The following is a 72,089-nucleotide window of genomic DNA, read 5'->3' as shown; positions in this document are numbered from 1 at the left end:
ATTAAAATACTCAATTTATATTATTTTTAAACATCCAAACACATATACCACTTAACAAATAATTCACAGAATAAATATTGAACATGCATAATATTTTTTTATTTGCAAAATAATTACACGATATATCCCAGATATTACATACAGCAACTCAAACACAAACTCAAACACAATCCCACTCAGGTGACTCTCAAAAGAAACCTGTTTTACATAAGGACAGCAATTTCATAATGTTCTTCAGAGTGTTTTGTTGATTGAGAAGAAAAACCACCACAAACATGAAAGTTTATCAGTTTTTACTAAATAACCCATGAGTATTCCTAATGCACCTTCATGTGTAAAACAGTCTTCACAGACTAAAAGGTTTGTGGGTAGTACTCCTGAGGGGGAGCTATCTAAATCCTATCCAATTCAATTGGAGGTTCCTCAAAAAGGAACAACTCCCCTCATAACTCTAGCACAAGCTGCCTTAGCAGTCAAAGCTAGAAGTACAATTGCCTATGACAATGTCATGAGAAGGGCAAGTATAGCACATTTATGTGTCAGTATGTTGCAAGGCATACAAGGGTTTGAGGCTGGTGTACATGATAGTAACCTAGTCAAATCCCCTCCAATTCAGTTGAAGGTTCCCACTACAGGTGAGGAACAACACACTATCAAAACTACAGAGTAATCTGTGAGTCAAAGTGTGACCCTAGTCACAAGTGTTCTTAATGATTCATTCACCTCACACCTTCAAGCTAATATTCTCTTTTCCAGATGAAATGAGTATGATTAGACCTGTATGGATTACCCCTGATCATATTATCACAGACAACTCTTCTCAGACCCCTCTTATTTTTGTAATTCAAACACAACTGAGCCTTTCATGTGAGAATAAGAGAAAAGATTGAGAGAAAAATAGAGAATAAGAGAGGCAGGATCCTTCCTGGAAAAAGGAGAGGTAGATGAGTGTATGGATTTAGCAATCCTTGTGAGGGAACTCTGACTCTCAAAAGTTATGAGACTAGTGCAGTGAGAAGTAGTGAGACTACTTATTCAAAAGAATAGAGAGCTTAGGAATTTTTTTTCCGACAAACTCTTTATGCAGAAGTAAGTGGAACCTCTATTCTATTTGATAAACTCATCTTCACAAATCTCACTGGAGCATGAAGCTGCAGACAGTGTTCTAAATGGACAATGATAGTAGCTCAAACAATGTGCATCTAGCTGGATCTTTCTACTTGGAGATAATGTCAAAAAGGGGGAGAATATATCTAAATGTCTGCCAAAACAGCTGATGGATGTTGCCAGATAATAAAATATTCTATTCTTCACAGGGGGAGAGAAGAATAAATCTAAATGCAACTCAACAAAGGAAGATCAGATGGGAAGATTGGTTTCTGCATTTAGTTAAAGTTTTGACATCATCAATCAGAACTTGTGCATAATTTAATAATGAACAAGTTGGGGGAGATTGTAATATATAATAGATGATGTCAAATATTACTGGAGCTAACAATGTCATTAGCATATCTGATTATAGTATGAAGCAAATCAGATGGATATCTGATCTGAGTAGAAGATTAATGAACAGTTATTTTCAGTAATCTGTTAAGCTTGGGGTCAACCCTAAGTAAGTTGTATTGTTATCTTAATCTGTATTTTATACTTGTAACACTTAAAGTCTGTAAAAATACAAAGGAGCATATTGGAGTCTTTTTCCTAAAACAGTATCAAGCCTAAGGATTCTATCTGGAAGAAGATCAAGAAGATCATGCCTCAGAAGAATTTTGAAGAAGCTTGGAGTTAAATAAATCTGTTTGGAAAAAAATATTATAAGTGAAGATCTCTACAAGTCACAAATTTAATGTTATAGAGAAGTCATTCGAGAACTCCAGGGAGTACCGGCGGATAAGCAATATCTACTCGATGGATGAGCAATATCTACTCGACGGATGAACAATATCTACTTGACGGATGAGCTATATATCTACTCAACGGATGAGCTATATATCTACTTGACGGATGAGCAATATCCATCAGGAGTAGAGAAGTCAGGAAAGCTACTCGAGAACTCAAGAAGATATCGATAAGCCAATTTAAATAACTGAAGATTGGAGATATCGACAAGTCATTTCTTCACTAGAGAACTCAGAGTTATCAATAAGTCATAGTGAAGATGTGAAGACTAGAGATCTCGACAAGCTGAAGACCTCTAGAAGTCAAACTCAATATGGAATGCTAGAGATCTCGATAAACCTATGTACTTATCGAGATGTCAAGTGTTCTATTAATTCAAACTGGAGATCTCGAAGAACAGTCTCAAAGTACAGAATTGCAGATCAGTTCAATATCCAAGATAAACAATCAACAAACAATCCAACAGCTGGATTGACAAGTCTACAAAAAGCAGCTTGAAGAGTGTTCAAGATCAATGGCAAAGATTAACTGACAGAGGAAGATCAAAGTAAACACATGATACTAAAGATATGCTAAGCCAGAAATGGAAGATTTGCTTTTCCATAAATAGAAATGACAAGTGACAGTTTAGAAAAGCTAAAAGCATATTTATTATCCACTGTGTAAACTAGCAGTTAACTGAGTTATAAAGTTAACATTGGACCTCTAGTTAGAAGTAACAATTTAGATCAAATCTCTTGTATCACTCTCAACAAGAAGTTGAGCTCTTTAACATCAAAGAGCTTAGAAATTTTGTAGCAAAACAGTCTTAATTTTTAATATAAAAATTAAGTGAGTTTTGAAGATTTGTGTTCTTTATTTTATCCAAGTTTAAATTCTGCATGAACACTTTTTTATACAAGATTTAATTTACTTTGTTCAACCATTAACTTTCAAGAAAAGCCTAAAATCAGAAAAACACATTCACCCCCCCTCTGTGTGTGATTCATTACCTAACACCTTGTTATTAAGAAAAAGGTGATGAGTTCCCTATTAGCTCCCCACCTAGGATAAATCTTAGGGCGCACCCTAATTAAGGAAGATTTCTTGGAAGGAACTTTAACATGGATACTTGAACGAGCTCTTTGGAGAATTCAAGGAAGATGGAGATTATTATTACTAACCTATTTGATGCAGGTAATCTACAGAAAAACTCATTCATGTAATGCAACCACAGGAAGGCGGTGTATGTGGTCACCCTCCTCCTGTAATCAATGAGTGTCCTCATTGGGGATGTGGGGTAAATTATGGTGTGTGCTTTGGGAGCTATGTCTCTATAGTCAACGGGTGTCCTCGTTGGGAAACTTCGGAGTATCCTGCACTTTGCACCCAAAAACATGGGATCACTTGTCCAGTAATCTGGTAGGGGCTCCTTATCGGGGGACAAGGATGCATCCAACATTTGGGGTGAACCACGACTATACCTACGTCCACGGACTAGAGAAACAGCTGGTATCAGAGGGTTATCCTTGGCCTGGGAGATGAATTATCCGTGAAGTCTCGAAGCCGTGGACGAGCCTTGGGCCTTTGTGGTTGGGCCTCATCGGAGGACATTCCTAAAGCTAGTAGAAGACGGTTTACAGTGGGTTTCCTACTGGGCCTCAGGACAAGAGATCTAAGCCCATTAGGTTTCTTGTTCCCCAAAAACTACGTTGGCTTGATTTCCTATAAATAGGGATACATAGGCAAATTGCAAGGGATCAGAAGCGAGAGCGCAAAGGAGCCACCACTGACCCTAAACAATCTCAGCCACCAATAATCATCACCACCAAAACACTGTTCATACTTTTCGACGAACATTGTTCATCAAATTCGACAGTTACTGTTCAGGATTCCGACGAAGAACCACCATCACAGATCTTGTTTCCGGCTACGAACCTCAAATTTTGTTGCTCCCAAATTCCTCCTTCAATAAATTGGCGCTAGAAGGAGGAGTTAATCAAGATTTGCATCTAGGAGGAAAGATGTCTCAATACCGTGATGGAAGTTTTTATGATGGAAGTTCTGAAGAGGAGTCTGATCATGGCTATGATCGCCATGAGCCTTATGTTCTGCCAATGACTGATGGCCCCACTACAGATGTTGGGGGTCAACCACCTGTATTGATCAGTAATGCTGATTTGCTAGAACAACTATATCGCATGGTGGATGCTCTGAACGTGTTTGACTCAAGGCTAAGCACTGTGGAGCGACGCAAGACCAGAATGGGCCTTCGCCATAATCGCTCTACCCATGCACCAGGGAAGGCCCCCATGGCTTAGGGCGATGCGTTGGCCCAAAGTTTACCACTCCTTTTTCAGCTGTTTCTATTTTCCAAAGTTTGATCAATCATATAGAAGTAAAGGAATTTGTTGAGAGATCACTATGATCATGAACACTTGTTATATCGCATAGTTAGTACAGAAGGTGGCCAGACTTTAGTACTTGACAAGCAATTAAACAACATGTGGTATCCTACTAGGCTTCTATCACACAGATAGATAGTCATTCGGCAATACCTCCCCTTCTGGAGGGTTGTTCTTCTCAGCTTACATGAAATAAAAAGAAGAGAAAAGAACGAACTGAAGAGAATTGTATATTCGTAAAAAAAAAAAAAATTGTTGCCATAAAATATCTGGCTTGGAATCAACCTCTGAACTATAGAGGTTTGTCATAGGAGAACAAAACATATATGTATTTTTATCAATATTAAGTATGATAGCATCGTATTTCACATGCCTAAATATTTTTGCTATTCCGTCCATCATTCTATGGACCCATGCTCTTCCTCGAGCTTATACACAATCACCTTTGAAACTCCCTCGATATCGAAAATCGAATCTGGGATCTCATTCTAGACATCATCGTTACTAGAATTCTATGCTTGCACTGCAACCTTCCTCGTATAGTAATACGGCTCTCTATTCATAAGAAGGAATAAATATTCAATAGGTAAATAATCGACTTAATTAGTCTATCAATGATAACTTATACGTCAACACGACCCGATTAGTGGTACTCAATCTCAACATCCATTCCAATACAACTCTCACGGTTGTAATCAGCTCATTACTCGCAGAATCATTGCTGCATTACTATGGTCCACTACTGACCTACTGTCGTCATTCACGTTCCATGAAATCTTAATATCTAACTATACGGAGTCCATACATGTCGTATCAAATCCTTCTAAGCAGGTAACATAATCACCATTCATGATTCATGAAGAACACTCATGATCCTGACATACATACATGACATGAAGCAGATAAAATTGCAGAAGAGTTTCAATCAAAGCAACGATAGCAGGTTAATACCATTCTTAATCATATGCCTTCAATAAAAGACTTAACTCAAAGGTTTGTTTGGTCCTTTTTGAAATATGGTTCTAGCTTATTCTCAAGATAGGACCTTCTAAGATAGATAGCCCGCTCATGGCGATTACACGAATTAAACCTTTACCAACTACTATTACGGTGGGGTATTGCACAGTCATCAGAAGGAATGTCAATCTTCCAAACCATAATACAACCTTTACAGCTTTAACCATCATCACTGTATTCCTTTGGCACAAGCGCCTATAATTATCCTCTTACCTTTAAGGTGTCGGCCACCTCTTTGGCCTTTCCTGATAGTAAAATTTCCTTACAGTCAATGTCATTTTAACCACCTCCAAATAAATTTTCTACCTCATTTCCAATTACTGCTTGTGTGAAGATGTTTTCCTAAAAATCTGATGAGTAAAAAAAATACCACCATTTTTCCATAAGTTATTGCCTCAGTCTTTAGAGGTTAATCATTATCACGACTAACTCTCGATCGTACTTAGGACGTCTCTTATCTTGGGTCCTTCTTGTTTTCACCATTCTTGACCTTCGTTGGGTTCAATCTATACTTTCTCATGGTTTAACATGTGCCCCGCTTGGCATTATTTTTATTACGTCATATTTCCTTTATCAAAATTTATATTCTTGAGAATTTTGAATATTACCTTTCTCCTTGTAAAACCTCTAAGGTTATCCTTGATTCGTTCCTCCTGTATTCCCTAGATACAGGGCATATCAAAATACCCTTTTCTAATACTAGAACCATTATCTATATATTTCTGGAAAAAAAAAAATTCTCCACTGATACTTAAAGGTCGTTATTACCTTAATCTTTTCCAATTCATACTGTCAAAACTCATACTATCCCTATTAAGGGTGAAATGCCAACCTTCATGCATTCCCCTATGGTTCATCTCAAGTTATCGAAGTTATATCCTTAATCCCACCTTTAAAAAGGTACTTGCATCCTTGCATGGATAAATCAAGTTATATATCCTTGATAGATTATCTTATTCATCATTCCAACCTCGATAGTCTATACCTAATTTCATAATAGCATCCTTATTCAAATTGAGGTCAATCCATATGGCCTCCAAAAGATAACAATGGTCATCCGCTTTTCTTTCCTGATTTGGTAATGATAACATGGATGTTCTGGAAGATATTGGTCGTGTTCAACGTGAACCTCTTCTTAATAATTCCTTATTTACTTTTGTTGTTTATCTCAACAGTCACCTCAATGTTGGGATATCTTTCATACCTGGCGTCTCCCTTTCTGGGTATCGAGCCACCGGTCTTACACTTCACATTCTTGAAGGTCACTTCCTTCATCTAATTTTCCTAATTTCTTACTTCCTTGTCTCCTCAGTCTATCCGCATCTCATTATTTATCCTTCGAATTATATCAAGGTTTCCTCGAATCCTCCCAACTTACAGGGGATAAATATATGTATCTCTTATGCCTTCAACCATCAATTTTAACTCATGGTGAATCACCCTCATCCTGACGAATACATACTTTTCTATTTCTATTGCTACGAGTCTTTAGGGTTTCCTCATACCCAACTCCCTTATCATACCTCAAACTCTATTACCTTTATCTTCCTTTTCACTTCAGTTTCTTTTTATTTTCCTTTCTCTTATCATTATTTCATGAACCAACACAACATTAGCATTGATTTCAAACATCCCGTCATTTTGGATTCGTGTCCTCAGAACGAATCTTGATAACTTTTACAACTTAGATTCATAATTCATCATACTCGTCTGCCTTTGTTCTGGCTCTAAAACTTTTACACTATCTCCATAACCTTGGGAAGTACTTTCCTAAAAACAATTGACTGAACTTAAATCAGTTTATTATAATCTCTTGCTCCGTGCCTTCCTTGGCCTTTCACCAGCGGGTGGCCTCTCTCTTAGGAGGGTAAGTGACAAAACAGTCTTTTGTGATTCGTTAATCATTTAGAATTTCAAATGATTCCTATATTTCCTTTAGCCAGGCTCTTACCTCGACTGGGTCAACCTATTCCTTGGAACTCTGAGAGCTTAGCGGCTTAAAGGTCACGAAAGAATTTCCTACCGCATTGTTTCCTCAAGGTGGTGGTTAGGGATAATAGTCTAAGTTCTTTTTAGACAGGTCCATGAATTGCCGTATAGGAGTACCGTCTCGGGTCTCCTTTCCTTACTCGACTTTCTGTTTCCTTAGTATGAAATGTTTCATCCTTCTCCCATACTTGGGGTTATCTTATACGTTAAAATCCTCATTTTCCACTCCATTATGTTATGGGTTCCTTCTATCTTGATGGCGACCTCCCTGACTATCACGTTCAGGGTTTGCTCTAAATCTTATTCCTCATACTAGCTTTCATCTAAGATTTCATCTTTAAGCTCTTGAACATTTGGAACCCAAATTCTGTAGGAATACCTCATTATTCCCTTATCATCTTTCTCGGTATTAATCTTTTATCTAATTGTTGGCTCTCTGCCTTCATTCATCACTTTTTCTGGCACAATATGTTCTTTTCCGATAATTCAAACTGTATTGCAATCTCAAACATCTTCTCGGTACTGGCTCCGGTTACCTTCACTTCTATTTCCATTTTCTTAAAATCTCTCATAAACTCTCCCAAAGACATTATTATCTTGAGTCTCTCCTTTTTACTAAGGGCATCAGCCACCACATTGGCTTTCCCCGAATGATAAAGAATCTCCCAATCATAATTCTTGATTAGCTCTAACCGCCTCCTCTGGCGTATGTTGAGCTCTTTCTGCGTGAAAATGCACTAGAGCATTTATGGCTTGTGTAAATATCGCACTTCTGACCATACAAGTAGTGCCTCCAATATTTAGGGCAAAACTATTGCCACGAGCCCAAGCTCATGGGTGGGGATATCGAATTTTATATTCCCTTAATTGTCTTGACGCGTACGCGATTACCTTGTTGTGTTGTATAAGAAGCACCCTTATTCCTTATGCGAAGCGTCACTACACATCAAAAAATCTCCTTTTCCATCCGGCAATGCCATCATAGGGGCCGTCACCAATCTTTGCTTCAGTTCTTGAAAGTTGTTCTCGTATTTCTATGTCCATTCAAACTTCTCAGTCTTACGAGTAAGCCGCGTTAAAGGGGGCTACTATCTTTACAAACTTGAATGAACCTCCGGTAGTGACCGACCAATCCTACTTCTGGTAGTCGACCTAACCATGGTCATCAATTCATCAGTGGTCCTTTATTCATTCTTGTCAGGATCCTCCATGGGATCCTCCTCAGCAACTATCCCTTCTAGGACAACATCCTCAACCGCTACATCCTCAATATGAACATCATCTGATCCCGCGTTAGGACGCTCTATTGGATCCATAATCTGATCTCCAATAAGTAATAAACATCATAGCGTTGTTGCTCCTCAACCTCAGGGTTCGGAGTCCCGCTACCATATACGATAACGAACTACGCTTCTATCACGATATTTATAAGGGTTCCCATAAGGGTTTTAACTGTCAGTACTACTTAGGTAGCCCGACTATGAACTTGGCAAGAGTTCTTATTATCTTAACATCACATCATCTCTGAGATTTATAACGCGTAGCTCTGATACCATTTCTGTAACACCCCCAAATCCGGGGTCGGGGATCCGGGTTATCACGAGTTCCATTTCCCTTAATAACACCCAATCTTAATAAATAATCAACTATTCTGTACTGTGACCCCACCATAAACACACACACCACAAGTTATAGTCTCAGAGATGAATATCCAAAAAAAATAACACGAGTCATTTTATTCCAAAATTATATGCCATTACACCTTAAAAGGGTTTCTGAATAGATTTACATTTCTTTGTCATTATTACAATTGATAAAGATACATAAGTTTGGTACATCAAAAGTTGAAAGCCTAGCCTATTGGTAGTTCCTACCTCAGCTACAACGGCATCAACGCCTACAGGAAACTGCGGAACGTTTCCTATCCGCTCACGAATTGGGAGCTTGGTCCTGTTCATCATGTCTATCTGTTGTTGTGTGATGAAAGAAGAAAGCAAGGGTGAGTAACAAGCCCACCAAAATAATATGTATAATGATTTACAATATATGAGCATTCTCATAGTACTCATGAAAGTCTTGGTCAAGAAGAAATGAACCACGTTTGATATCTTAATGCGACGAAGTCGCAAAATATTCAGTATATATATACATATATACTTTTCAAAATCTTTGAAATCCTCTGCCATGTATAATATACACAGAGTTCCAGTTTATAACTGTATAAAAATATCGTTGCAAGGTGATCTCATATATCTAACCTTGTCTCAACATTTTTGTGAAAATCTTTGTCATGCATAAGATAATCATTAACCAGATATAAGTTGAAAAGATGAAGTTACAAGATACTCCAATATACTTATATCTTTTCCGGATACTACTTGAACTACCACCGTTCAAGGTATCATCAGTTTCAAAAGTTCATCACATAGATGAGACTGCAAGATAAGACCTGAATAGATTCAATCTTTGAAATATCATTGAATGAAATGAAGTTACGAGATACTTCATTAAGTCCCAATATCTATATATATATATATATCCATATATATCTCTCATACATCTCCTGAAAACCTCTGTCATGTAAAGTATGAACAGAGTTGTAATATCCAATGAATTTGGAAAGAAAAGAATTTTTGCATAAACCCGATATCTTGCTGATCAGGCAAAGATACCAATAAGTAACCTTTTCTACTAGTAGATGGATGAATCCCCCACCGGTCATCACCCTGGTCGTATTAAGACCTTGTGCTGGACCGCCACCCGGCCTCTTACGCGTTGATGGACTGCCACCTAGCCACTTACACTATGATAGACAGTAACCGGCCTGTCGCTTATGCCGACTCAATTGGATGGGCTTACTTCCCGAATATTGGGAAAGTAATCAAACTGTTTTCTCAAAACATCAACCTCGTTGCAAATATAAAATACACTACAGAGCCGGATCCCTCAGGTTTTGAGCGAGTATTTAAATCCCCTTCGAAAGGAGGATCTTAAATATAAAAATGAGTTTTGGGATCCGCCCTAACTTTTAAAAATCATTTTGAAGACTTGAAAACATTTTTAAGAATGTTTGGAGTAATGCTGATTTAATGAAATAAATCAGTCCCAATATATTAGAAAATATTCGAATATTATTAAATAATATTCCATAAGGATAATCTCTATATAAATAACTTGAAGTAGAAGTTGTAAACTTATACTTGAAATGAGTATTAAATAACCAAAGATATACTTATACGAAAGTACTATCTTTATTTAAATAATCAAAAATAAGTTTGATTATCGACACCTTATTCTTTAATAAAATAAAGAATATATTTCAGTAAATAATCGGAGTCATAGGTCCTCAAATGAATATTCAAATAATATTCAATAAATAATATAAAGTGAGTCATAAGTCCTCGAATGAATATTCAAGTAATATTCATTAAATAATATAAAGTTATCGAATAAACCTTATTCGATTAATAGTTTTTAAAAACCATATCAATATATATATATAAATATATATATATATATATCATATACTCGGGAACTTCTACTCCCGGTTTTAGAAAAGGGTTCACCTTTGGGTCCTCTATACTCAGGGTATACGCAACTACTGTTTATCTCTAGCATAGGTATTATGCAACTAATAAGCATTTGAACCAACAGATATATAAATCAAGAATACGAAACAGGCATGCTTATATACCATATCACATGCTCCAATATATCGCAAGAATTTTCTAATAACAAATATGCATTTATCACAAGATCATGCATATAAACATATACATCACAACAACAGTTTATACGGGTAGAAAACTTGCCTGAGCGACTGGGGGTTATAAATGGCTTGGGACGAGTCTGGTAACCTATAAACAACATATAAGTTGGAATTAAATCAAAGTCACTTGTAAATCTATACTTTAACCAATTTAGACTCTAACGCTCGCTTTGCGCTTAATGATTCTCTTAAGTCGCTCGAGTACCCTCGGCTCCACCATTTTTAATAAATTAATCATTACGAGTTTTAAGGCGATTCTTTCGCGAGTGTCTTACCAACTGCCTAACACACTTAACATAATTGTTTCATACTCCAATTAGTCCTTTAAGGTCTTTAACCAAGGTTTCAAAGTAAGGCGAGGGGTAATGATTCGTTCGCGAAATGTCGTTACTTAAAACGGCCGTTTCTCCTAAACCGTACATCGGAATCAAACGAACCACATATCAAAACGAAGCTCGTAACATGAACTATCTAAACATGGCAATGGTCAAAAACTAGCAGGGAGTTCTCGGGTCCTAATGTTATGAACAAAAGCAGTCTAAAGTAAATCGGACATTACGACGGCTATATTTACGCGGTTGCCCAATTTTATACCATTCCAATTCAACCACCAATCAATCCCAATTCACTCATACAACCAACATCCATCCACACTACATCATAACAGCCCCAATCAACTCAACATTAACAATTTATACTTATTCTTAAACTTGAATTTAAACTATACTTAAGTCCTTTAACCAATCAATAAGATTTCAACATTCAATTCACTACCATTCCAACCCAAACTCTAAACCAACATGCATCAAGCTACTCTTTTACCATAACAATCAAAATCATCCTAATATACAAGTAAAGCTAGGGTTTGGAGATGTTATACCTTCCTTGAAGTGATTGGAGTAGCTAGGAAGCCTTAAGAAGCCCTGAGATGTCTTAGGGATGCTTGGATCTTAAAGGAAAAACAAGAAAAATCAAGTTAAAAAATCTTGAAATCACTATTCATTATCTTCTTCATTGATTTCTTGGAGAAGATTGTGAATGATTTGGAGGCTTAAACTTATAGAATAGCCATAACTATGCATAAGGAGTACTAGATAATTATCTTACCAATTTAGGAAGCTTGGAACTTGAATTTTGAAAATTCTTCTCCTTGAAATGAGAAAAAGCCGAGAGCAATGTTGAAGAATGAAATAATTTTGTGTTTTTGATTTGTTTTGCCTAGCTTGGTTGATTTTCTTTTGATTTGTTTTGGTTAATTACCTTTTTAACCTTGAACTTTGTGTGGTTATCATTCATCCAAACCTCCTTCCCCCTATGCCATGCTTATGTCACCTTGTGATGTCATCATCCATTACTTGCCCTCTTCTTATTGGTTGGATGACCTCATCATCTCTAACCTCCTTGATTAACTTCCTAATTGTTTGCCTAATGACCGTTGATCTGTTATACGGTTCGCTTAACTTTCGTTCTCGTTTCTCGTTTGAGGGATCATACCCGGGATCTTATTACTTGGGTTTCCTTAACCTTTCTCAATACATTATAATCCTTTTATGATCATTTCTTATAATCCTTTAATTTAAATTTTTTTTATCCTGTTACCTTATACTCAATTCTTTCCGTATCTAGTGGATTTCCGGGAAAAATCAAAGTGTTCGGAATTGGATTCTGACGATCTTTACATACACTTATATACCATATAGAGTACTAATAAAATCTCAGAATATCAATAACAGAACCCCTACATAGTGTGGCATGAAAAGTTTTCTTATTCAGCATAATCTGCAAAATCACTATAAGCTCCTCCAGGACGAACCCGAAAAGTGATTGTGATACCTGAGGATGCCCAAAACACCAACCAACAACAAGCTCCTCCAGGTGGAGATCAGGTAGTAGTACCTCCACCTCAACCCCAAGGTCTACAGCCTCACATGCAAATTATCCCAGATGTGGGAACTTTCAATGTGGGTGATCTGAAGAGGCTGCTCAACCACTTGAAAGGCAGAGTGACAGCCACGGCCGAATTCCTTCTCCATTCTCTGTGGCAGCAAGAGAAGCTCAGTTGCCGGCCGAATATCGTAACACTACTAGCGATCACCGTTTCCATGGAAGTTCAGATCCTGTGGAATTCTTGGGTCGATTTAATATAGAGATGGACGTGTATCAAGTCCCATACTTGGCTCGATGTCGGCTCTTGGCGGTGACTTTTAGGGAGAGCGCCCAACAATGGTTTCAAAAGCTCGGACCGGGTGTGATCACTTCCTGGGATCAAAATAAGACTCTGTTCTTGACCAAGTTCCAAGCCACCGTGAGATATGCTCCGCATGTCACAACTCTTGCCAACATCAAATAAAGGGAAAATGAAAGCTTGATGTTTGACTTTAAGAGGTTCAACGCTGAGTCCACCAGCGTAAGAGGTGCTTCAGATGAGGCTTTGAAAAGTTTTTTGATAGCAGGGCTTAGGGTTGGCTCGGATTTCTGGAAGCATTTATAGGGAAAAGACCCAACTACTCTGGAAGATGTCTTTGCTTTGGCAGAATCATTTAAGGCCATAGAACAATCTCTGGCAGAGGTATAACCGACTTCGCAAACAAGTTAGAGAGGCATAGCAAGGAAGAGAGACAGATCTATAACCCCAAGATATCAAAGGAGTAGTCGAAACCCGAATTGGGTAAATGCTATGACCACAAGGAGGGAATGGAGCCCCCTCGAGCTATGACAACAAACGAGCAGATACACGCCTTTGGCCACGTCTATTTAACACATCTTTGAGGTAAACAGGAACAAAGGGTTGTGTAGAAAACCTGAGGCTCTGTCATCTTGGCAATGCAAAGATAAGAAGAAGTATTGTGAATACCACGAGTCATCCGGACACAACATATATGAGTGTCGACAACTAAAGGATGAGATCGAAGCTCTTATCAAGGAAGGATATCTTGGCTAGTGGGTGGTGAAGGAAGTAAGGAGGCATAAAGATGGTACCGACAGGGTAAAGGAAGAAGGAGGTCGTACCCCTCGGGGGTCTAATAATGAAACTTTGGAAGAAAATAAGTTCGTCAGCGATGGCAGCATCCGAGCAATCTACGGAGGAGATCTTGGGATGGAATGTAGTAACAGAGCCTTGGCAAGGTATGCAAGGGAATCCCGGTTCAGACCTCTATAAACATTCATAGGGTGGAAACCCGGCCACCCAAAGTATTTAAGGGCGAGTCAATGGACATCACCTTCTAGGAAGTAGATGCCCGATGGGTGCACCAACCCCACAATGAGGCACTGGTTATTTCCATCTAGATCAGGACCAAGAACATCCATAGAGCCTTCATAGACAATGGAAGCTCGACAAACATCCTCTACTACAACACCTTTAAGAAGAGAAACAATGACAAAAATAACTGAATTTTGAAGATTTATTACAAAAATGACAGTTTTTAAGAAATTAGCCAACTATAGCCGATTCAATACATTACTAACGTATGCGTATTACAAGTATTTGTAGTTCTAGTGCTTGCCACCTCGTGCTCTCCACATGTGCTACCTGTAATTTGCAAAAGACGGAGAACGAAGGCATACAAAAGGAAAAAGTAGGTGGGACATAGTCCCATGGGATAGGTGCGTCTGTGCAGCATGGGGTTTCTTCTTAACAGTATATATAATATAATACTAATACGCATCCGTTAGATGCATATAAATTTTATATACTCCCATACCAAATGCGTGTTTTGTGTTATAAAATTTGTATTACCTTGTTCTGAAATGCGTATTTCTAACTACTTCAATCCCGAATGCGTATCCTGAATTACCCTCTTGACATATGCGTATATGATCGGATAAAATTGGCCAGATTTTTGAAACAAGTCATTATGGTACATTTTGTTTAGAAATCGGCTATTTTTGTCGACTGGCCTTAAGAAGATGGGGTTACCTAATCGGGATATGTCAGGAGAAGATTCTTAGGTCTATGGTTTCTCTGGTGAAGGACTTAGAGTTATGGGATTAATTCGATTGCCGTGTACCTTGGGGGAGAGTCTGTTGTCTGTGACAAAGATGCTCGATTTTAAGGTTCTAAATCAGGAGTCGTCCCATAATGTGCTGCTAGGACGACCTTTTCTTAGGGAAATGAGGGTCATCACTTCGATCCACCATCTCACCATCAAGTTTCCAACCCCGAATGGAGTCGGCATAAAAGGCTCTCAGTATGACTCTCTAGAATGTTACAGGCAAGCTATGAGGGGCTTTAGGAGAACGGGTCCATTACTATGTTGAGCAATAAAATGAAAGCCCCTCTGAATTGCCTCTGGCGAGTTGTTCTTAGAAGACGCTATCAGGATTGAAATGTTGGAAGAAGAAGAGCCCCCAAATGACATAATCCAATCAAATTTCAATGGGGAACGACTCGAAGGAAGATTTGATGTCTTATAGAGTCTTGGACAAGATATGTATAAGGTAGATGCCCCTCTCCCTGAGGGCGCACCCTTATCCTCAGGAAATCCAAAAGAAGTTGATGCCCCTATAACACAGGGCGCGCCTTCAGGGACAGAAGAAGTTGATGCTCCTCTCCAAGAGGATGCGCCTTCTCTGCAAAATGATGAGGATCATAATCAGCTCGGCTTAGATCCACAGATACCAATGCCAACAGAAAAGATGGGGCTAGTGGAAGACACAATTGAAATCCCTGTCGATGAAAAGGATCCAAGCAAAGTTCTGAGAATTGGATCTCAGTTGGATCCGAGATTGAAAGAAGGGCTTTCAATAATTCTCTTGACAAACCTTGATGTATTTGCGTGGAGCCATTCAGATATGGTGGGATTTGACCCAAAGGTCATGTGCCATCGATTGAACATTGATTCCAAGCATAAGGGGATCCAGCAAAAGCACAGGGGTGCAAGTGGAGAAAGGGTTGTAGCCTTGGCGGAGGAAGTAGATAGACTCTTCGATGTCGGACTAATCAGAGAATATTTTTACCCATATTGGTTGGTGAATCTGGTGTTAGTGAAAAAGTCTAACGGTAAGTGGAAAACATGTGTGGATTTCACCGATCTGAACAAAGCGTGTCCAAATGATAGCTTCCCTTTGCCAAGAATTGACCAGTTGGTCGACACTACGGTGGGACATGCCCTGCTGAGTTTCATGGACGCATACTTTGGCTATAACCAAATCCCTATATACCAGCCTGACCAAGAACGCACTTCTTTAATAACTGATAGGGGGCACTATTGCTACATTGGGATGCCGTTTGGTTTAATCAATACTGGGGCAACTTATCAGGGACTAGTGAACAAAATGTTTAAGAGACAGATCGGGAAGACGATGGAGGTGTACGTGGATGATATGCTTGTAAAATCTAAAAGAGCAGAAGATCATATAGCGGATTTGGCTGAGATGTTCCATATTTTAAGAAAATATAGAATGAAGCTGAATCCTCGGAAATGTGTGTTTTGGTGTGGAATCAGGGAAGTTCTTGGGGTTCATGGTTAACCACCGGGGAATTGAGGCAAATCCTGCGAAAATCAAAGCTCTGTTGGATATGAAATCTCCCACCAGCATTAAGCAGGTGCAAATCTGACGGGAAGGATTGCAGCTTTGAATTGATTTATTTCAAAGTCTTCGGATATATGCAAGGTATTCTTTAAGGCAAGTAAAGGGATGAGAAAGGATTTCGTGTGGACCTCAGAATGTGAAGAGGCTTTTCTGAAAATCAAGGAGCAGTTGGGAAATCCTCCTATGTTAGCCAAACCAGAAGATGGGGAAACGTTGATTCTTTACTTGGCAGTCTCAGAATACTCTGTCAGCTTGGTGTTGGTGAAAGAAGAAGGGGGTCACCAGTCTTCGGGATACTATGTGAGCAAAAGGTTGCTAGATGCAGAGACCAGATACACCAACATGGAAAAGTTGTTGTACGCCCTTGTCCTAGCGGCACGAGAGCCAAGGCCGTACTTTCAGGCTCATCGGAAAGAGGTCCGCACCGCTTACCCCCTCAGGCATATTTTATATAAGACGGAGTCATATGGAAGGATGCTAAAGTGGGCAGTAGAATTGGGACAGTTCGACCTAGAATATTGCCCCCGCACAGCAATCAAGGGGCAGGCATTGGCTAATTTCATACTCGAGTTCAATTCTGAGGTAGATAATAAGGCTATAGTGTTGGCAGAACCTTCCTCACAAGGGAATCCCCCTGTTGACGTGAGAGAAGAGTTCCCACACCCTTGGTGGATCTTGCATGTCGATGGGGCTGTGAATAATAATGGAGCAGGAGCCGAGATTATTTTGGTCACCCCGGAAGGGCATCATCTGATGTGTGCCATTCACTTCAAGTTTTACGTCACTAACAATGACGCTGAGTATGAAGCATTAATAAATGGTTTGAAGATAGCTCTGGAGGTGGGGGTTGTGAACTTGATCGCTCAGAGTGACTCAGAGTTAGTAGTAAACCAAGTCAATGGAGGTTTTCAGGCTCGAGGACCTTGGACAGAGTTATATATGAGATGTGTGCAACATCTACTGGAAAGGTTTGGAAATGCCAGGATGGAAGGTGTACCGAGGGAAGAAAATAGCAATGCAGATGCGTTGGCAAAGATGGGTTCACAAATGGACAGCGTTCTACTTGGGCAAATTCCTTTGGGGATCCAAGAAATTCCAAGTATGCCATAGGTAGGGGTGTTCCAGACGCAGGAGATCCCACAGGAAAATTGGATGACCCCCATTCATAATTATATTCGAATGGGAGCTTTTCCAGAAGACAAGTTACAGGCTCGATGCCTTCGCTACCAGGCTGCGAAATACGTTGAATATGATGGAGTGTTGTATAAAAGAGGTTTTAATCAACTGCTGTTACATGGTGTGGATCGGGAAGAAGGGAATTATATTCTTAGGGAGGTGCACGAAGGTATTTTTAGAGATCACTCGGGGGGTGGTTCGTTGGCATTGAAAGTCCTCAGACAAGGATATTACTGGCCAACCATGAAAGAAGATGCCTTCAAGTTTGTTAGAGTATGTGATCGTTGTCAATGATTCACTAATTATTCCAATGCCCCAGCAACATTTATCACTTCGCTGACCAGTCCTTGGCCTTTCCCATTATGGGGGATCGATCTCATTGGAGAATTACCCAAGGCCAAAGGGGGTGTGAAGTACGCCGTGGTGGCTGTTGATTATTCTATGAAATGGGAAGAAGCTATGCCATTGACCATGATCACAACAAAGAAAATAAAGGACTTTGTCTTCAACTCCATAGTCTGTAGGTTCGGTATTCCATATAAACTCATCTCTGACAATGGAAAGCAGCTTGACAGTAAAGAGTTAAGGAAGCTTTGTAAGGATTTAAACATCAAGAAAGATTTCTCTGTAGTCTACCACCGACAAAGCAATGACCAGACGGAAGCCATACCAAGATTATCAAACATACTTTGAAGGCTATGCTGAAAGAAAAGAAAGGAGATTGGACGGAAGAGATGCCCATGGTCTTTTGATCTTATAACACAACTCCGAGATCAACTACAGGAGAGTCTCCTTTTTTGCTGACTTATGGGTATGAGGCTATGGTTCCCGTAGAGGTAGGAGCCGGATCTCTACGGAGGGATTTGTTCGTTGAGGAAAATGCAGAAGTTAATCAAAGGATCCACTTGGATTTACTAGATGAATCTAGAATGAATTCCCAATTGAAGCTCGCTGCATATCAGCAGAGAATTGCAAGGTATTTCAATAAGAAGGTGAAGTCCGTGCCTTATAAGGTGGGAGATCTTTTGTTGCAAAAAGTTATGCCAAATACTAAAATAACTCAGCATGGAGTACTTGGAGCTAACTGGGAAGGACCATATAAGGTCATGGCTATACTTTGGAAGGGAACTTACCGCTTGGAAGATTTGGATGGAAAGTTTATCCCCCGGGCTTGGAATGCCGAGCACTTGCGGAAGTATTATCAGGTAGGGTGTGGCTTTGGCCCCTCATTTCTATGGTTGATTCCTATGTAATAGACTAGTAGCAAATAAATTTCTCCTAGCCTGGGGATAGTATACATGATTATGAACCTTGGAACTAGATGAAGGATAAAATTTTCAAATAATTTCCCCACAGAGCATAGTAGCCATGGGACTGGTGTAATTTTTACACTAGAGCGCATTATCAATAAAAAAAAAGTTGTTTCAAATTATTTTATTTGCTTGGCATACATACTGTAAGATAAAGTTAGGGCGCACCCTAATTAAAAAAAAGCCCCTTAATGATAAAGGAAAAGTTATTTGTGATACACAAGCAAAAGATATCCATGATATCTAAGGAATATGTACTAAGAAATATGTCCTCTAAATCAGAAATTGTAAAACCTCATATCTAAGGAGATCTGCTAAAGACCAGAGGCGCGCCCTATGTTAAGGCGAGCCATGCTTAATTTAACTTTGGAAAAATATTGTGTTCTAAGTTAACCTATAGTCAAGGTATCAAGGCGCGCCTTTATGGAAGAACGCGCCTCAAACTCTTGTATACTTAGAAAAATCTTGTCAAAACGAAAATAAAAGTGTATGATTGTCTAGAAAATAGCTAAGATAAAAAGCCTGTTTAGAGCAAGGCTTGCCCTAAAGGTAGAGGCGCCTTGACAAATTTTATCCTTGAAAGATTACTACACGAGGCGCGTCCTACCCATTAAGGTGTGCCGTACACTAGGTACTTAGAAACTTTTTTGCAGAAAATCTACTCCTATATGCTAAATAAAAGAAATGAAGTAAGATAAAACCTTACGATAATCACAATGCAAAGTGAAGAATAGTAAAAGATATAGTCATACAACTTTGCACAACATCAAAAGAGGGCTGGCACCTCAACATATGTAGAAAGTCAGGAATGAAAGACAAGCTTATGGCGCGCCCTCGGCGTTCTCAGTTGGAGGAATGGATTTAAGAGGAACTGTAGGGTAAACCTCAGGCGCGTCCTTAGAGGCCTCATCAATGTGTGCGCCTTCAACTTCTTCCTCCAACCCAAGCTCTACCCTTCTTGCTTTGATCTCTGCAGCATGTTCCCTCTTGAACTCCACCATCTCAGCAACTGTCTCCTCCCTGAACTTCTCAAAGGTATAATTAGGATCATTGGCCACAAAACCAACCTTGTAAAAGTGAAATCCAATGGCAAAGGATTTATCTGTCATCTCCCTCCTTTCATCAGGCCACCCTTCCTTGTACTGCTCTTCAAGATATTCAATCCTTAGATTGGCTCCTCCTAGCTCAGTATGGAGAGAGGTAGCTTTCTTATTAGCAATCTCTAGCTGGGAAGTCAAGTTAGCCACCTCCTCCTTGAGAAAAGAGATTTCAGAATCCTTGGCCTTGATATCTTTAGCATGAAGAAAGTCTTTGCCCTTCAAGGTATTCTGCAGAATATTATTATCACCTTGCAGCCTTTCAAGGCGCGCCCTTTCTTCCAAAAGCTTGTCCACTACTTGGCTGGAATGGATGAATAATTGGTAAGAAGCCTTAATAGAAGCCATGGTGGCATCCTCCAAACTCATGGCCTGCCACTGCTTCATTTCCTCATCTGTGACATGGAGGGAGCCCAATGGGCCAAGACAGTTCAAGGCAGCAGAGGATCCTGAAGGCGCGCCATCCGTCCTTGGACTTTTGGACGTGCCCTATTTTTCAGTTAGGTCAATGACTGGCCTTTTGGGATAGGAGCAGATTGAGGGACAGGAGCTGGAGTAGGTATGGAAGTTTGGGTCTTGGGAGCATCTTTCTTTGGCTTGAGCTTGGGTTTGTCACTAGGACGCGCCCCGAACAATTTAGGAATCTTGGGAGGAGCCATTTTTGCAAAAGACATATGATAAACATTAGTGAACATAAAGAAGAAAAAGATATCAAATTTACTAATGGAGGTTTAAAACATATGATATACAGAGTAGCGGCAAGTAAAGATAAAGGCAGATATGAAATGTATAGTACAAATGTGCAATCTATGATTAAAGAAAATAAGGTAACAGCAAAAAGAATAAGGCCCCCTAATAAAGGGCGCGCCCTCATCAAGGAATATTAAATCAATAATGATGAAATATGATATGCAATGTTGAAACTAGCAAAGAGTTTTACAAACAACAACATTTTCTTAAGCAATGAAGACGCGTCCACAGTGGAAGGCGCACCATTAAGACCTAAAATTATCAAACCTGTAGGAATCTCGCCTTGGAGGGAGCTATCCTCTAGTTCCTCCTCTTCTTCTTTAAATCTTCATCATTATCTATGTCAATGACGCGAGAGACATGGTTACCTTTTCTAAAATTTTTAAATTTACGCTTTGTCCCCACTTAGTCAGAAAGGATTCCGACTCGCATCAGATTGGTCTTGGTAACCAATGTTTTAAAATTCCATCTCTCAAAAGCCACTCTGAGAAGAGCTTCTGCCCACCTTTTAGGCGCACCCTCAAGCTCTTTCACCATTAGTTTGTCTAAGTACAAAAAAGCAAAGTTATAAGAGACAAAGAATAAGTATAGGTAGGCTGGGAAAGAAAAATGAAAGAGGCGCGCCCTCTTACTTGGAGATGTGTTGAATCGAATCCTTATCCTGGTAACATCATACAGGTAGAAAAAGTTTTCTTTCCAGCCCTTCTCATGGCTGAGTTTTTCAGAGGAGAAGCCTTTTTTATTATGCTGTTTGTCCACGACCAACTAGTAATATCCATGGTCAGACTTTTTTAGGTTGAAGAAATGACTTAATTCGACCATTATGGGTTAAGGAAAACCTAAGTCTGTATAAAGGATGAATAAAACGAGGACAAATTTGTAGCTGTTGGGGGAGAGCTGGAGTGGAGCTACATCATAAAGTTCAATCACCTCTCTAAGGAAAGGGTGCAAGGGCGCGCCCACACCCAATAAAACCAGCTTAGGGCTGGTTACCATTCTAGGGATCCTGGAATGTCTCCCATACTTAAAAATATGGGGTCACATCATGCTAAGAGGGCGCGCCCAGATACCTTCCATATCGTAGTACTCCATAAGCCACCCTAGTTGTTAATCAGAACAGGCTGAGGGAAGTCCAACACAGAATAATTTTCCATGCTCTTTCCTGAAACGTTTCTTCAAAGCTTCATTACACGGCTCGAAGTCATTCCAATCGAAGTCCAGCTCGCTATCAGAAACTTCCCAATGTTGGAAAGGGATGGGAGAAGGTTCAGGAGAAGTAGAAAACCAGAGGGTGTCTTCATTGAAAAAATCATCTCATCACGAAGAGGCGATAAGTTCTCTTCAGACGCACCCTCTGATTGTTGAGAAGTGGGCGCGCCATGTGATTGTTGTGGAGAAAGGCTTGGAGAAACAACCCTATAAGAGACCTTAGATGGTCCTGCCCCAAGGTTAACACCAATTTCAACGTCCCTGTACCTATCCGCGTTCAAAATTTCCAACCAGTCATCATCATCCAATTATGTACTAACAAGAACTGGAGATCTTTCTTTCTGAACTAGCTTCTGCTTACCCCTCCTTTGATTTAGAGGGACGTGATCTTAGGAGTCGTTTGATGATTCTTCCAATATATCACAAACTTTGAACTCTTGAAAAAGGCGCACCTCCTGCTCTAAAAAGTGAGGAGTCCTATGAGCGTCTGGAAAGTCTGGCTCAAAAGAAATAGGTGGAGGAGAAAAGATTCCTAGTCTTGTACAGAAATCTTTAAAGGGATGAAAAGGAGAGGATGCACCCTCGTCTGCCAGCTGTACAAAACAAATAGAAGAATTTGTTTAAGGGCGCGTCCAATTTAGAAAAAAGGAGAGGGAAATACAAAAAGCGAATGTATTGGGAAAATAGCACGCCCTATTCAGAAGATACCTATTCAATCAATTAAAAGGCATGTCCTGCACTAAGTAAATTATTTAAAAGGGATGGCGCGCCCTGTCAAAGAATAAGGCGCGTCTTAAGTTATGTTTCGTATCTAAGATCTAACATCCTTATTAGAGGGTAAATGGGAGGGCGTGCCCTAAGCTATTAGCGAGCCCTAAAGCGGATATTTTTATATGCGGATTATGAATCCAAAAATTGGGCATAAAAATATATAACAGTTGAAATTCCTAAAATCATAAATTTGAAATGAAAACCCTTATGATTTCGGTGTAAAACTATTAAAAGCTAAATACACATTATATATATACACATATACATACACTGTATATTTCAAGAACAGTCAAGTACAAGGAAGATAAACAGTCATGCTAATACTATACATAATTTACAAAATAAAACCTGGAAAGAGTGGATTTCTTTCACACCTTTAAGCTTTGTGTAGAAGTTGACCGAAAAAAGTTATCTGTTTTCTGAAGATCGAAGCTCTGTTTCGGTGGTTGTAGAGAGAGAAAGGAGAAAGGTGAAAAGTAAGGGTTAAAGTAAGAAATGAAAAATGATTTTTTACTTGTATTTATAGCTGAAAAAGACAATTGTCAATCACATCAATCACGTCTATCATAATTCCCGAAAAATAAGGGGAACCATTTTTAAATTGTTTAGAATTCCAGGACGCGCCCTCCTGAAGGCGCGCCCTTTCTGGCTACAACGATTTGAAATTTTGAGTAAGAGAAAAATGGGAAATTCTGAGGGGATGTTGTATTGCAGGCGTGCCCTGTAAGAGATAGTATGGATGGATAAGTTTATACAAGTTTTTGACAAGGAAAGATAAAATTCCAATCCCATTTTCAATAACATATGGAATTTGGGGGTAGTTATTATGCCCAGAAATTAGTACAAACATTATCCAAGTAAAAATCAGATAAAGTAGTCAAAATTAAGATATGAATGCCTTGAATCAAGGAGAAGAAGAAGGGAGTTTCCTTCCTAAAAGGGGTAAAGGCATGCCCCATTAATAAAGGAAGGAGCGCCCTATGGCTGAGGGGGTGATTGGATAAGTGCATGCAGTGGATGAAGGCGCGCCCTCATTATTTAAGGAAGGCACACCTTGTTATTAAGAAAAGGGTGATGAGTTCCTTGTTAGCTCCCCACCTATGATAAATCTTAGGGTGCGCCCTAAGTAAGGGAGATTTCTTGGAAGGAACTTTAACATGGATACTTGAACGAGCTCTTTGGAGAATTCAAGGAAGATGGAGATTATTATTACTAACCTATTTGATACAGGTAATCTACTGAAGAACTCCTTCCTGTAATGCAACCACGGGAAGGCGGTGTCCGTAGTCAGAGACCTCCAGGGGTATACCTAGACGGAAGGCCTCCTCTTGTAGTCAATGAGTGTCCTCATTGGGGATGTGGGGTAAATTCTGGTGTGTGCTTTGGGAGCTCTGTGTCTGTAGTCAACAGGTGTCCTCGTTGGGAGACTTCGGAGTATCCTGCACTTTGCACCCAAAAACTTGGGATCACTTGTCCTATAATCTGGTAGGGGCTCCTTATCGGGGGACAGGGATGCATCCAACATTTGGGGTGAACCACGGCTATACCTGCGTCCACAGACTAGAGAAACAACTGGTAGCGGAGGGTTATCCTTGGCCAGGGAGATGCCTTATCCGTGAAGTCTCGAAGCCGTGGATGAGCCTTGGGCCTTTGTGGTTGGACCTCATCGGCGGACATTCCTAAAGCTAGTAGAATACGGTTTTTAATGGGTTTTCTATTGGGCCTCGGGATAAGAGATCTAAGCCCATTAGGTTTCTTGTTCCCCAAAAACTACGTTGGCTTAATTCCGTATAAATAGGGATACGTAGGCAAATTGCAAGGGGTCAGAAGCGAGAGCGCAATGGAGCCACCACTAACCCTAAGCAATCTCAGCCACCAATAATCATCACCACCAAAACATTGTTCATACTTCCCGACGAACACTGTTCATCAAATCCGACGATTGCTGTTCACGATTCCGACGAAGAACCACCATCACAGATCTTGTTTTCGGCTACGAACCTCAAACTTTTTTGCTCCCAAATTCTTCCGTCAACATAATATTTATAAAAGGGAAATCCTAAATTTTAGACCAATCACAGTGTATTAAAAAATTACTTTTTTATCATTCTCATCCAATTATACTAACCATAGTTAGTTGATAATTCTAATTTAAATATATTCGTTATTTAATTTAAAATATTTCTATATTTTATTTTTTAAAAATCATCGGGTTATGTTTGATTTTATTTTAACTCTATCTTGAGTTTTAAAGATCATATATTGACAAATTTATAACCCTGTGAAGTTCACGAAATTATATTTATTTTTGTGATGATTTAAAAATTATTAATAAACTAAAGTTATCCCATAACTGAAGAGAATAGACATGTACTAATTTTGCATTAAGTATTCAGTTTTAATTAAATACCTACTTATATTTTGTGAAAATAATTAAAATATAGAACCCCATTTTAAATCGAACAATTATTATCTATTAAGTTCAAAATCTAATGGTCCCTTGAAAAAGTTGAGGAAAATATAATCAAATTAGAGTTGAAACAAATAAAAAATAATAATTTTCTTGGTAATTTTTTTTATCTGAATTCGTTTGATTTTATTTTGGTTTTAACTTCGATTCTAGAAATTAAATTTTAATAATTTTACAATCCACGTGAAATTCATGAAATAATATATAATGAAGTGATGAATTAAAAAGTAGGATACAACTAAGATTATTCCAATTCTGAAGAGAAAAGACAAGTACGAATTTTGCATTAAATATTCAAGTATTTTAGACGAATAACATATCACTCTAAATTTTAAATCATCGCATTATACGAAAATATTTCTTTAATTATAATTCTCATCCTCCAACACTAATTACAGTTAGTTAATAATTCTAATTTAAACACAACAGTTACTTGATTTAACATATTCATATATAGAGTTAAGTTCTATGAAAAGCACCTTTTTGTTTGTAGGAGACCTTAGAGACCACTTATGTTCTGCAAGTAAAATCTTGCATTAAAATATTGCAAAACGTATTATTTTGTGAATCCTACTCTACAACCATCATTTTTTTATTTAAAATCTTAAATATCATATATGTACACCATGTAAAACATTACATAATGTTTTATTCTATTAAACATATTTAGTTTACAAAACATTTGTTCAGTTTGCAGATTATACACATTTTACTTATTATATTAAAAGGATTTTCAACAATTTTAATGAATTAGTGACATTCATAAAACATAATTTATAAAATAATATAATTTATAGTGATTTGATTTCAGAACGTAAGTGATCTTCAAGGTCTCCGATAAAATAGTGGTTTACATATAAATTTCCTCTTCATATATTGTATATTTTATATGTTAAAGTATAATTTTTTTTGTTTTAATACTTCTTCTCGAATTTTGATTAGTCGAATTTTGTTTGATTTTATTTTCAGCTCTATCTTCAATTCTTGAAATCATATTTTGACGAATTTACAACTCATTAAATAATTTTAATTTATGAAAGGTACTATATGAAGGGTTTTAGCACATATACGCAGCGAAAACGTAAATTTAATCTTAAAAAAAAACGAAACCCTCCGCAGGATCCATGCGAAAAATAATATTTAATTCGTAGTTCCAAGTATGTTTACCTTAAGAAGCTTTACGTTAATGGAAAGATGGAGGTCTTTAATGGCGATCCAAAAACGATGAACGGAGATCCTTAGCAGCTGCTCCTCAAGTGTGAAGCACTCCACCGGTATCCACCAAGAAAACGATGTAATGAAGGAGGAGAAGATGGAGAGAATTAGGGTTTTATAAATCTTTTTAGTTGAGGCAAAAATAGGGTTTATAATAGTATATTTATAGGCAAAATTTTCAGCTGAAAATTTTCCCATAAAATATTATTATTATTAACCCTTTATTATTCTCACTAATAATTAAAACACCTTTTAATTATTAATCCTTTTTCTAAACACTTTAAAAATAATTCTCTCACTTGATTTAATTTCCAAAAATAAATTCTTAATTAATAATATTAAGAACTTTTTCTTGATTAATTTATAATCAATTAAATCTCATTTAATCAATTATTAAATTTGCCAATTAATTATTTATTTCATAAATAAATAATTATCAGCCATTATTAATTAATTCCTCCACCATTAAATCATTCTCTTTTATGGTGTGACCCTGTAGGTTTAATATTAAGCTGGTAGTAGAAATAAATAATAATAAAACTATTTTATCATTATTAATATAAATTCTCTAATTCATTAAATATGATTAACTAATTAATCATATTTATTCTACATTGTGAGGGATACTTCTCAACATATCGCGACTATCCGGATAATACGAATTCACTGCTCAGAATACCAAGAACCTATTCAGTGAGTAGTTACCGTACAATTAATTTCTTCTACCCTGTAATGTCATAATTAAATACAAGGCATGGAACTTGTGTCAAGCCTATCTTATTTAATCACTTGTTTTTCCATTCACTATGCTTAGTTCTATTTAATGTAAATTAAAAACTCATTTCTAATTTCATTCACTCTGGCCAGAGATTCCTGAACTAACATTAGTGGATCAGCATTGAACATTCTCTTCCTACACTGGAAGGGGTAGATCCTTTATTGATCATACACTATCTTCGTGTACAAATTCCTATACCCAGTAGAGCCCTTATAATTGTCCCTTGAGACTAAGAACTAAACCAAAGCATAGTTCAGTGTACACAAGATGACTATGATGACCTCAAGTCTAAGGATACTTGTACAACTATCACCATGTGAACAACTGCTGACACGTGAGTGAACTCCATCAGTTGTTCAGCTGTGTGATTCATGTTCAGTGAACTTATTCTATAATAAGCACCTACATACTAGCTATAGTGTCACCACACAAATGTCTATGAGAACAGACATCCTTCATAATGAAGCAAGCATAGTATGTACCGATCTTTACGGATTATTAATTACCAGTTAGTAATCCTACGACCAGAAACTATTTAAGTTTAGAGTTATCATCTTTTAGGTCTCATTATTATGATCTCATCAAAATTCATAAAAAGCTTTACTCTAAACTGTGGTATATCTTATTTAAACATTTAAATAGATAGAGCCCGCAATAAAAACAAAACAAGCCTTTTTATTAATATCAATGAAATCAAAACAGATTACATAAAAGTTATTCCTAAATCCTCATACAGGATTAGACTTAGGACATATCTCTTTCAATCTTCCACTTGTACTAAAGCCAATCACTCTGGTATCTAATACCCATCTTGTCTTTATGACGATCAAAGTGGCTCTGAGAAATTGGCTTTGTGAGTGGGTCTGCTACGTTGTTATGTGTGTCAACTCTCTCGACGTTGACATCTCCTCTTTCAACAATCTGAATTGCACCACCATTCAGAGTAAACACGTACCCTGACATGGATTTGCTATCACTTTCTGATTGAAAACTAGAGTCAATATAACCCTCTATTTTCAACTCAGATTCACCACCAAAAACAAGAAAAATTTCCTGAGTCCTTCGCAAGTACTTAAGGATGTTTTTCACTGCTTTCCAGTGGTCTTCACCTGGATTGGACTGATATCTGCTCGTCGCACTAATTAAATAAGCAACATCAGGCCTTGTACACAACATTGCGTACATGATAGATCCTATTACTGAAGCATAAGGAATCTTACTCATACGCTCTCTTTTCTCAGGTGTCTTAGGAGACATTTTTCGGAAAGGGACACTCCATGGCTCATCGGTATGAGACCTCTTTTGGAGTTTTCCATGCTAAACCTTTTAAGCACTTTCTGGATGTATGTACCCTGGGTAAGACCTATCATTCTTCTAGATCTATCTCTATAGATCTTCATACCGAGAATATAGGATGCTTCTTCCAAGTCCTTCATGGTGAAGTTCTTTGATAGCCATACTTTGATTGATTGTAACATCGGTATATCATTTCCTATAAGAAGTATGTCATCCACATACAATACAAGAAATGTTACCGCGCTCCCACTAACCTTCTTATAGACACATGGTTCATCTATGTTTTTGATAAAACCAAACTCTTTGATTGTCTCATCAAAACGGATGTTCCATCTACGAGAAGCTTGCCTTAAACCATATATGGTTTGCAGCAGCTTACACACTAGGTGTTCATTTCCCTTGGAAAGAAAACCCTCTGGCTGTGTCATATACACTTCCTCCTCAAGTTCCCCAATGAGGAAGGCCGTTTTCACATCCATTTTCCAGATCTCATAGTCGTAGTAAGCAGCAATCGCAAGCAAAATCCGAATTGATTTTAACAGGGCTACAGGCAAAGTCAATCCCTTGCCTTTGTTTGAATCCTTTTGCCACGAGACTGGCCTTACAGGTCTCCACCTGGCCATCTGCTCCAATCTTTCTTTTGTATACCCACTTGCATCCAATAGGCTTAACACCTTCAGACGCCTCAACCAGAGTCCATACTTGGTTGGTATACATAGATTCCATTTCGGATTTCATGGCACTATGCCATTTCTCTGAGTCAACACTACTCATAGCCTCATTATAGGTCACAGGGTCGTCATCATCAATGATTGATAACTCATTGTCATTCTTAATGACAAGGCCATAATACCTCTCAGGTTGGTGAGACACTCTCCCTGTCCTACGAATGGGCTGTTCCACAGAAGGTTGTTCAGTCTGAACAGGTGTTTCCACTTGATCCGTAGTAGTTTGTGCTTCTTGAACTTCATCAAGTTCAATTTTTCTCCCACTGTTTCCTTCAAGGATAAACTGCTTTTCCAAGAAGGTAACATGTCTGGAGACAAACACTCGATGATCGGTGTAAAAGTAATACCCTAAAGTCTCTTTAGGATATCCCACAAAATTACATTTTACGGATCGAGATTCCAGCTTATCTGGGTCAACTTTCTTGACAGAAGCTGGACATCCCCAAATATTAACGTGTTTAAGACTCGGTTTCCTTTCTTTCTATATCTCATATCATGTTTGAGAAACAGATTTGGAAGGCACCTTATTCAGTAAATATGCTGAGGTTTCCAATGCATAACCTCATAGGAATACTGGAAGATTCGCATAGCTCATCATGGACTGAACCATGTCTAACAAAGTTCGATTTCTCCTTTCAGATACCCCATTCAACTGTGGAGTATATGGAGGAGTCCACTGGGAGACTATACCATTTTCTTTGAGATAAGCTAGAAACTCTCCATTCAAGTATTCACCACCTCAATCTGATCGAAGAGTTATAATACTATGTTTGGTTTGTTTCTCCACTTCATACTTATATTCTTTGAACTTTTCAAAGGCTTCAGACTTGTGTTTCATCAAATACACATATCCGAATCTAGATCTATCATCTATGAAAGTAATGAAGTACGAAAATCAACCCATGGCTTGCGTAGATATTGGTCCACATACATCTGTGTGTACCAATCCTAGCAAATCTGCAGCCCTCTCTCCATGTCCACTAAATGGAGATTTGGTCATTTTACCCAATAGACAAGACTCGCATGTAAAATATGATTCAAAATCAAAGGGGTCAAGTAACCCTTCCTTATGCAATGTCCGCAGTCTATTTTCACTAATATGACCTAGCCTACAGTGCCATAAATAGGTCAGATTTTCATCATCTCATTTTCTTTTATTAGTTTGTTCAATCTGAAGTAAATCATGCTCTACGTCACATAAATACAGACCATTATTTAAAATGCCACGTCCAAAAAGAACATTATCTCTAAGGATAGAACATTCATTATTCTTAATAATAAATGAAAAACCATCCACATCCACATCCAACATAGGAATAGAAACAATATTCCTCACAATAGAGGAAACGTAATAACAATTATTCAAAATAATAGTCTTGCCCGTAGGCATATGTAAACTAAATGATCCTACAGATATGGTCGCAACCCTTGCTCCATTGCCCATACGTAGAATCACCTCATCTTTTTCAAGAGTCCTACTTCCCTTTAGTCCCTGCAACGAATTGCAAATATGAAAACCACAGGCGGTATCTAATACCCAAGTAGAAATTTGACCTAGTGACATATTAACTTTGATCATGAACATGCCTGAATCAGAAGCGATAGTCTTACTACCCTTCTTCTTCTTCAATTCTGCAAGGTAAACCTTGCAGTTCCTCTTCCAGTGCCCCAACTTGATACAGTGAAAACAAACAGCTAAATTAGGACCAGTCAACTTGTGAGCATCTAGTATGCTCCGGAGTGATAATACAGAAGACATGACGAATATAGTAAATCTGTAAATGATAAACACTTAACAACACTTAGCAAATATTCAATTTCATTTCAAAACACTATATGAATCGGGTCTTTATTCATAAGTGTCTCCCACTAGTTTATCTAATTTTTTTCAACCCCTAAGTGAAAATTAAGCATTCATAATGCTAGTGGGAATAGGGATCCTACATTCCATCACACAACCTCGGCTGTGGCATGAAACGTCATGTGATGTTCAATAGGCAGACAACTCTTGTCAATTACATCTTATGTTATTTCCTAGTATAAGTTTAGTCTCTTGAATAATTGAGTCATGGCTATGGCACGACAAACTCAATATTCTAAGTCAAGTCTAACCCAACATTTCATACAATTGAATCAGTCTCCAACGGCCCACGGCTGTAGCACGTACCGACATTTAGATTATAATTCAATGTACACATCTCTATGTAATAGACAAGTATTTCTTATTTCGAAATCAAATCCCTCGGTTGTAGCACAAAACGACAATGATTTAAAAATAAGAACCACTTTCTACCATGTTAGAAGGCTATGACCGACACAAGCCCGTTGTGTCATTGGCCAATTACTACTTGATAATATTTAATTTTAGAGGGATTATATTATGTTACAATCATAATCATATTATAAAGAGATTCTTCCTTTTTAAATAAATATTTCAAATCAATAATCGATAATCAGATGATTCCCAGATCGGGTGGAGCATTGTCAAGAGGCGTCACTTAATAACCCTTTCTTACATATAGAAATCTGTTGTTGACAAAATCATCCTTTCTCTCAATATTGAAAATTCATATTCAATTACGTGTTTCATAAACACAAGAATCTCATGATCGTATTCATAATATTTATTGTTAAGGCAAGAAACGATTCCTATTCTAGATTTTCTAGAGCACGCCTTATATTGATTTAAGTTCACATAAATCTATCATCGCATGGTAAACATAGGCATATATCTCATATACAAAATTAAATAAACAAGTAAATGTAAAGTGCAATAAAGTAAATGTGTTTGGTTATGGCCCCATTCTATGTGATCTTTATCAAGCTCATGATAAAGATCAAGGTCAATCTAATATGGTGATGGAAATAAATACAACTACTTATTACATAAGTCTTCTTCTTTGTTTAGACTTCTTGTATGCCTCGTCTTCTTCTTTGTATCACCTCCATTGGATAGCCTTCTTGAGTCTTCAATTACATTACATGATTGAAAGTAAAACTAATCTAATGAACTTACAAGAATAACTCGAGTTACATTCGAGATTTATGATTACAAAGATTGACGACATGCAAGTCGTATTTAAAACCAAAACCATTACACTAAGGTCGAAAGACCATAACCATCCACCATGCTCATACAACACATAAAAGCATGTTAAAACACATAATCTGATCTTAACATATCATATTATCCATGATCTAATCATAAAAAAATTGACAAAAATTAGAAAAATCAGAATCAAATCAGAAAAACAAGAATCATTGTTTACGGGCAGTAAACGACGTCAAACGCCTTACAGACGAGTCGTTGATAGCATTAGCTATCAGTTTTGTTCATACGCTTGTTTACCTATGGAATAGGGTATTCGTTTGCGTAAATAGGACACCAGACCCAGATTTCAGCAAATCTGCAGCAGCCAATTCAGAATCCGTATCTAATATGATTCTCATAATTAGAAAAAATATAAATCATGTATATATCAGTATATATATAGATTACATAATCATCTTATGATTATACAACTCACATGAATATCATATATTCAAAACCATACATATATAAGCATATTATATCAACATCAAATCATGGTGAATCACGTACATGCTCATATATCGAAAACAGTTAAACACATAAACGAATTAAAAACTTTTCGCAAGTAGCTCTGATGCCATTGAAGGGTTTTAGCACATATACGCAGCGAAAACGTAAATTTAATCTTAAAAAAAACCGAAATCCTACGCAGGATCCATGCGAAAAATAATATTTAATTCGTAGTTCAGTATGTTTACCTTAAGAAGCTTTACGTTAATGGAAAGATGGAGGTCTTTAATGGCGATCCAAAAACGATGAACGGAAATCCTTAACAGCTGCTCCGCAATTGTGAAGCACTCCACCGGTATCCACCAAGAAAACGATGTAATGAAGGAGGAGGAGATGGAGAGAATTAGGATTTTGTAAATCTTTTTAGTTGAGGCAAAAATAGGGTTTATAATAGTATATTTATAGGCAAAATTTTCAGCTGAAAATTTTCCCATAAAATATTATTATTATTAACCCTTTATTATTCTCACTAATAATTAAAACACCTTTTAATTATTAATCCTTTTTCTAAACACTTTAGAAATAATTCTCTCACTTGATTTAATTTCCAAAAATTAAATTCTTAATTAATAATATTAAGAACTTTTTCTTAATTAATTTATAATCAATTAAATCTCATTTAATCAATTATTAAATTTGCCAATTAATTATTTATTTCATAAACAAATAATTATCAGCCATTATTAATTAATTCCTCCACCATTAAATCATTCTCTTTTATGGTGTGACCCTGTAGGTTCAATATTAAGTCGGTAGTAGAAATAAATAATAATAAAACTATTTTATCATTATTTATATAAATTCTCTAATTCATTAAATATGATTAATTAATTAATCATATTTATTCCACATCGTGAGGGATACTTCTCAGCATATCGCGACTATCCGGATAATACGAATTCACTGCTTAGAATACCAAGAACATATTCAGTGAGTAGTTACCGTACAATTAATTCCTTCTACCCTGCAATGTCACGATTAAATATAAGGCATGGAACTTGTGTCAAACCTATCTTATTTAATCACTTGATTTCCCATTCACTATGCTTAGTTCTATTTAATGTAAATTAGAAACTCTTTTCTAATTTCATTCACTCTGGCCAGAGATTCCTGAACTAACATAAGTGGATCAGCATTGAACATTCTCTTCCTACACTGGAAGGGGTAGATCCTTTATTGATCATACACTATCTTCGTGTACAAATTCCTATACCCAGTAGAGCCCTTATAATTGTCCTTTGAGACTAAGAACTAAACCAAAGCATAGTTCAGTGTACACAAGATGACTATGATGACCTCAAGTCTAAGGATACTTGTACAACTATCACTATGTGAACAACTGCTGACACGTGAGTGAACTCCATCAGTTGTTCAGCTGTGTGAGTCATGTTCAGTGAACTTATTCTATAATAAGCACCTACATACTAGCTATAGTGTCACCACACAAATATCTATGAGAACAGACATCCTTCATAATGAAGCAAGCATAGTATGTACTGATCTTTGCGGATTATTAATTACCAGTTAGTAATCCTACGACCAGGAACTATTTAAGTTTAGAGTTATCATCTTTTAGGTCTCATTATTATGATCTCATCACAATCCATAAAAAACTTTACTCTAAACTGTGGTATATCTTATTTAAATATTTAAATAGATAGAGCCCGCAATAAAAACAAAATAAGCCTTTTATTAATATCAATGAAATCAAATCAGATTATATAAAAGTTATTCCCAAATCCTCATACATGATTGGACTTAGGACATATCTCTTTCACTATACAACTAATGAAGTTATCCAGAAAGTGAAGTAAAAATTCTATTATAAATTTTGCATTAAATTTTCAATTATATTTATATTACCCACTATTTTTGGTTTAAATCATGAAAATGTAGATATTTTTTTATTTTAGATTGAACATCTAGTCTTTTATTCAATTCAAGATCTAACGGTCCTTTAAAGTAGTTTAAGAAATAATCAATAATAAACCTGTTTAGCAGAAAAATACTGGATTATATTTAATTTTATTTTCGCTCACACGAAGCTCGAGAAGTGAACTTTAAATTTGAGATGGTTTATATAAATTTATTTTGAAGCGATAAGACAACACACATTAATTCTATATCAATCATATTAAATTAAAAGATTTTTTATTGACCATTCTCATTTCGATGTACTAAGCACAATTAGTTAATAATAGTAATTACTTGACTTAACGGTTGAATATTAACATATTTTATATGTCAAAAAATACAAATATTCTTTAGTTAAAATAATTACGGGTAGACAAATATTTTTTGTCACACTTTGATTAGTAGGGTTTTGTTTGATCTTAATTTGGCTATATGATAAGTGATAGAATTTTATAATTCTATAAACATATAATTCTAAAATAGAGATAAGGTATGTAATCATCATATCTAATTATCGAGATTAAACCGAAGACGGAAGCATACCTGAATCCATAAGGCGATGATTGTGACGGTATCTGAATCTATATAATGTTCTTGATTATTGTATTTCTCAACCAAGTACTTCTTAGGATTTCTCAATAGCTCTCTCTGATGGGTTGAAGATAAGCCGTTACATGTACTTGATATATTGGGGACTGTAACTTTTTTTTCAATATCACCTAATTAAATCTCCCATCACTACTAGAAAAGGGTCAATAGACATCACCCTTTTAACATCAGTCGGAAAAATAACAGATGTAAAAAACAAGTTTTATATCGGTTTTTTGGAAACCGATGTTAAAGACATGGTTTTACATCAGAGTTTTAAAAAACTGTTGTCTAAAAGTATTTTTTCAGAAAATATAAACATATGTTTCGCATCGATTGTGTTTTAACTGATGTTAAAAACTAACTTTCATATCAGTCGTTTAACGACCGTTGTGAAAGTCTATTATTAACATCGGTCGTTTAGTAACTGTTGTCTATGAAACAATTTTAAAAAAAATAAAAAAAACACAAGTCGCTCACCACCAAGTCTAGGTACAACAACATATGTCACAGTAGGGGATCAATGCTCATTAACAGAAAAATGAGCTAGACCTGTCGTGAAGTCTTGGGAGCTAATAAGCCAGGTATCTAATTGGAATGCTATGGCAGGCCTTGTGGACATCTATCTCTCGAGCCCAGGTTTAGCATCTTCTGTGGCTCAGGTAGTGACTAATTTACAGGAAAGGGGAGCAATGGAATAAACGACAAATTCTTGCGGAGCTAAAATAAAATAAAAAAGGGGTAAACTCTGCAATCAGTTGTTAGAATCAATAGGTCTTCAAATCGTTCATTTGTAATCAAGGGTGCTAAGATTCATTCCCGAGAGAATCAATTCAATTCCTATGGTGGCCGGGAAATATTTGTAATTAGCCAGATAATTTCCCCCTTTCCCAAATATTTCCCCTATCTTTTTCTCTTGTTTCCCCCTCTTTTTTCTCTCCTCTCACCCGACACCCCCACATCTCTCTCATCTCTCTTACTCACTCGCCTCTCTCGTCTCTCTCTCACTCATCTCTCTCGTCTCTCTTACTCACTAATCTCTCTCACTCACTCACTCATCTATTCTCTCACTCATCTCTTTCATACCCTAAATCGAGTTCTCTAATCTTAAATCAAGCTCTATAATACAGAATCAAGTTCTATAGGTCTACATGCCACCCTAAATTAAGCTCTACAACACGAATCAAGCCCTAATCAAGCCTCTGTAACACAAATCGAGCCCTAATTTGTAAGTCTCTTTTCGGTGAATATATACAAAGAACTTTGTTAAAGTTTCTGAATTCGTTTACAAAATTGTTCACAAATATTACGAAGTTATTGTATTTTTATCGACTATTAAGATGAATCTTTTGTTATATATACTAATCTTACAAATAAAAACTCTCTCATTCATATAAATTATTCGGTTAATCTTCGAGGATCCATTTTAAATTATGGAGGAGTCCTCAAATTAAAACTTAGCTCAACCTTAAACCAAAAACCCGTAATCAAGTTTAAACATGATATTCAGTAAAAAAAGTATGAAAACTTTAATTTCACTTGACTCATTCTATTTAGGCAAGATTTGAGCCAATTTGGTTGATCATAGCCTAGTCTTTGAAAATAAAAAGAAGCGGACGGAGTTGTATATTTAGGCTCTCGTGGAGTAAATGTTGGGTGTTGTTAGGGGGTAACTTCACAGGCTATTGGCCAAGTACGCATGCATGAATTTATTTTTGAACGTATTTTAAAAATATTAATCTAACAAAACTAATAAAATTATCTGACTAGTTATATGCCAGTTAATTTCTCCTTTCAAAAATAATGTTAGACAACTCCTAACTATAAAACGTATTTTCTTCGATAAAAAGATAGTAAATACATATAAACGAGTTATTTGAGTGATATCGAGTGACAACAGTCCTAGTTATATATTGATAACTTATGAGTTTGAGAACCAAAACAAGTAACTGAAGACAAAGAGATGAAGAATGAAATGACAATATATTTATATAGCTTTCACATAAAACGGCTACATTGTTTCTTCTTTTGTTAGGTCACACGACTACATCCTTATTACTTATATATAGAAGGTTAGTTAAAGACTATACTACCCTCCTATCTCCTTAATACTCCCCCTCAAGCCAATGAGTGAGAACAAAGTGAAACTCTTGGCTTGAACTTCGTCAAACAGTTAGAGTGTACCGCATATAATTATGTCCTGACAGGTGCTTCATTTCCTGCCATTAAAGGACTGGTTTAAGCTTTTGTCCTGAATTTTACTAATCATTTGAGGACAGCTTTAAACACATACAAATCCTGGTTTTTCTCGCCATTTGAGGACCTGTTTCACACTTTCACATGTCCCGGCTCTTTTGGCCATTTGAGGACTCCAAATCAATTCGCTCTCGATCTCTCTTCTTCCTTATCATCTATTTACAACTGCTTTCAAGAGGGTTTTCAAGGGCTCTGACCTGCCTCAACAGAATATGGTGCTGAAATTTTCAACCATTTACAACTGCTTTCAAGAGGTTTTTCAAGAGCTCTGACCTGCCTTAACAGAATATGGCGCCAGAATTTAAATGGAGATTCGAGGCACAATTATAGCAACTTGGTTATGCAAGAGCTATTTAATTTCAGCAACTTGACGATGCAAGCAAAGTTGTTCAATAAGCTTGAAAACTCATTCGATCTGCACATTTCAGAAGTGAACTCTCAGCTTTAATTTTCACAGGTGAGATGAATCAGAATTTATTGCGTTACTCAACAAACAAACAGAATTCCTTGGTCGGAGGAAACCCTACAAACTGTATAGTAGTAGCAATTCTTTGTGTTCCAATAATATCATAAGTCTGAATGCATGACCCAAGTAAGGCCATATATATTTCCTCTGTGGGTTAGATATCCCTCGTCTCCATCTTAGTTGCAAGAGACTCAGCAAATTTCAGTTTCTCATCATTTACATAGGCCATGATATAGACTTGTAGACGTACACATCAGGGATGAAAACTTGGCTCCTTAATGTATCAAATGCCTTTATTGTCTGATTAACATTGCCTACTTCGCTATTCTCTTTTGCATTCTGAGTGACATTGCTCGGGTCCAAATCAAACACATAAACAGGAAGAACTCTGCCATAATCATCCTCAAACGGAAGCTTTGCTAACCTCCGCATTTATTCAGACGAATCAGACAAAACCTGGTGCAATCGTTTTGAGGCCAAATACTCGCTACCAATCAGAGTGTAATTCTCAAACAAGTACCTAGATCTATATGTAGTAGTCGACCGCCATACCGTAAAAGAACAAACCGCGCACTGTTGTAAACGAAGTTCATAATTCTTAAATTTCACCGACTGATCACCTAACAACAATCCACCATCACGAACCATATTCCAAAAAAAAACTCTTAATCAAGTTCAAATCAAGCCCGTTACTATCCTTATTATTCGAATACACTAATCTGAACAAGTAAAGAATTCTCAACCGGAAGGAATTCTCAAAGAGGGCACAAGAAGTACCTAATTAGCACTCCAAAACAGTGAAGCCAAGTCAGCCAACAACGCTTTATGCGACTTAGGTCTTCCATGTAAAGCTGTTAGAGGATGAAACTCCTCTCTAGGTAAAACCCCATCACCCGACAGAGCATAATCACACATCCAGTAGCTAAATCGATCCACAAGTACTTAAGTTCATCGATACACACATCAATACCAATAACCTCACCCAGCTCCTTGAAAGAGTCCTACAGAGCATATGCACTTCTCCTCTTACATTCAAAACCAATAACCTGAGCAAGCGCTTCCACGAAAGCAGCAAAGACATCAAACTTCTCTTTCTCTAAAAAAACAACCTATTCACTTACAACACCCACTTCAATATCATTGTTTCCAACATCACCAGTCACATTCTCATCTAAACCCTCTTTGTTTAGACACTTCATCAAACACATTGTAGGCATCGCTAAAAACATCAGTTTTACCAACTTCTTCGTCGACTAAAGGATCAAAATGAGGCATTTGAGCATCATTAGCAAATGGGGTTCACGAATGTTGAGAAATAAATCTAGAGTTTTGATGAAATTTAAGGTCTGGAGCAAGAAAAGCCACATGTTTTGGTGTGTTAGAGTGGGGCAGCTAAGAGTGAAGAGAAAGATTAAAGGTATCACTAGAGAGTTTTGATTTTCTTGAAACTGCAATAAATTTGAGTAAAATATTCTGGGGACTAGGATTTTAGCAATATTCTAAATTGAGATGTTTATAATTCAGGCCCCGATCGGTGGCTCTGATACCATGATAACTTATGAGTTTGAGAACCAAAACAAGTAACCGAAGACAAAGAGATGAAGAATGAAATGACAATATATTTACATAGTTTTCACACAAAACGGCTACATTGTTTCTTATTTTGTTAGGTCACACAACTACATTCTTATTACATATATATATATATAGAAGGTTAGTTAAAGACTATACTACCCTCCTATCTCCTTAATATATATATAAACGTAACCTAGTTCCAATACTAAACCTAGGAGTCAAAGTTGGATGAGAGCAAAAATGACAAACGCTAGAGACAAAGATTGAGTGATAATTTAAGTACAAACATGGGAGTACTACAAAGCGAAGAAATCAAACATTCTTGGGAATTGTAGAATTAAGCATGCAACCCCAACAAATTGACCGTTCACTTTCTCGAGTCATTAAACAACAAGTGTTCCGACCATTACAAGCACGTAGCAATCGATAAAAATTAGCATCGGTTATTAAACTAAAGTTTTTACGTGTAGTATCTATCTATCTCAACAGCTTGCACAAATGAAGATCAACTTAAAACATGGCCTCCCTTTAATTGGTGGCTTCTTTTATAGACAACCTTTTGAAGAAGCATGCCGTTTCCTATAAAGTTTCAACTGGTTTTGTGCTAATAGCCCCCTTCACTAATATTACCACATGAGCTTATATTTAAAATTTGAAATTATAGCATAACCTATATTAATAGTAATATTTTCCTAACTGTTGCATGTGGTGACGTTTTCTTTGTAATAATAATTTTTTTTTAAGAATATGAGTATTTGGCTAAGTTTTTCAATAGTCAGCTTATATAAGAACTCAGGGCAGTAGAGTAATTTTTTTTATCTTACACTACTCTGACACTTTTCGGGATAATTGAACAAAATATTAACAATTGAATGGGATATAAGATCGAAAAAGTAAAATAATATTAAATTCGTTCATAATTAGTATTTTAAAACTCGAATTACTCTGCCAAGTATTCAGATGATCACTCGAACTCGCCTATTGTCGATCCGGTTTTACTCTACTCGGTCATCATAACTCGGTTTTTCACATGTGACTCCAGTTGAAATAGGGCAAAATTTAGATTACACGGAACAAACTCGATTATAGAAAAAAAATTAAAAAAAAAAAGAATAATGGTTCTAGAAAAAAACTCCGGAGTGAATACCCGTTTCTAATAAAAAGGAAAAGACAATTTTTAAGTATTTTTAGTGTTAAAATAATTGAAAAGGCTCATCAAAATTAAAAAAAAACATTATATTGTATTATCTCATCTATAAAATATTAAAACTTAAATACATACTAAATTAAAAATTAGTAGTTTAATATTTTCAATTTTTATATCGAGTACTCTTTCGAGAAACTCGGAAACATAATTAATTATGTTATATATTATTTATAAAATATTTGAAGTTAAATAAATATTAAATTAAAAATTAATATTTAATCTTATCCTACTAGTAATTATTATTCAATACTTTTGCCAAATCGAATACAGCAGTACAGATTTTGAGAAAAGTGATGGTAATTTGTGACTTGAACTCGATTTATAAACCGAGTAATGCAGCAAAACTTCAAAGATGAGATGACAAAATACTTCAATACATTTCTAGAAGAACACAAACTTGACCACCTCCTCGAATGCTAAAACTTTATCTACTTAAGTAGTCTTTATAATCTACATTATGTAGTATCATATATCGAAAAAAGACAAACACCAAAGTAACAAAAATTGATTGCTTTTAATCAGCTCTACAGTATTCACAGCTTCTACAAGCCAATATTGTAAGCGTTTGCTTTGAAATTTCCAAAGATTTTAGAGCAAAAGAAATGTAGCAGCCATACCCAGTAAAGTTATAGGTAGATAGTAGTAGTAGTTGCCATATGCTCAAGACAGAAGCCTCAGGACAGGTTAAAAGCCAAAGTTGGTCTCCTTCCAGTTTGTCATGCATGGCTTGTCTCTTTCATATTATCACCACTTTGTGGCTTTTGCTGTTTCTTAGTTTATGTCCCCACATCCTTTTAAAAGAATGTTTTAAACTAGGTTAAATATTTTATTAATTTGGAAAAGAGGGCACTAACATTATGGTCAACTACTTAGTCAGGATCTATGTCAGTAACTCACTTGTGATCATAATCATCCAACTAAGATCAGACAATGTGAACTTTGACTTTCATAACCATCACCCTTCTTTCCCAGTTAAGTGCAATGTGAATATGTACATGCATGTTCTTGTACATATTAAAAATTTTAAACTTTGGCTTATTCTTCTGGATTTTGTTCAAACTCCCAGTTGATGTTTATCCACAAGTACCGGCAATCCATGTTTTTATAACTTAAGCCTAAGTGTCAAGTTTTTTTTCGGTAAAGATTTTGAATCTGAGCAGTTGCCGACACAATTCACTTGTTGAACCCATTCCGAGTATCTCATCGGATTAAGACCGGTTTAATATCCAAGATCTCACCCAAACTGGTCTGGACACCAGATTTAACAAAAAAAATCAGTTGTTGAAGGGGAATAAACTTATAAACGTATTTCTTTTAATAGTTACTGTTAGAAAATTAGGATTTTAGAGCTTAATTTAATTATGTTCTTGATGTTAATCCTAAAATCTAATGATTGGAAATTGTTCAATGATATTTGAACTTAAATTTTCATGTATGGTTTTAAGAATTTTCTTAATGAAATCCATATGAAATGAGAGTTGAAAGTAGCTTGGAAAAGCTTGGAAAATTTGAGAATGTTTGTCCCACATTGAAATAAATAAAGGGGGTTGTGTGCTTTATATGGTATTACCCACATGAGTAGTATACAATTACTAAGGTGTGTGATGGTCCATTGTGTTGTTGTGTGCTTCACGCGCACACACACGCGCGCCCCGCCCCGCACCGGACCGGGTCGAAGGGCGATTTGGGCGAATGTCACAGTGCCCGTGAACAGTAACTCGCGAACAGTAAATTTTTTTTTTTGAAACCTAGATCTCCCAACAATTAAGAAATTGGAGAAAAAAACCTTGGCTCTGGATTATTGGGCTGGGTAGTACTGAAATAGGCTAAGTCACTTTGTTAGTGGGCTTAGTCTAAATATATTGAACCTGCAAATAATCTGATCTGTAACAAGTTCTGATATCAGAATCAGAACTTAAGAACTGATGAATAAAATCAGAACTTAACAAGTTCTGATATCAGAATCAGAACTTAAGTACTGATGAATCAAATCAGAACTTAACTTAAGTTCTAATAATAATGTGAAAAGCTGTTACAAATAATTTAAATTCAAAAGCTGATCAGTTTTGATTTTTTCATTAATGAATTCAAAATCTGATCAGTTTTGATTTTTCATTAATGAAGCAGTTTAATTCAGACATTAAGTGTGTGGACAGTTTCATTTTTTCCTCTCCTATAAATAGAGGTTAAAGTGAATGTATAATATACACTACATTCTCTTCTCTTCAACCTCTCTGCATTTCTCTCCCACAAGTCCTGAAGTGCTGATATTTTCCGGCGACTGAGGTGCTGGTCGAAGTGGAGCTTTTGTTGCTGCTGTTAACATAAACTCTGAGCTGTTTTATCCTGGTGGAGATATTGTGCGCATCCCAAACGCAGCAGATAGTGGCAATATTCTCTTCAAGAGCAGCCAGGACTTCGAGCAAGGCCTGGTGACTCAGCTGTGATCATTTTTCTTGGCATTTTGTATCTGTGAACCTTTATTTCAGTCACTGTTAAAAGCTATGATTTCGGGTACATCTTTCTTTCTCTCCTCGTTATTTCAGTTACTGATTTTGTTTACCTGCATGCTTTGTTTTGTTAACTGTGGTCTTGGCCTAAACTTGCTAAATTCTTTATACACTTGCTTCTATGTTGCTATATTTGTTAGTGAGATTTACAACATTCTTGAAGAGAATATTAGTTATATAGAATTTATCATAATGGTTAACGAAAGTGAGGTTATCGTTGGTGGTGGTAGCAGTTCGGGTGCAACTGCTGGGGCCATTGATTGGACCACATATAGTTTCCCACAGGCTGTTGAACTAACCGGTTTACCGGAGAAATTCAACGGTGGCATTGGCTTTTCTCGCTGGCAGAAAAGGATGAAGTTGTGGTTGACTATAAAGGGTCTGTGGCCGGTTGTGGAATATGAGAAACCAGTAGTGGATCAAGAGAAGGCTGACACAGTTAAGGCTTTTGCGAAGTGGGCTGAGAAGGATGGAGTGGCTAGGGCGGCCATTCTGGAGGCACTAACAAACACTTTGTTTGATGTATATTCTTCTGATGCCTACTCTGCAAAACTCTTATGGGAGAAGCTGGACCAGACAAATAATACTGACTCACAAGGTCTAGAAAAGTATTTTGTGGCAAGATTCCTCGAGTTCAAGCTGGTGGATAATAAGTCCATGACTGAGCAGGTGCATGAGTTCGAGATGATAGTGCATGCTTTGAAGGAGTCTGGAATGAATCTCCCGGAGAAGTTCAAGGTGATGAGTGTGATTGAAAAACTCCCGAAGTCTTGGGAAGAGTTCTCTCTCTCCCTGAAAAGACAGAAAGAAGAGATCACCTGGACCAACCTTATGCTGGACATCTCGGTACAAGAACAACACAAGTCCAAACAGGGACATGTGATGCCAACTGAACACGGTACCTCGAAGGTAAACATAGCAACTGTAGGACAAAAGAGGAAGGCTTTTGCTACGAAAGCTAATAGTAATAAACCTAAGAGTGACAAGGACAAGGCCAAGAAACCCAAGGCAAATAAACCATGCTGGTCTTGTGGGCAGGTTGGGCACTGGAGTAAGGACTGCATTACGAAGAAAGCGAAGAAAACCGAGGTAGCGCAAGCAAATGTTGTGCTTGGAACCGCAAGTGGGCCTGTAGTGAACATGGTTGTTGGTGAGGCTACGGCTTCTGAAACCGACGTTGACCGGTATGTATCCTACAACCCTGTAATATTTTCTACCTATCTGTCAAATGAATGGTTGATAGATACTGGAGCTAATGTACATATTTGTGCTGATATTAGTTTATTTGTATCTTATCAACAGAGTCATAGCCTGACTGTGAAGATGGGGAATGCTAGTGTTGCTCAAGTACATGGAGTTGGAAACGTGGATCTGAAGTTCCCTTCAGGACGTATTCTATCTCTGACGAGAGTGCATCATGTTCCCAACATGCGTAGAAATATAATAAGTGGAAGCTGTTTAGTTTCTAGTGGTTTTGAAATTTCGTTCAAGTGTAATAAAGTAGTTCTTATTCACACTGGTACATTCTTTGGCAATGGTTACTTGTCAAATGGTTTATTTGTTATTAATGCGGATCCCGTTTTGGGAAATTTGAATAATAATGTTATTCCTACTATTAACTGTATTGAATCATCAGATATATGGCATGCTAGACTAGGTCATTTAAACTTTGGTGCTCTTAAGAACATGATGAACTTAGAGTTGATACCAAAACATATCATAGAAAAGAATTCTAAATGTCAAGTATGTGTGTCTGCTAAACAAATAAGGAAACCTTTTCATAACGTTGTTAGGGATTCAGACTTGTTAGATTTAGTACACACTGATATTTGTGAATTTGGTGGTGTGTTGACCAAGGACCAGTTTAGATACTTCATTACTTTTATAGATGATAGTAGTAGATACTGTTATGTTTATTTACTTAAACATAAGGATGAAGCACTTAGTAAATTCATTATATATAAAACTGAAGTAGAAAAACAAACTAGTAAGTTACTTAAAAGGTTGAGATCTGATAGAGGTGGTGAGTATACGAGTAATGCTTTTAATGAATTTTGTGTAAACAATGGTATAGTTCATGAAGTTACTCCACCATACACACCTGAGTCTAATGGGGTTGTTGAGCGAAAGAACAGAACATTTAAAGATATGATTAATAGTATGCTTATTAACTCTGGGTTGCCTAAATACATGTGGGGGGAGGCTCTAAATACGGCTTGCCATATTTTGAATAGAGTCCCTCTGAAACACATGGATAAAACACCCTTGGAGTTATGGAAAGGCAAGATGACTAGTCTTAAGTATCTTCGTGTGTGGGGGTGCCTTGCTAAGGTACTTGTTCCTGAACACAAGAGAAAGAAACTAGGTCCAAAGACTGTTGACTGTATCTTTCTGGGCTATCTTGAAACCACTACAGCTATGAGATTTTTAGTGTTAAAATCTGACATAGATGGTATAGTGGCAAACACGATTGTTGAATTTCGAGATGCGACATTCTTTGAGGATGTCTACCCTATGAAGACTGGAATACCTGAAACGACTTCTGAGGAAGATCCTACTCACACATCAAGTTCTATTCCTGATCATGTGGAAAAGATGACAAATGTGGGGGCGGAACCTAGTAGTAGCTCTAGTCCTAAGGAACTAGAGGAACCAAGGAGAAGTAAGCGTACAAAGGTAGTCAAGGATTTTGGAGGTGATTTCATCACTTACAATATCGAGGACGAACCTTTAACTTTCCGGCAAGCTATGGATTCTTCTGAGTCAAGGCACTGGAAGGGCGCTGTCAAGAGTGAAATTGACTCTATTGTTTCTAATGGAACATGGGAGTTGGTTGATCTCCCTCCTGGGTGTTCTACTATTGGGTGCAAATGGGTCTTTAAAAGGAAGTTGAACCCTGACAGCTCAATAGATAAGTACAAAGCTAGACTGGTATCTAAGGGTTTTAAGCAAAAGGAAGGAATTGATTATTTTGATACATACTCTCCGGTTGCAAGAATGGTAACAATCCGAATGCTTATAGCATTGGCTTCAGTCCATGGTCTTATCATCCATCAGATGGATGTAAAGACGGCTTTTCTTCATGGTGAACTTGAAGAAGAGATTTATATGGATCAGCCTGATGGATTTGTTGCATCAGGCAATGAAAGGAAAGTATGTAAGTTGATCAAGTCCATCTATGGCTTGAAACAAGCTCCCAGAGATTGGCATAAAAAGTTTGACGAAACTATATTGCCTTTCAGTTATAAGATTAATGAAAGTGATAAGTGTGTCTACACTAAAGTTAAAGGTAATGAGTGTGTTATTTTGTGCCTATATGTGGATGACATTTTATTGTTTGGAACTAATATTGAGATTATTAACGAGACTAAAGAATTCTTGAAAAGGCATTTTGAAATGAAGGATATGGGTGAGGCAAGTGTGATTCTTGGAATCAAACCGATTCAGTCCACTGAAGGAATAACCTTGACTCAATCTCATTATATAGAGAAATCTATACTTGAGAAATATGGTTATTCACAGTGTAGAATCGCTAGTACACCTTATGATTCGAAAGTTGCCCTTGTCAAGAATACTTCAGGAGTGCCTGTGTCTCAGTTAAGGTATTCTCAGATTATTGGGAGCTTGCAGTATCTTGCTAACTGTACTAGACCAGATATTTCATATTCTGTGTCTAAATTGGCTAGATATACAAGCTGTCCAAACAGAACTCATTGGGATGCTCTTGATAGAGTACTTAGATATCTAAAAGGCACAATGTACCTTAGTTTACACTACAGGAGATTTCCTGGTGTGCTTGAAGGGTACAGTGATGCAAGTTGGATAGCTAAGAAGTCTGGTTCCAATGGAGTGACTGGATACGTGTTCACCTTGGCTGGTGGAGCAATATCCTGGAAGTCAAGCAGACAGACTATAGTTACTCGGTCTACTTTTGAGGCTGAGTTGTGTGCACTTGACACCACAGGAACGGAGGCTGAATGGTTACACGGACTTATGTCTACAATACCTGTAGTAAGCAGACCGCTTCCTGCTATTGTTATTCACTGTGATAGTCGAACAACTATCGACAAGATTAGCAGTAAAAAGCATAATACTAAAACTAAGAGACACATCCAAGTTAGACTCAAGTCTATAAGGGGTTTAGTGACTGATAGGATCATAGCTATAGAGTTCATAGGAACTCAGAATAATATAGCTGATCCTCTTACTAAAGGACTGGAACCTGCAGTGGTCCTTAAGTCAAGGTTGGGGATGGGACTGTCAACCCATCATAATTCATCAACAGTGGGAACCCAATACACATGAGAGGAGATCCCTCGAAGTGTATTCAATGGGTAATAACAAGCTGTAAGGATGAGTTGGTAGTACCTTTGCTACATAGATGATACTATAGTATCTGAGTCTATCCCCTGTAAACCTAGAAGGTACTGACACTGCCAGAAAAGCAAGAGTGTTAAAACTCTGAATGGGATCAAGTCATTTGACGAGATAGAGGCAGTATATCTCTGGAGATGCCCAGCTAAGCGAATGTAATTGTGTGGTCGCAATTAGAGGATAGGGTTAATCCTTGAAGCATTCGACGAACAGGATCGAGACATGACCATTAATGTCTCAAAGCCGTAGATTGGCACCATAACCTTTGACTTGTCGTCGTCTATGGAATATGGTTATACTAAACGGATTAAGATTCAAGGTGAAACATTCCATCTGAGTCCGATAGCCATTGAAGTAGAGGAATTAGGAGGGTTCAAACCCGGAAGGGTACCGACTCTGAAAAACAAGTCATGATGGGAAATTGATCGCATTTCTGTATGGATTTGTGGGGGATTGTTAGAAAATTAGGATTTTAGAGCTTAATTTAATTATGTTCTTGATGTTAATCCTAAAATCTAATGATTGGAAATTGTTCAATGATATTTGAACTTAAATTTTCATGTATGGTTTTAAGAATTTTCTTAATGAAATCCATATGAAATGAGAGTTGAAAGTAGCTTGGAAAAGCTTGAAAAATTTGAGAATGTTTGTCCCACATTGAAATAAATAAAGGGGGTTGTGTGCTTTATATGGTATTACCCACATGAGTAGTATACAACTACTAAGGTGTGTGATGGTCCATTGTGTTGTTGTGTGCTTCACGCGCACACACACACACGCGCGCCCCGCCACGCCACGCACCGCACCGCACCGCACCGCACCGGGTCGAAGGGCGATTTGGGCGAATGTCTCGGCGTCTCGCGTACGCGAGGCGACCTGGGCGAGGATTTTATTTATTTGAGAATTATTTTAATTCGAATTTATTTATCGGTGACTGGATTATTGGGCTGGGTACTGAAATAGGCTAAGTCACTTTGTTAGTGGGCTTAGTCTAAATATAAACTTAAGTACTGATGAATCAAATCAGAACTTAACTTAAGTTCTGATAATAATGTGGGTGTTAATGTGAAAAGCTGTTACAAATAATTTAAATTCAAAAGCTGATCAGTTTTGATTTTTTCATTAATGAATTCAAAATCTGATCAGTTTTGATTTTTTCATTAATGAAGCAGTTTAATTCAGACATTAAGTGTGTGGACAGTTTCATTTTTTCCTCTTCTATAAATAGAGGTTAAAGTGAATGTATAATATACACTACATTCTCTTCTCTTCTCTTCAACCTCTCTGCATTTCTCTCCCACAAGTCCTGAAGTGCTGATATTTTCCGGCGACTGAGGTGCTGGTCGAAGTGGAGCTTTTGTTGCTGCTGTTAACATAAACTCCGAGCTGTTTTATCCTGGTGGAGATATTGTGCGCATCTCAAACGCAGCAGGTAGGGGCAATATTCTCTTCAAGAGCAGCCAGGACTTCGAGCAAGGCCTGGTGACTCAGCTGTGATCATTTTTCTTGGCATTTTGTATCTGTGAATCTTTATTCCAGTCACTGTTAAAAGCTATGGTTTCGGGTACATCTTTCTTTCTCTCCTCGTTATTTCAGTTACTGATTTTGTTTACCTGCATGGTTTGTTTTGTTAACTGTGGTCTTGGCCTAAATTTGCTAAATTCTTTATACACTTACTTATATGTTGCTATATTTGTTAGTGATATTTACAACAGTTACTACTATCTACATAAGTGATCGAGATAGAAGGCAAATAACTGGGAAGCAGGGGAATAAAAAGTAATGGAAAAATTTAGAAGTTACTCGTTTGTGTTGTGTGCTCGCGGACCAAAACTTTGAATAGTAAGTGGCAGCTTTTGTGCATGTCTCTCCAAATGCGCGCACAGAAAACAAGAAAAAACACTGGGATCAAATCCTCAAAGTCCTCCTCTTTATCTTCCCCCTATTCCCTAAATTCAAAGCATTCTCATCACATTATCACAACCAAAACCCTTATTCTATTCCACTTATGTATATTTTAAACGATCTTACACTTCGATTATTACAAAAAGACCCTGACTCAACTTACTGAACTACTTGCCATTTTCTTCCTATAAATATAAAACACCCACACGTACTATCTTTCACTCGTCCACAGCCTCTGAAAAACAACCATAAAAAAATATTTTAAGAAATATTTCAAGTTTTTGTTTAGATATGGATGAGAGGTTTTCGATGAAAGCACGTGGTGGTGGTGGTTGCGGTGGCGGAAATAAGTGCGGGCGATGGAATCCGACTAGTGAACAGGTTAAGGTTCTGACGGATCTGTTTAGGTCAGGACTAAGGACTCCTAGTACTGATCAGATACAAAAGATATCAACACAGTTGAGCTTTTATGGAAAGATCGAGAACAAGAATGTTTTTTATTGGTTTCAAAATCATAAAGCTCGAGAAAGACAGAAACGTCGCAGGGTTTATAATATTGATGATCCTAAAGATGATGAGATCATTCATTGCAAAGACAAGATTTCCTCCATTAAACGTAAGTCTCGTCTACAATATATGAAATTCATATTAAGCTTTCTTTCATCTTCTTATATAATTAGATTTTACGAGAAATGGTAACTTGACTTGAAAAAATTATTTTGACCTAATGATTGAAGTATGAATGCTGCATATATACTTAAAGATTTATTTTTTCAAATTTAAAATGGATTTTAACATGTGACAGAATTTGGAGAAAGAAATCAGGTGGTTTCGGAGGAGCCAGAGAGAGTAATGGAGACGTTGCAGCTATTTCCTTTGAATTCATTCGACGAGTCGGAATCAGAGAAGCTGAGATTATATGCAAGCCAGTACAATAAGGAGAATGCATCAACCTTCATTTATTCATTTGGGAGAGAAATGGATAATCCATATCATCCACCACTAGATTTGCGCTTAAGCTTTGTGTAAACTGCTGTATAATTTCTTTCGATGTTGGGTAATTTGTTTGAATAGTTAAGATCTTTAAGTTTGATTAGCATGACCTGAACTAGGTTTTACTATTCGATGTTGTGGGTGAGTAGGGTTAGTTTAGTTTAGTTTAGTTTAGTTACTTGCTGGCTAGTTTAATTTGTACAAGTTCACTTTATATGAGTGTTGAAAAAATCCATGCACCGCACGTAGCTCGAGTAATTGATTTAACATGCGGGATTGAGATTTTTGATAGTACAATTCATCCGTCACTGAATCCGTGTGAGTGCTGTGTGTCACGCGCGGGCCTTAGCCCTTAAGAGTCAAGATAATGTAAGAAAAAGATGAGATTAATAGTAGCAAAAGATATAGAATTAACTGTAGTTTGGGATTCACGGTTAATAAGGTGGATTAACGAAAATTGGAACTTTTATACTATAAATGTTTAAATTTGTGATTAAATTGTTTGAACGAGAACCTCCTTTCCTCTAATTGGTTAAATAGAACTCTTTGTATCATTTTAAATTTCATTTTATTTTTATTCCAATTTTAATTTATTCATATGCTTCTCATTCACATTATGTCTATACAATTTCATTATATCAGTTGAAAAAATCACCAAGAGAGGATTCAAGCCTTATATCAGTACTTCATTAGATATTTTTGAATGAATTTAGAGAATATAGACAGTAGAGCATTTTTAACATAATTTTAGTTCACTCTTTATAAATAACATATATAATTGGCTCTAGTAATTTATTACATATTCATCTCCAACAATACTTTTTATTTTGACTTCAAAATTCATTTTTTATTATAAAAAATAATTTGAAATAATAAGAATGTAAAAGAATAAAAAGATAAAGAGAGTATAGTTGTCAATATATATTATAATATTAGTTAAGAGTGAAACTTGAGCTCTTAAAATTGAGAAAAGAGAAGATACTTTTACTGATTTTAAGTTGCACCAAGAGCCTGAACTTGTTAAAGCAACATTTTTTTTCTTCCTCATCAAATTTTGAGTTAAGAGTTAGAGTAGAGAACATGCTTTTAACTAAGAACTGTTTTTTGATGTAAAAAGTATTATATAACAAAATTCTGATGGTTTATTTTTTAGGTTAGATTCGCCACTACAAACGCTTTAATCTGAATTGACTTAAACTTAATACTCCAATTTAATTAATAACATTTATTAATAAGTGAAACACCTGTTACACATGTATTAATTTTCTTTTCACTAATTTTTGTTATCACCAACTTTAGTTTCATTACTATAATTTTTGATTATCACCTTCCTATATATCTCATACTTTTATATGTCTTGTAATTCTATTAATTTTATTTTTACTTTTATTTTACCTTTTACTTTTAATCATTATATTTCTAATTCCCTTATCTATTCTAATTGAATATATTATACTTACTGTAACAAAACGTAAATATATATATATTTTTAGCTTTTTTTGAATCATATACTTTTTTAATATAATTATTAGAATTCTATTGTAATTATAATTCTTGTTTTATAAGCAACACCGCGACCATCCTAATTCCATATATAAATAACATACTCATATTTGAAAATATATTATTTTTAGTTGTTTTGATTTAGTATAATTAGTAGAATTCTATTTTAACTATACTTCTTTATTTCTTGTTATATTGATTTCAACTCAACAATCTTATTTCTCATATGACTCAATAATATATTTTAGTGAAATAATAAATTTTTTTAATTCATATTATAATTATAATCTTTTTATTTATTATAATTAATAACTTTTATTAATAAGTGAAACACACTTTTAAGTGGTACTTTGGTTTCACCTCTTTTGGTTTGATTGAATTTTATTATAACTCTAAATGTATAATTTTTATTCTTCTTTTACTTTTATATGACTTATAGTAATATATTTATTATTTTACCAGACTTTAATTGCAATTCTTATATTGATTTCAACTCAGTAATCTTTATTTCACGTATGACTCAATAAAATATTTTAATGAATTACAAAATTTTTGAAATCGTATTATATTTATAATATTTTTATTATAATCATAACAAAAATATCGTACCTTTATTAATAGGCGAAACCCTTTTTTTAAATAGTCATAAATTTGATATGGCCCCAGATTTTGGTTTCACTCTAATCATCTTATTTCTCATACAACTCTATATTATTTTATTTTTAATGAAATAACTAAATTATTTAAATTGTATTATACTTATTCATATATATATTTCAACTCCATAATCTTATTTCTCATATGAACTCGTATTATATTTATAATATTTTTATTATAATCATAACAAAAATATCGTACATTTATTAATAGGCGAAACCCTTTTTTTAAATGGTCGTGAATTTGATATCACCTTATATTTGTTCAACCCATATTTTGGTTTCACTCTGATCATCCTATTGCTCATACAACTCTATATTATTTTATTTCCAATAAAATAACTAAATTGTTGAAATTGTATTATAATTATTCATATATTTATATTAGCTCGATAATCATATCCCTCATACGAGTCTATATAACTCTACAGTACATTTTAATGAAATAACCAAATTGTTGAAATTATATTATTATAATCTTTTTTATTATAATTCTAAAGCAAATAATATATTTATCACATATATATTACAATTTTTTTACTTTTTCTTAAAATATTTGTAATTAAAAACGTAAAATATTAAATAACTTTAATTCCCGATTTGTTCTTAACTTTATTTCACATCTAGATTCATATATTTTGTGCAGATCTAAATTGTTTTTCAATAAATTAATATGATTATTAGAATTATATTGTAATTGTATTTTTTTTAATAATCAATTATACTATAATAAATAATATATTTAGATAATAATGATAATGTGTATTTAATAATCATTTATATACTTATACGTACTAATATTTTGTTTGAACTATACACATATTTCTTATGCGTGATTAGTGCAATTAAAGTTTTAAGTTTGCTAAATACGAATGTTTAACATGCGTATCATATTAAAATAATTATAAAATATATATTTTTGACATGTTTATGTTTAGAAATATACAAAATATTCAGTTTCATATTCAGTTTCGTGATATATATTCGGTACGTGTATTACCTACATTCGTGTTTAGTGGATATATTGAGCAATTTTTTCTAACACCGGATAATTTTGGTAGATGTTTCGTGTAAAAATTAAAAATTTTAACATAACACGTGTACTATTATAATTTTTAAAAATTATTTAAATAAATTAACTTGAACTTGCTCAGCACCGTTATGGACTAGTTCTACTAATGTTAATATGTGTGCTCTTCTGTCTTCACGGGAAACAAAGATGTAATGCGTGTGCGGCAAAAATAAACCAATTAACTTGCTAAATTAGTAAAACTGATCGTGATAACATTAGGGTTGCAATAAAAGCCCATATTCTTATGGGCCGAATAGATTGGATCTTCCTTTTTATCTTTTGCGTTTAGGTGCTAGTATTTAAAAAAATTGTTCGAACTTATTAAAAAGATTATTATCCAACTCTTAAATATGTAGGATTCGAAATCGGTTTAAATGATGTTGCAAATCATTTTATGTATATTATGTACTTCCTACTAGATTACCCGCACGGATTCAGATCAAAATATCAATATTAAATAATGATTATAGAAATTTATTTTAAATTTTTATTAAAATATATAATAAATAAAATTATACGATTGTTGTAATTTTTCTTTTTAATTATATATAGTTTTCATTAACTCAAATCTTATTAGAATAACAAACTCAACGTTATTACGTATCTGTTGTTTAAAAAGACATGACTAATATTTAACATCGAAAATTTAATCAAGCAATGAGCAGTACGATTGACGAATAATTTAATAAAAAATAAAATTAAGATTACTAAGTAATTGCATATTAAATTTCTTATTATTAGTTGAATTTTTATTTTTATATAGTTTGTGATTTCATAATTTTTTCTAATAAAATATTCATTATGTATGTATAATTTGGCATTTGGTGTTAAAATAAAATTCTATAGGTATGAATCTAGAAATTACAATATATATACGATTCCGTTTATATAAAAACAATATAAATATATGGTATACAAGAATCAAAAAATGGGTAAATTATTACATATAGAATTATAAGTAATACAGGAATAAAAAAAGAATAAAAATGGTATATTTAGAGATATAGTAAGATTTAAAAAGGGGTAAAATCAAAAGTGCGTAAAACCAAAAATGGGCGAAACCAAAGTATCCCTTAAAAGATTGTTTCATTATTAATTAATAATAAAAATGTATAAAGGATTCCATTTTATTATTTTAATAAAAAATAAAAAAAAATTCTACGAAAAATAGAAATATCGTAATTATAACAAGATTTCAATATATATTTTGTTAAAAAAACAACATAGAACTTTACATGAAAAAGAAATATTGGGGTGAAACCAAAATACGGAGTAACCAAACTGAAATTAAACCAAGTACCCTATCAAGTACACAATTTTATTATTTTCTAATGGTGAAACCAAAATACAGTTTTTAGAATATTCATATCATTTTATTAAAATGGAATTCTACCAACAAATTAAAAAAAAAATCTAAATTAAAAGATTCCAATTTAAACACATGGCCTATTTACTTGGTTGTGTTTTATATTTTCTGGAACCTATTTAGTTGGACCAATTTATGAACTTATTTATTTTAAAATATAATTAAAAATAGTATTCAATAAAAAAATAAAAAATCATGACTTATAAAATTGAAAAAATGAGTAAAAATAGTACCTATAGAATTATAAGTCATATAGCAAAAAAATGATAAAAATAATATACTTAGAGTTATAACATAAATCATAAAAGATGAAACCAAAAGGTAGTGAAAATAAAAAATAAGTGAAAATAAAGTATCACTTAAAAATAGGTTTCATTTATTAATAAAGAAAAACGTGTAAAAATAATATATATAGAATTATAAGTCATATATGAATAAAAAAAGGATAAATATAATATACTTAGAATTATAACATGAATCATATAAGTTGAAAACAAAAGGTGATAAAAACAAAAAATAAGTGAAGCCAAAGTATCACTTAAAAAGTTTATTAATAAAGAAAAACGGGTAAAAATAATACTATATAAAATTATAAGTTATATAGAAATAAAAAAAAAGATAAATATAATACACTTGGAGTTATAGCATGAATCGTAAAAGATGAAACCAAAAAATGGTAGAACCAAAGGAAAACAAAGTATCATATAAAAAGAATTAAAAACCCAAATTTAAAGTACCATTTAAAGAAAAACGGGTAAACATAATATATATAAAATTAAAAGTCATATAGGAATAAAAATAATATATTTAGAGTTATAACATGAATTATAAAAAATGAAATAAAAAAATGATGGTACCAAAAAATAAATGAACACTTAAAAAGAGTTTTTGCTTATTAATTAATTTCTCAAGATTATTTGATTGATGAAAAAATATCCGGATGAATGAATTAAGAAAAGTCAATGGGAATGCATCATGTATTACGTGATGGCTTAAATGCTCATTCGTCATTGTCTTCGATTACTCCGGTTACCTACATACGTCTACAAATATTTATGTCATTCTTGTTCTACCCTTATTGTAGAAATTGCTTCAACATCAACACTCACCAAAGTTGGGGGCACACACAACTGATTCGTAATTTCTTATACTAATATCTTTACAGCCCCCATCCATTAGATGTAACCAAATCTTCTGCACTTTTACATCCCCCTCCTCCTGTTAACTGTCAGCGTCCCCTTTTATCTATAAAAACAAATATTCCCAAAACTTACATAGAATCGCAACAAATTTACTCCATTACAGAACTCCGAAACAAAATTATTTGTACAACTACAATTCACAAGCTCAAGTGGTAAATATTTATCTCTTGTCATTAAAAAAACACAAAACTCTTAAAAAAGTCATAACACCACTGTTCAATAACTTAGTGAATCGACTCTTGTACTTGAAAACTAAAACTGAAAATATTGTAGAATAAATATTACGGGCGATAACAGTCTTGTTTTGTTATAAAAAGTTAAAGGCTAATCAATTCGAGAAATTACAAATGAGAAAGCATAATCAGTTTAACTAGAAATACAAACTATGTCCACAGACTCAAGTTACGGTACAAAATCGAAATACTAACAGCCCGAAACAAATTGCATAAATTCCGAATCCGACTCGAGTCCAGCCATTGTTTCAGGTGCCAAAACCACCTCCAAATCCACACTTCCACCACCTTCCCTACCAGGAAATGCTGAAATCTTTCCATCAAATTTATTAGCCTTCCCACTTCGAACTGCAATTGGCTTCCCCCACCCGAAATCATTGTCGTACATTGGGAACCGAGGTGAACTCCCCATTGTGATCATCGCGCCATCGAAGTTTCCCAATGGGAAACACCGTGGATCCTTCTCCCAATTGTTAACAAAACTCCTCACCATTTCATCATCATGAGCCTTCACATTCTTGTTCAGCTGCTCAGCACACCAGCGCAAATCACGTGACAACACCTCCCCAGCAGGCGCATAAGTAGGAATACTCTGTATTGCGTTCCCGAAGTAATAAGGATGAAGCTTCGGCTCAAGCCTGTGCCTGCAATTCACTGCCATCCTAAACGTTGTCGTTTTTGTCGCGGGGAATTTACGAGCACGTGTTACAGCTCGCCACAGCAGAGCACACAGGGATTGAAAAGATGAAATCTCAACCGTCGGATCACTCATTTCAGTCTTCGTTACTCCGTTAATTCCAAGCCAATTCACAATCATTGACGTTATCTTCTTATTCATAGGATCATTACTCTGTTTCGCCATCAATTCAACAGAGTCAATTCCTCCGTTACTAAACAAACTCCATTTTTTATTATTAACCTTTTCTTTCAGCTTAAGAATTGATTCTCTGCTAAAACTAAAAATCCTCTCCTTCAACGGAGCGTGGACGTCGAAAGTCACTTTAAGTCCACCCTCGGGAATTTTCAGAATTGCAGGAGAAATAATGACAGAGTCACGCGAAAAATCAGGCTGTTTCGACATTTTTCTAGCTCCTCTGTTACAAACTTCAGCAAACGTGTTGAAGAAGTTCCATAAGGAAGTCCCGTCAATAACAGCGTGATTAACAGAACAACCGATAAAAATACCATCATATAACTCCGTAACTTGGACAGCTAGAATAGGCCTAAAATGGCCTTCATAGCTAACAACACCGTCGAAAGCAAAGAACTGTTTGACAGAATCAGGGACATGGACAGGGGACAAAATGTCCCTGACCGAAACATTAGTTGTACTGGCGTGGATAAAATCCGCGCCAGCATCGTTACATGAAATGTAAACGTAACCGTTTTGGTCAGTTGTTAGACGACCAGCAAGTGCAGGGAAATGAGTAAGAGTTTTGGAGAGACCGTGTTTGAGGAGAGTGATCAGGTCAGAGATAGGCACGTGAGGTGGAGCGAACAAGCAACCTTTCTGGATGTAATGACAGGAGAGCATAGGAAGATCAGACACCGATAATTTCATTAAAATTGGACTCGATTTTTGATCAGGAAAAACAGTAGTCTTCGAGATGTGAACGAGAGATTTCGAAGAATTGAGAGAAATTGAGCAAGGCATTTTGATGTTTTTAGTAACAAGGCTTGGAAACACTGTTTGTGTAATATTGGTGGGAGTTGTAAGAGAAGTGAAGAGTGAGGTGAGTGGAGATGATTGCTAAGGGGATGAGTTTATATAGGGAGATTTTTGGGGGCTGGGTTCATGCATTTGCATATGTTACAGCAGCTATATTTATTTTGGATTTTTTTATTGAGAAATGAGGATATGATATTGAGTTGACTAAAGCTTTTCCTTTTTAATTTTGTTTGGAGTACTTCAAACATTATAACATCTGGCTATGCTGACTAGGCAATCAAGTGGGGAGTGTTATTATTCTCTCAACGATCTGATATATGTGTAATTAAATTACCACCCATTTATTCTCCAAATACCTTTAAAGGAGGTTTTACGGCTGCATTCTATTAGATAGATTCTTGTAATAAGATTATTGCAGATAATACAAATATTTAAGTTTGATTCTAAAAAAATTGGCGATGCTGATTTTAGACAATCTTTGAAATTTAATGTTTTTAATTACATTTAATATCTATTAAAATCTAGTAAATATTTAATTTGGATTGTATAATATCATTTAAAATCGGATACATACGATTTTAATTAGACGATACTAAATAATTGATGTATTAAATTGAATGTAGTGTGCGTATTCAATTTAGATTGTCAAGGATTTTTCTAAAAATTCAAAATTAAGAAATAATTTATTTTATTTTGAACTGATTGATTAAAATTTCCATCAACCAAAATTCATAAAATTTTGAAGACAAAAAAAATCGGGCTTAAAGAGTATCGAACCCTGAAACAAGTGGACGACGATAGAAGATAAACTATTAATCAATTGAATTATTCAATCGTGCTCAATTTTAATACATTAAGTAATATATTTTATACATTATTCTGCCCTGGCCATTATTTTTAAGATTTTAAAGAAATTTTTATTCATATAGTATGGGCATGTTTGTATACGAGTTTATAAGTTATTGGTAGTTTATAAGCCCGTAAGTACTTATCTCGTAAGTACTTATTTCGTACTGTTTGTTGACACAACTTATAAATCGAATTAATCAAATATTCACGTAACATAACTTATGGTATTCATCTACTTATTATTTTTAAGTTATTTATTAATTTTAAATCATAAATTACTTATTTTAATATTTACCAAACATGCACTATATATGCGATGAAGGATTCAAAACAAATATTTTGAAGCGTGTGAGACTCGTATCAACTCTACATTGTAGTTTGCAAGTTTTTTTTTTTAACAAATATAACTTGTAATCTTACACATGAATATATATTTTCGCAAATTTTCGGAATTAAACGATGATATAATTTAATGACAATAGAGGATAGACTTTTTACTCACTTGAGCTCCACGAAGGTACATGAACCGTGCAAAGTTAACTATATAGCAAATGACTTTAAGATCGACAACAATTTCTTAAAATTTAAATGATATTAGTTATTATTATTTTGTTAACATATAAAGTATATGCGACCTCTATTTAAACTTGAAGTATTTTTAATTGTTCCACTCGTTTTTCAAAAAAAATTGCTTTTTTAATTGGCCTACTTATGTAATTTGGAAGTTCTAGGAACTTTTTTGGGATCGTTTAGTTCAAGATTTGGTATCAGGAGTGGTATGATGATCATGTATTATATCTGATCATGTGTTTGGTTTAGTGCTGTAATAAATATTTTTAATTAAAAATATATTAAGTCAATAATTTTAATTTAATTAAATATATTAATAATATTATTATTGTTATATTTTTAAGGTAATAGATTTATTTTAGTACTAAACATTTATATTTAATTGTTTAAATAAAAATTAAAATAGTAAAATAAAAGTTGATACTCATATCAATCTCTCATACCCACCTCCTCACTTGACTTGAGGGTTTGAGAAATTGCTATGAAATTTTATTTTTGTGAAACAAACGTCAGGTATGAGATTGGAATAGTTGAAATCCAAATATGATTTCAGAATGTGACGAAGCAACCCCTGGATTACTTAACATTTTTCTACATATATATTGATATGAAAAATTAAATTCATGACTAAGTTCACACAAGAAGACAATAAAATCGTGCACATATAATTTTTTTAACATATATCACTTATAATCTTATAAATAAATATATGTTGTAAGAAAATTTGTTGGTCGGAACGAAAATCAAATCCCGTATTTGAGACAATAAAGGATAAATTTTTAATCAGGTGAGTTATTTTTAACACCTACGACTAAAAAACTGAAAGAAGAATAGTTAATAAATACAATAAAATCAACATAGGGCCATGATTTGTGGTGAGAAAATTAAGCACGAGAATTAAGAGTCAGAGTAGCAATGTTGAAATGTAGGAAAATCCTGGTAACAGATTTTTCTGCAAATTTCTCTACATTCAGGAAAGATGAACCCTATATTTTATTCTCAGAAAAACTACCTATGCTTTTTAATATACTTCTTATCCCAACACTGAATGTTTGTTGCACGCGCCAATCCAACAGTTTGAGATTTAGGCGTGAGAGATACGCACTTAACAACATTTAAGTAAAGCATTTTATTTTAATATGAGATTAAAGTAAATGAATGACAAAGTAGATGCAAATTGCAACGGCGTTTGATACTGCTTGCAAATAGGAGACACAAGAATTCGTCCTTTTGGATTTATGTCTAATCAAAGATTTTGTTTCTTACCATTCTAATATTGGCATTATCAATATTGGATTTCGGAGGAGTTTGTATTATATGAATTTTTTACAAATTGCCTAAATTCATCATGCAAATCATTGATAAAAACAACCGGGAAACATATCTGGTGCGACTTAGATAATGTGTATAATTTATGAATTACAAGGAATGACTCTGTTCCCTGCTATGACTATGATGAGTACGAACCAAGACTAAAATAATTATTGTTCGTTTTAAAAAGATTATTAATTAGACTCGAAGGTAAATTTCTCAATATTTTCAGCATGGTTAGTGACAGCAATAACATTTTTTTTTGCTCAAAACAAAAAAATTCTTTAGCAAAATATAAAAGATGCTTCTGTGAAAAATATTTTAAACGTAAAAGTTATTGTTAGAGTAAGTAACCCTCAAATTTTTTGAATAAGTTATTTTTCAATTTTTACGGAAAGCACACGCAGATTTCATCATCAAATTTTATCAAAATTATTATTTACTTATAACTTTTTACATCAATATAAATATATATATATATATATATATATATATATATTAAAACAATTATTAAACAGTCATCTAATTTATCTAATATAACACTTTAATCACCAACACTTTCTATAATATCGCATCAATTTTTAACTGCAAATGCCATAATACCAAACAGAGGAGTCACCTGTGTTATAATAATAGAATTCTTCCTACAAATTTTAGCCGGGAAATTCAATCTGGGATCCCCTAGGCCCTAGGCTCCCCACCGCTCTAAATTAAAATTTCAAAGCATTTAATAAAATAAATATAGATAAGTATTTTTTTGCGACTTCTACTATTTCATGAAAATATTTGAAAAGGTACAATTCGTGACCAAATTAGATTTTTCTGAAAAATAATTGAGTTTAATTTTTCATTGTACATGAGGTTAATTTTGGTTTCAACTTATATATTTTGTTGCAAAATACTATTAACTAATAAGGTCGTGTTTTTAAAAGTAAAACATAAAAACGTATTTTGTAATAAAAATACAAAAGAGTGATATTTTTTCAGAAAATCTCATAAATTTAACTAAATAATTTAAATCCACTGTTACATACTGGATTTTTGCTGTCATTCCCCAGATCCCTATAAAAGTCGGTTAAGAATCTCCTCCTCAAACTTGAATCTATATTCTCACAACTGTACTCTCTTAATTCACTTGCAGCTACTTGAAGTAGTATAATCCTACGAATTTGCATCCTTCCTTATGTTTAAGGCTGTCATATAAAGAAAAGTCGGTTAATTAATGATTAATAATCTAAAACAACCGCCAATTCTGATATGTCGGCGGCCGTTATTATAATACTCACAAATTCATTTTTTAATATATGATCATGTATCACATTCTTGTATAACACATGAGAATCCATGTATATGGCTTTGTAAATAATTTATGCTCGATAGGTCCGTTGCTTCTTAGTCCCTTTATAATAATCCACAATGCGCATGATAATTAAATAAATTAGGGTGGGGTTAAGAACTTGGACCTTGTCTTTTAATTGTTGCACTGCACCGTAATAGCAGGCTCCACCTGTTTGACAGTTCACAAACAACCTTCCATGCATGAACGAAATTACTATACGTACACTGTCTTCAAACAAACCTCTACACTGAAAGGGCATTGTTGCAAATTGATCCTTATTATTAGTATTCTAATAAGATCATATGAAGGGACTTCCTTAATAGTATTTCTTAATATAAATATTGTTGATAGCGTTTGGTTTGTCATGATCCTCCCTTCATCTCCCCTTCTCTTACTTTAATTATTAATAAAAAATTGTAAAATAAAAACGGAGAATGATAGAGTTTGCACGACACCTAATATATGCAAAAAATAAATATTCTTTTAAATACAAAGCTAAATAAAAATGAATGTATTGATATGTATCAGTGCGGTCAGAGGCGGATCCTATAAGGCGCAAATGGGTCATCCGTGTTAGTGTTTGTGCCGTAAAGACGACACTTTAATGTTTTAGTTAAAATATTTGGATTATTAAAGTTTATGTTCTATCAATTATTTTCTTTATAATTTATTATGTCTTAATTTACTGCGATATAAATGTTAGATTAATAAATATCCTTGAAATATGATATATATTATATATCTCTCAGTCCGTGACTTAGAAATGAGATAATGTGAATAATATCAATATTTCAAAATATCTCTAGTCGATTATTATTATGTGATAATAATAATGCATGAAAACTATTGTGTTTGTTGACTGATTATCACATCTCATTGATCATAGGTATAGCGATACTAAATTAAAAAACACAGACATATGTAAATGTACATGGTGTTGGACAGATCCAATTTGAGAATCTACATGTTTGTTGTGTCATAAGTAATTCTTACTATGATAATGATGTAATGGTCCTTAGACTTGAAATCATTATAATTTTATACGAGAATTAATATACTTTGATTACATTAAAAGTTATCTTTGATCGGATAATGACAAAAGTGTATTTCGGGTATATTATGAATCGTATAGGAAATATGAATGATCTAGAAAAGATTTAACCCTCCTAATTTAAGTAGTGATATTATTGGCCTCTTGTGTGAACTAGACTATGAAATGCGTGGCCACGCTCAAATATTCATTTGATATGATAGGATCTACTCATTGATCAAGGAAACCTGGATTATACTATGATGAGGATGACACATTACATGCCTCTAGTTTAATCTATAATATGTGGTTAAAGGGTTTATATTACATTGTACATTAATTACGAAAGGTTTAATCGATTACCGATTCAATTATTATAACTTGGGTATCAATTATGTATTACTAGATGTCGCTTCTTGTTTACGATTTTAAATTTAAATTTAAAATTCGTTGCCAACATAATAATAACCTATAGGGTCACACCCAAAGAATGCTTAAAGGATTATTTAATTTAAATTGGATTTAAATTAAATTAAAGTAATTTGAATTATTTATAATATCAATTAAGTATGACTTAATTAGATAAATAATGATATTTCAAATTTACTAATATTAATTATTAAATTCAGTTGTTAATTAATTAAGTGTGACTTGATTATTATACAAATAGGAATTTCGAATTAATAATAACTCATAATTAGTTCAGAGTTATAATTCATTTTTCTACTCTCTATATAATATCTCGTGTGGCTGATTTTTAACACATGACTTCTATTAAAAAAAATCTAGCCACCAACAGAGAAGATGGAGAAAGTAAGAAGAAACGATTTTGTGCTAGTACACATTCAATCTTTGCGTTCAATCATTCGTGTGGATACCGATAGAGCGTAGATCGCGAGAGCGGAATGTGTAGCGATTGAACAAGTTTTGGATCTCCATTAGTCAACCAATTTGTAAAGTTTCTTAAGGTAAATAATATGATCTACGAATTAAATATATTTTCGCTTGGATCCTGCGGTGGGTTTCGAAAATTCTGGTTTTTTGTTAATAAATTACAGTTTTCGTTGTGTTTGATGCCTCGAAACCCTTAAATGGCGTCAGAGCTACTTACGAAAAGTGTTTAATTCGTTTATGTGTTTACTAGTTTTACGATGATAGGATGTATACAATCTTTTATGATTGTTATGTTTGAGATTTTATATATTTTGCATGGTGTTATGTTTATATATATGTATGTATTTATATATTTTGAATATATGATATTCATGAGAGTTGTATAATCATATGATAATATATAATCTGTATATATATATTGATATATACATGATTTGTGTTTGTTCTTATTATAAAAATTATATTTGATACGATTCTGAATCGGATATAGTGGATTTGCTGAAATCTGGGTCTCGTGTCCGATTTTCGTGAACGGGTACCTTTTCGGAAAGAAAAACATGTGTCAAAACAAAACTGATGGTCAAAGCCATCATCGACTCGTCTGTAAGGCGTTTGACGTCGTTTGGGCCCTGTAATCTGCGATTTAATTTTATCAGATTTAAATTTGAATTTTCTGAGTTTTTCCATATTTGGTTTTTATGATTAGATCATGATGGGTATGATATGTTAAGATCATATTATGTGTTCTAACATGTTCTTATGTGTTAATTGAGCATGGTGAATGGTTATGAATTATGACCTTAGTTTAATGGTTTTATTTTTTTTTAATTACGGCTTGCATGTTGTTTGATCTTCTAATTATTAAATCTCGAATGTAACTCGAGTTTTTCTTGCAAGTACATTTAATTAGTTTTTATATTTCATTCTTGTAATGTACATGAAGACATGAAGATTTGAAGATCAAGGAAGGGTAATCCCACATGGAGATCATCCAAGGAAGTAAAACAAGAAAAAAGACATGTAATAATTAGCTTGTATTTATTTTCCACCTTAGATTGACCTAGATCTTTGTCACTAGCTTGATGTAGATCATATATGATAAAGCCATAACCAACCACATTTATTTATTGTACTTTACATATATATGCGCATATGATGAATGTGTGTGTAGAGTAGTTTAAAAAATGTACCCCTAGATTGATAAGGAGTGGGTTCGTCAAAGCGCAGTACTCTTATCTATCGTGGTAGATGTGTTGAATTATATTGATAATTTTTTATTATTGGGTTTGACTTAACTAAATTACCGCAATAGGTTTGCGAACTTGGAGGCATAGAGTTTGGAGAGATTTATTAGATAAATATGAACAAATGTTATTCCACCAAGCTATCTGGGAGTTATATAGATGATATAATTGACAAATTTTGTCTACCTAAATAATCATGTTTTAGGAGAAAAGGCAAAGCTGACCTAACGCATGGTGAAATATGAATCTTGGCTCACTAGAAAGGATATAAAAGATATTCTTTCCGAATTAATAATTAGGGCTATTGATTTGATAAAAATAGTGGAAGATATATATTTTGAATATATATGAATAATTACTTGAACATAATTTAATGATAATCTGTAGAATATTTTTTTTTATGCACTTTAATATTGTAGATATCAAATGACAAATAACATAAATAACTTCTCTATGTAATAGTCCTTGAGAAGGACAAGCTGACATGAAATAATTTTCTCGACTAGCATGGGAACTTGAGGATTGTCCTCAGGTTCAAGGATGTCACTCAAACCCTTCCCATATTTATTCTAGCTGAGAATGAAACATGTGCTGAAAAAATGCTTACTAGAAGCAAATTCATTACGCAACTAATGTTTCATGTCTCATGTTTGCAATTATGAGTGCGATATTTAGAAGCAATAGGAGCATATTGATGCTTTTGATGTGATTGAGCACCTTCAAATGATGTTTGAAGGATAGGCTCGTCAAGAAATATTTGACAATAATAAGGCACTATAAATTTGCATAAATGGGATAATGAGATTCAGTTGGACCAAATATTTTAAAGATGATAGGTATACGTACCTTGATATTTTGGGTTTCACGACTGGCCTAGAGACTCAGCTTGATTTGATCAAGCAATCTTTGAAAAACTTATATTCTGAATTTGTTATGAAAAAAAATAATAAGATAGAAAAACACTCATTGAGTTGTGAGGCATGTTTAGAACTGCTGAAAACAACATGGTAAAGGCATGAACTACGTCCATATTGATGGTGTACACATGAAATGCAAATGGGAAAGGAAAGTGGACATGTAAGGTTAACATTTGATTTTATTCAGTTCCAAACCAAAGTACAATCCCAAAGGGGCTATTAAAGCCTATTAGTGGTGTTGCTAAAGAATACAATTGTCACTTCTATGGTAATAACCAGATGATTAGAAGTTAAACTGTCGAGCTTATTTAGAAGATCTAAAGAAGAAAACCATCAATGGTCAATCTTCATGTATCATGTTAAAATTGGAGCAAAAGTTATTTCTTTAGTTGGAGTAAATCGGTACCTAATTTTTCCCATAAGGCGAAGTTGAGAACTTGGTAAATTGTTAATACTCCCGCCTCTAGCGGAGATATTATATCAATTTCTTGTCAGGACAAGACATGTTTTTCATTTTATTTAAATAAACAACAGTTGTTTATTCCATTTCAATGATAAGGCTTATAATGTTGCACAATTAGTTAATAATTTATATTTTCTAAGATGACTCAAATCAAACATTACCTCTAGCATTGTCGTTAAGCCATATTATGAGAAACGCATTTCTGAGTTACATATAGATGGATACTTGGATAGGTTTGATTTTAAATCATAAAAAAGGCGTGAACCTTGTCTCATTGGCAAAATGACTAAAGCTTTTTTTACCCGATAAGGTAAAAGGGCCACCGAACTATTAAGACTTATTCATTGTGATGTATGTGGTCGAATGCGTACGATGGTAAGGTGTGGATTATATTAGTTTATAACATTTACTAATGACTTAGTAGATATGGATATGTATGTCTTATGAAGAACAAATTCGATTCTTTTGAAGTGTTCAAAGAATATAAGGCCGATGTAGAAAAGCAAACATGGGAAAATATAAAAGTTTTACGATCAGATCATGGTGGAGAATACTTAAACCTCAAATTCAAGAGTTTCTTGAAAGAGTGTGATATTGTATCATAACTTACTCCTTCTAGAACACCTCAATAGAATAGAGATTCTAAGAGGAGAAATCGTACTTTGTTGGACATGGTTCGATCAATGATGAGTCAAGCGGATCTTCCAATCAGTTTCTGGGATTATGCTCTAGAAACGACTGCATATACACTTAACCGAGTTTCAACAAAAGCGGTTCAAAAGACTCCATATGAGATATGGACTGATAAATTTCATAGCATGTCATTTATGAAAATTTAGGGACGTGAAGCGTTTGTGAAACGTTTAGCCTCTGACAAGCTTGGACCAAAATTAAATAGATTCTATTTTCTGGGATACCCAAGTGAGACTAAATGGTATAGTTTTTATAATCCTTCCGAGAACAAAGTGTTTGTTGTTCGGACTGCTGTATTTTTTGAGGGAGAATTACTTTCTAAGAAAATCATTGGGAGGACATTACATCTCGGTGAAGATCGAGAACCACATGATAACATTGAACGAGAGTTGGAACATGATTATGATGTAAATCAAAATGTTAAAAGTAATCATGTCAGAAAACACAGGTTGCTCGTAGATCAAGTAGGACTCACCATGAGCCCGATAAAAATTATGGATTTCTCTTGACTCAAGATGGTGATGTGATACTTACGGACAATGATGACCCTCTCACATACCAAGATACTATGAACAGTCCAGACTCCGAGAGATGGCTGGAGGCCATGAAATCCGAGATGAAATCCATGTATCAAAATAAAGTATTGACTTTAGTTGATCCACTTGAAGGGGTAAAACCTATAGGGTGCAAGTGGGTTTTCAAGAAGAAAACTGACATGGATGGTAAAGTACAGACCTATAAGGTGCGACTAGTGGCAAAAGGTTTCAAACAAATTTATGGTATAGACTTGTTGTGCAAGACATGCCTGTACTATAACAAGACTAAGTCAATATGACAACTCTAAGTAAGTTGTATGATAATCTAAGTTTGTATTTCGTATTGTATCACTTAAGTTTGTAAAAGTGTAATTAGATTAGACTGGAGTACTTTTCTGTAAATAGTTTTAAGCCTAAGAATAAATTCTGGAAGAAGATCATACCACGGAGAAAGTCTGAATAAGCTTGGAGTTGAATAAATCTATTTTGGGAAAAACATTCTAAGTCATGAAATTTACAAGTCACGTATTATGTTTTATAGAGAAGTCATTCGAAAACTCCAGAATGACTTATTGAGAAGTCAAAGAAAAGCTACTAGAGAACTCAGGGATATCAACAAGAAAAATTGAAGACATGAAGATTGAAGATATCGACAAGTCATTTCCTCACTAGAGAACTCTGAGATATCGACAAGTCAAAATATCACTAGAGATCTCTAAGATATCGATAAGTCAAAATATCACTAGAGATCTATGAGATATCGATAAGTCAATTTGTCACTAGAGAACTCAGAGATATCGATAAGCCAAAGTGAAGACATGAAGATGAGAAATCTCGACAAGCCAAATTCTCTTATTGAGAACTCAGAGACTTCAATAAGTTAAACAACTATAGATTAATTAGAGATCTCGATAAGTCATTATACTTATCGAGATGTCGAGTTCTCTATATGACTAAGTGTAGATCTCGATGTAAAGCTCAAGTATAGAATGCAGATCAGTTTAATATCCAAGATTATCAATCAACAAACAAATCAATCACTGATTTGAAAAGTCTACAAAAGCATCTTGAAGAGTATAAGATCAAGGGCCAAGATTAACTGGAAAAGTAAAGTCACAGTCAGGAAAGATTAGCAAAGATACACTAAGCCAAAAATAGAAAGATTTGGTTATCCAAAAGAGGGTTTAGTACATGTTATTGCATGCTGTGTAAAAACCAGTGTTTACTGTTATATAAAGTAAACACCAGATGCTTTGTTCTAGTTGTAACAAATAGATCTGAAAAATCTTGTAACTCTCAAGAGAGAAGCCCAGTTCTTAATATACTAAGAACCCAAAAATTTGTAGCAAAACACTAGCTTGATTTTAATATAAAATTAAGTGAGTTTTGAAAGATAAGTGTGTTCATGTACATGTTTTATTATTCTGTTGAAGTATATTATCTCTACATCACAGATTACTTTGTTCACCATTTTTAAAAGTTTAAAAGCCATTAAAAGTGTTTAAAACACATTCACCCCCTCCGTGTTACATTTATTACCCAACAAGTGGTATCAGAGCAAAATCAGAAAGCAGACAGATTAAAGATTTTGGAAGAATGAATACACAGAAACTTAGCAGTATCAAAATCCCCACATTTGACAGATCTAACTATACACTATGGAAAAAGAAAATGATGTTGTTCATCAGGATGACAAATCTATTATACATTCAGATCCTGAAGAATGGGCATTTCACTCCCATGGTAAGAGTTGAGGAATCTACAGATGGGGACATGGTCATTCCAACACATTATGCTCCTAAAGATCCTTCAGAATACACTGAACCTGAAAAAAAAAGTCTCCCTGGACAGTGGCTTGCAGCTGATCTTGATTAAGTCACTTTACAATGTAATGTATAATAACATTGTTAACTGTGACATAACCAAACAAATCTGGGAGAAAATAGAAATCTTATGTGAAGGAACAGAGGAGGTTAGGTCAAACCAAAAGAGGATTCTTTTTTCTCAGTATGAGGGGTTTATGGCTAAACCAAAGAAGGAATCACTGAAGTTTTTGAAAGGTTCAAAAAATTGATAAATGACTTGCAGCTATATGATAAATATTATGAGGCTGAGGAGGTTAACCTAAAGTTTTTGCTAGCCCTTCCTGACCATCTTGAACAAAAAATATCAGCTATTAGAGAAGAAAGAGATTTGGGCAGAATAACTTTAGAAGTTCTATATGGAATCTTGAAAACATATGAACTTGAAATGATGCAAAGAAAGTCATTGAAAGCACAACATGGTCATATTGTTGATGGTTCAAGTGCTTTAATTGTAAATGACAGAGAAGAAAGTGAAGATGAGCAAGATGATCAAGTTTCAGTTGTTCAAACTATAGAACAGAAGAACAAAGGACCTCAGACGCAAGTTGTGTTGGAACTGGAGGAAAATGAATAATATACCTTGGATGAGCTAGATGAAATGGACCAATCCATGGCATACTTGGCTAGGAAGTTCTCCAACATAAGAGTCAAGAAGCCAAGATTTTTCTAAAGTAAGGGACAATATTCCAACAGCAACAATTGGAAACCAAAAACTCAGTATAATTCAGTTAGCAAAAGTGGCTACAAAACAGGATCTGTGGACAGATCAAAGATAAGGTGCTTCAACTGTGATGAGTTGGGTCACTTTGCTACTGAATGCAGAAAGCATAAAAAGGTGAAGAAAGACAAGAAATATCTTGAACTGGAAGCAAAGTACGAAGCTCTCTTGAAGAAGCAGTCTGGAAAAGCTTATATTGTAGAAGAAAAAAGTTGGGATGACATTGATGTTGATGATGAAGATGAAAAAGTTGGAAACTATGAACTAATGCCTTTTGAGCATGGAGCATCATCCACTTCAAAATCAAAGGTACAAACTCTAACCACCATTGATTTAAATGCTAGTCAATATAAGGAGACTGTGGAAAAGATGAGTGTGGAGATGTTCCATATACACACTAGCTTAGTAGATGCTACTGAGAAAGTCAGTAGGCTATCAAAAGCTAATGAGAAGCTTGAGAGTGAGAAATAAAAGATGGATCTACTGCTTGTGGAGCTTGAGTCAGTCAAGCAAGAAAATGAATATTTGAAAAATAAGCTGAAGTGTGCCAATGAGATTGAAGTTGTATTAAGAGAGAAGATTGAAAAGAATGAAGCTAAGTTGAAATATTTCAGGAATGCATCTGAGTTGGTTGGAGAGTACCATGAGAAGAACAAACCATGTACTAATATAGCCATTGGTCTTGATTATGTTGCTTTGAACAACGAGAAGAAAGATATAGGTGGCAAAGGAAAAGCAACATAAAATGAAGATGTCCCAACTATGCTGAAAAAGGTTGGTTCACCTATGTTCAAAGCATGTGAAGTAGATTTCAGTGAAGAAGAGTTGATCATAAAGCAAGAAATTATGGATGAGGACAATGAGAAGAAAAATGTAGAAACAACTCCATCTTCCAAAACTGAAAAGAAGTCCATGGCCAACCAAGATTTCAAGACACCTGTCAAGGAAATGAAAACTGAAGATGCAAGAAAGAAAAAGAAGAATAGAAATGGAAAGATTGGGATAAACAAGAGCAACAATTTTGCTTATGTTACAGATGCTCCAAGGAAACAATGTCAAAAATATGGCTCTGTGAATCATCTAACTCACCTTTGTAAAAAGGTCATTTGCAAGCCAGTAGAAGGAGCATGCAAATACAATGAAGCAAATGCAAATGATCCATACTCATTCTGTGACA

General features: G+C 34.9%; 4 protein-coding genes across 4 annotated transcripts; 3 read left to right on the top strand and 1 right to left on the bottom strand.

Annotated features, from left to right (window-relative positions):
• Positions 1 to 16,698: 16,698 nt before the first annotated feature.
• LOC141691308 (uncharacterized) lies at positions 16,699 to 17,703 on the top strand. Its single transcript, XM_074496040.1, has one exon. The coding sequence runs from the start codon at positions 16,699 to 16,701 to the stop codon at positions 17,701 to 17,703; it is 1,005 nt and encodes a 334-aa protein (XP_074352141.1).
• An 887-nt stretch (positions 17,704 to 18,590) lies between these two features.
• On the top strand, positions 18,591 to 19,022 carry LOC141691307 (uncharacterized). The gene has a single exon (XM_074496038.1). The coding sequence runs from the start codon at positions 18,591 to 18,593 to the stop codon at positions 19,020 to 19,022; it is 432 nt and encodes a 143-aa protein (XP_074352139.1).
• Positions 19,023 to 49,959: 30,937 nt separating this feature from the next.
• LOC141693686 (WUSCHEL-related homeobox 5) lies at positions 49,960 to 50,993 on the top strand. The gene is made up of 2 exons (XM_074498840.1): positions 49,960 to 50,405; positions 50,595 to 50,993. The coding sequence occupies exons 1-2, from the start codon at positions 50,081 to 50,083 to the stop codon at positions 50,816 to 50,818; spliced, it is 549 nt and encodes a 182-aa protein (XP_074354941.1). The 5' UTR covers positions 49,960 to 50,080; the 3' UTR covers positions 50,819 to 50,993.
• A 5,878-nt stretch (positions 50,994 to 56,871) lies between these two features.
• On the bottom strand, positions 56,872 to 58,582 carry LOC141689761 (putative acetyltransferase At3g50280). Its single transcript, XM_074494148.1, has one exon. The coding sequence runs from the start codon at positions 58,466 to 58,468 to the stop codon at positions 57,005 to 57,007; it is 1,464 nt and encodes a 487-aa protein (XP_074350249.1). The 5' UTR covers positions 58,469 to 58,582; the 3' UTR covers positions 56,872 to 57,004.
• Between the last annotated feature and the right edge of the window lie 13,507 nt (positions 58,583 to 72,089).

This window comes from Apium graveolens, chromosome 10, assembly GCF_009905375.1.
Source record: "Apium graveolens cultivar Ventura chromosome 10, ASM990537v1, whole genome shotgun sequence".
NCBI lineage: Eukaryota > Viridiplantae > Streptophyta > Magnoliopsida > Apiales > Apiaceae > Apium > Apium graveolens.
The sequence above is the reverse complement of the archived record's forward strand: the minus strand, read 5'-3'. Positions and strand labels throughout refer to the sequence as shown.

What these genes read in the sequence shown, in the direction of transcription:
- LOC141689761 (XM_074494148.1), bottom strand. Translation starts at nt 58,468, where the DNA reads ATGCCTTGCTCAATTTCTCTCAATTCTTCGAAATCTCTCGTTCACATC.
- LOC141693686 (XM_074498840.1), top strand. Translation starts at nt 50,081, where the DNA reads ATGGATGAGAGGTTTTCGATGAAAGCACGTGGTGGTGGTGGTTGCGGT. An exon ending in CAAGATTTCCTCCATTAAAC is followed by an intron (nt 50,406 to 50,594) that starts GTAAGTCTCGTC and finishes AACATGTGACAG; the next exon opens with AATTTGGAGAAAGAAATCAG.
- LOC141691308 (XM_074496040.1), top strand. Translation starts at nt 16,699, where the DNA reads ATGAGAAAGGATTTCGTGTGGACCTCAGAATGTGAAGAGGCTTTTCTG.
- LOC141691307 (XM_074496038.1), top strand. Translation starts at nt 18,591, where the DNA reads ATGGTTCCCGTAGAGGTAGGAGCCGGATCTCTACGGAGGGATTTGTTC.